Raw genomic sequence first — 71,970 nt, 5'->3', positions numbered from 1 at the left:
GAGGGAGGGAGGAAGGGAGGAAGGGAGGAAGGGAGGAAGGGAGGAAGGGAGGAAGGGAGGGACCAAGTTCTTCTTGGTAGTGATCAGTGATAGGACAAGAAGTAATGAGTACAAGTTGAAAAGAAAGAAATTCTGTCTTCATGTGAGGAAGAACTTCTTTCTTATGGGGGTGACAGAGCACTGAAACAGTCTGCCCAGACAGGTTGTGGAGTCCCCTTCTCTAGAGGGGACCAAACCTGACTGGATGCCACCCTGTGCCACATGCTCTAGATCTCCCTGCTTGAACAAAGTTTCTGGACTAGATCATCTCTAGAGGTCCCTTCCAACCTCAGTCATTCTTTGATTTTAAGACTCTGTAAGTAGTACTTTTTCAATGCTCAGTGAAGATAAAATAGTCAAATCTGAAAATCTTCAGCATGTAGTTCAGGCTTCACCAGCACATTGTTTTTTAATGACTTAGAATTCTGAGATGTCTTCTCTCATGGGAAAATGCACAAAATCTCCATTACATTTGTCATCAACACCTATACTGTCTTAAAAACTCTCAGACATTGTAGACACTCTAAGAAACAGTCTTCCATTAGCAAGTTAAAACAGAAAACAGCGGCAGTGACTTCAGATAAATAGGACCTTTTTTCTACCACTCTCAATTGCTCCAGTTCCCTGCCTGCCTTTATTTTTGTATGTACAGATTTTGTCTTTACCAAGTATGCTAATAATATTAATTACATATCAATATAAACTCTAATTAATTGTACTTTCTTTTGTGAGTGAGATCTAACATGAGATCTAAAATAAAGGAGTAAATGGATTCTTAAAACTGATAAAAATATACTGAAAATCTCTGCAAACCTACCCAGTTCCTTTCATACCAAAATGAAAATGGATCTATCTTTAAAAGGCATCACTGACAAATAAAATGATAATCTGAATTTTTGAAATCTGCCAAGGAAAGGTTATAGGACTGCTCTACAAAACTTACAGATCTATCACAAATCAAACTATATCCTAAATTACATTTTAGCTACAAGAAGGGTCTTTGCTAACCCTACCTTTGTGCTATCATGCTACAATTTCTGCAAGACTGTTCTCTCAGTTTTTGAGAGCTCATTTGGGCGAAGGAAAAGGGAGTCACTTTACAACCAAAAGTCTCAACTTTGCAGTGAAGCTAGAAAGTTTCAAAGATCTTATAGACACACAAAGTCACCAAAATTTAACAGAGGTATGAGATACACAGCAGAAACAAGAAAACAGAGGCTTTTCAATTGTAGAACAGTGGATCTGTAGGACAGTTTAATTAGAAAATCTGTCACAGTATAGTTCTGCAAGGAGTTACAGGAACTCAGAAACATCCTAAAGTTTGTGGTATATTTATATTTTATATATTAGAAGATAGATATTACTCTATGTGATTGATGAAGATAATATAGGGAAATGCACAAGGTAGAGGAAAAGTGAAATATTTACCTAATGGTTTGTCTGATGAGTTTCATGCAATGTTACCATAATACCATGAATTTGCACTTGTCATTTTATAAGGAAAATCTGGAGAAAAAGCCCTGCACATTCACCCATGTAATTCATTTGAGAATGTGTTTCACAGTGATGAATGCTTCATCTAGATATCTTAAATATTATTTATGCTGCCAAATAATGCCTTTCAATCAGTTTCATTGCTACAGTGTATTCACTGCTGTAGTCTTCTCCCTTCATGAGTAATACTACAAATATTTGATTAAAAAATGTGAATAAAAACTAATCTGGACGGACATTAAAATGCAGACTAGTATCTTGCCTAAGGCTTGCTAATGCAAAAGAAATTAATATATATGACTGTATGCAATTTTCTGACAATTTCTACTATAACTTGTAGATCTTGAGGACCTATCTCTGTTGGCAAAGTGCCACTAATTTCAAAAGCATGAATTACAAGGAATTGGAGTAATCACTGTGCTCCCTTCTATTAAAACTTTCCGCATTTAGAGTATGACATGGCCTTAAATTAAAATGTAATCTTCAGTAGCAGTAATACTGGATAGGAAAATATCTCCATTCTACAGTGTATTAAACCTTATAATTTGATCAAAGGCTCTAATAGTTGTGAAATAAGGAATAAAATACACAGCACATGTCTAGAACCTCTCACCTCTAATGTAAATTTCAAGGATAAGACAAGCTGTAGTACACATCATCCACAATGCACAAGCCACTTTTCAATGGGAGCTGAAGTTGCATATAGAGCTGGGATACACCTCTATTTTCCAGCCAGGCAACTAATGGTCATGGAATGCAAATGAACTGGTATGCCTGCAACTGTCCATCCCAGCCTGTGCTGTTCCTGTGAGTGGTGCAGGGCCCATAAAACCAGTACAAAGTGGAATTTAGGATTAATGGGAGGGTTCAAGTGCTGCTTTGTAAAGGTCAGGGGCGGTGGCTACAGATTTGAGAGTGATCTGTATCCAGCTGAGCTAGGAACACAGTTAGTGCTCCTCAGTCTGTCCACCTACTTTCAGCACAGCTATAGTAGTAAATGTGCTATTCATTTTCCAAGAGACAGCAGAGCTATACTGACCCATAGAACCTTCTGCTTACAGTACCAGTTCCCATACCGTTCACATACAAGTACATATGCTATGAGATTCAAATGATTTTTTTTTCCATAAAGATGGAACTTCTTTCAGGATGTATTTCACTTTCTACTAGCCAAATAGGACTATTATTTATTATTAAAAAATATTGAAAGATGATGAATTTCTGTTTTGGAGACATGAATGAAGAACAGGTAACAGCTGTCAGAGCTAAATAGCTGCTTAAAACTCAAGAAAAAAGAGAGCTCATACGCCTCTTAAGATATGTTTTTATTTGTAGAACATTAAGTAAGAAAGTTAATAAAAGTTTTTTGCATTGAACATGGAATTCAAGGTATCATCTCTAGAGCAGATGACAATTCTGTGAGAAAGTAAGAACCTATACAACTGCAAAAAAATGCATCCTCAAAACAGCACAGGTACTGCAGCTTCTACTGTCACCATTATAGTGCTTTTGCTAAATAATCATTGACTATTATTTGCCAAGAGGTGTTGAGATTCTACCCACAGAAATAGTGAGATAAAAATCAAATTCAAAATTGGCTGACCATATGTTACATTTCCCTGCAGTTGTTGCTTCATCTAGCACTTCCTGCATGCTCCTTTTGTCAGACTGAAACACACAAGAAACACCCTTGCCCAAGCAGATGTTAAAGCAGTACTTTTATTTTTATTTTGTTCTAGAAATTGAGCTGGTGTTACAGGTTAGAAATGAAAAAAAAAATTAAGAGTACTCAAAAGATTTTCTTTCTTAAATTCAAGGCTATATTACAGCTACACAATATACAAGAAATAGAATGGAAAGAATAAGGGAGAGAGGCATGCAGAGAAGGTTAAACTAAGAAAGGTTATCTGATAAAGCTGTTTGACAATTATTATCTTGACTGAAATAGTCACGAGAGCTTCAAAATAAACTAGCCCATTTAGTCTGCATTTTATAAAAACTGCTTTTGCTACTATGTTAAAAAAATAGAAATTGCACTCTCACTTTATAATGCTCTATGTCAGAAATTAAGATGGACAGCCAGAAAAATGTGTTTCTAAATAAATGTTGAACAACTGTTCCTGAATCACTAGAAGCAGAAAACAAGTGAGTAAGTCATTCTCAAATTCTAGTGCGCCTTCTAAATTAGAAAGCTTTTTGTGGTACTCCAGTATGGGTCACAAACCCCTTGGCCTCGAAGGAACAGAATTGTTTATGAATCAGGGTCTTTGCAATCTTAGTAGGAAAGAGAGGGCACAGATTCCTGAGCTTCTCAGCACTTTTCAGACAACAGATCTTAGTGCAATCTTCTGTTCTTGTAACAGAATGAGAAATGGCAAATTTTTCCCTCCTACCCAAGGAAGTTATATCGAAAAAGGAAATATGCCTCTGAACATGGGAGGGCATGATACATTTTGAACTGAAAGGAATTTCTGATACTTACTATTACTTCTTAAATATCTCACAGCAATTTCTGTACCATTACACTTTTGCCCACAAAACATAACCAAAACTTAGAACCATTATATCCATAGAATGCATCCTTATAAATTAAAACATTTCCATAATACAGAAGTGTACTTCCTGTTCATACCTTCCAAATAAGACAAAGCAATTTCTTTCATTTAAAAAGCCCTACTTTTCATACACCCTCAGATACCTTTTCTGAGAATCTTCCTTTCCCAAAACCTCAGGCATCTCCCTCCAGTCCCAACAAGTTTACTGTAAATACTTCATTATGTGTCTTAGAGATTTAGAAAATAAACCAGGAAAGAAATACTGTAAAATTGGAAGATCTTAAAAAACAGTAATAACCCTTTCACTTTAGATTGCAGAAACATACTGAAATGTGATTTGAAAGTGCATATCAGTGTTTCTTACCAATCAGTTGAACCTTGATTCTGTGCTCACAATTTAAGCCTTCAGCTCATCAGAAAAAAATGGCAAGGACGCAAAAGCGTTCACTCAGTTTCCCCCACATGTCATCTACAAAATCACTTTGATTAACCTGAAGTGTCTGTTGGAAAACTGATTCCAGAAATGAGTTCATCTTGCTCTTACGCAAGAATAAGGAGAGTTTTAGGCACTCTATTCAGAGCTATTATTGCTGAAACAGTGATTAGCCTGCCTCGGGGGGTTGGTTTTTGTTTTTTATTGATATTCTGTACATAGTTTTAAGTAGGTCAAAAGGAATTGACTGTGAACTTGTGAGGAAAAGAATAAAATCAATCAACCAGGTATGAATGTTCTGGACATTAGAAATTACACAGAGCAGGAGAGAGTGATTCTCAGAATGCATCACAGGACACAATTGCCACAGATGTGGCTGAAACTTTCTGGAGTTAATTTCTATTACCATATATGAAGGTGCCAATTACAGTTAATATTCTCATAGTTCACAGCATCCCTTGCTTATCTGCTGAATTGGTTTTAAATCTCACAACTTCAGGAGACAGGTCTAACTATATAACATGCAATACCTCAGCACCCTGGCTGATAATATGCCAAGGCTACATCTTGGCAAACATTTTTTTAGGGGTCATAGTGAGGTTTCTTTTCAGGGAAAATGCAATTCTCAGATCCCTTCTGGTCGCATATACCATGGAACAGAGAGAGAAACTGATCCAAATTAAAAATGAATCAGAAAAGTCCTTACCCCATATCCTGAGAGGATAGAAAGCAATATGAAGAGCTAATTATGCTGACATGGCCATGAAAAAATATGACTAACAAGCTATGACCAAGATAGCTTATTAATGCTTTCAGAAAATTCCCTCTGAAATTGTTCTTCTCTTCACTTAATCTTTTAAATTTAAAATGACTTTATTCACCTTCCTGAGTCTGTTAGTGCTTCTCATATTTTATAGTGGATTTTAATTATATCCAAAGGTTTTGTTTTTACCAAAAGCCACAAGCTCCTAATAAAAGCTATGGCCTTCAAGCACACAATCAAATGCCCATTTAGACATTCATTTGCTGACTTTATTGGAGAGGCTTGTAATAATAAATAACAAGGGGCAAGTAGTTAAATACAACAATTTGAACACTTAAGGCAGTCCTTCAATTTGTCTGGGCTGAAAGCAAATAAGATGTTTCATGCAACTCAGACATCACCCTTCAGCAGAAAACACATGGCTACCGGGGAAGAAATCAAAGACACATGGTGTTTATTGCCACGGCTATCACAAATGTACACCATCTTTTTCTACAGACAACACCATCGGGCACACAACTGACACATGAAATGTTCCCAAAAGGGCACATTAAAACAGCATTATTGCAAATTCCCTTTTTTCTACAAGTATTAATCTGAATATATGCCACACAGCCCAGTGATACTGATGTCTCAGGTATGGAGCACAAAGCAAATCACTCCATTTGTTGAAACAACTTGTGATATGCACAAATGATAGTGAATGACAGGTAGTGTTCTTTTATGACAAGATATTATTTCAATAATTATATTTTTTTCAGTTTATTTCACAATTCTTCTGAACTCATATCACATCGTAGAAATATTCAGTCGGTTCCTCTCAATTTACTCAGATGTGAGAGACAGGGAGCCAGAAATGGGCCTCAGTGATCATAGCTGAGAAGACAGGAGGCAATGCTCTCCAATTAAAAGGGCCCTGCTCGATCTGGACCCAGGCTGTACAAACAGCGGTGTTCAAACTTAACAGGTGGAATTGACTACATGAGGCAAACCAGCTCTCAGGACACTTCTCTATGATGATGAGCACTAACCACTGGGGCTCTTTAGAAAAATTAAGTAAGATCATGCTCCTTCCAGCAGTGCCCAGTTGTACAGTGGTGACATGGCAAACACTGCTAATTTCTATTCATCCCACTTTCTTTCCCTATTCAAGTCTAGCAATCTTCTGCTATATTTCAACTTATCAAGAGTCTGCCAACTTAAAAATATAAAATCTCTCTAGATCTTTCAGCTGCATCATTCTTTTCAGATTCATAACACACCAACACTGTAAGTTGAATATTTACTGCTACAGTTGGGATGAAATACAAAATTTCAGTGATTGATGAGGCAATCTAAGTACATAGTTTGCGAAATGCCTTGGGAGGAAACATAATATATGTACTTAAAAGATCCAAGCAATGGTTAAATAACAAATTTTGGAGTGTTAATTTAACATCATACCTAGAACATCAAGTGATAGACAGGCAGGAAAAAAAATGAACATAAATGATTTCCTTCAACCAGGATATAATATTTCTCTATGAAGTACTTTAGCTAGCACATCAACACATGTTAGGCACATAGCATGTGCCAATTCATAATTACTTCAATTGATTTGGGGACATTCCAGTCTGGCAGCTGATTTTCAGTACCAGTTAAGCAACAAACTCTTGCAAATTTAATGTCAAATATCTTTAAATTTTCAACTCTTAGATAAATAATAGACTGCAAATCAAAGAAAAAATAGGAAAGGAAAAGATAGGCCAAAGGGAATCTTGAAGTCTTTCCTTTTACTCTGAGAACTCCACTTATGTTAGCTCTATGCTATATAAGCTTACATTAGACTCAGAATTATATTCATGAGTAAAACTATATTGCTGAATTTAAGAGGAAGGAGTAGCTTATAGGGCAACACTACAGCAAAATCAAAGTATAAGAATAGAGAAATTACAAAACATCTGTCCAGAATCTTTCCTACAGAAAGATTTTCCAAAAAGTTCAAAGCCTACTTGTGACATAAAAGCAGGTCTATCCCCAGTCATTATCAACAATACAATGGTTTCACCAACAGTCATTTTATTGCAATTAAAATACTTGCATTCCTGAAATCATGCACTCCCTGAAACCACTAACCTTTTCTTAGGAAAACAGCTGCCACAGCTATACAGATATGAACCTCAGAAATATGAATCCTTGTAAAACGTAAAAACAAACATAAATAATCACAATGTCATTTTTTTCAGATATCTGAGGTCCTATCCATGATGCTTGCAATTGCCAGTATCTGCATACTGATTTCACCTTTAGTAAAAGCACTTAGAGCTTACTTAAAAGCACACTTGCACCCACCTCCCTGGGGCCAGTGTAGCAACACAAAGGAGTTAGAAGCAAATTATTTTCAAATATTTCTTTTAGCAGAAAGTTATACAGATACACCAGTTACATACCGTTACAAATTTTAAGCCATCAAACACAAAATAACAAGGAAATATTTAGCCACCTTTCATGCCATTCATAAACCTGTGGGAAGTCCAAAAGGAACCAGTTCTGGTGTTTCTTTGTGCAAAATACAATAAAAAGTGCACACATGACAGATCTGATCACACATCCCAGGCAGACTGTGGCTTTGATATCTCTAAGAGGCAGCACATGTATTTAGCAGATTAAGACCCTTCTGTGTAACACATTTTTTTCTGATGTTATTTTGTCCTTTTATGACAATACACAATATATGAAATGTTGAACTCAACTAATTTGGACAAATTAAAGCAATGTAATGTTGTAATGTTAGTCTAGATTGAAACACTGCTCTCACAAATGCCTAATACAAATACTGCTCTTGCAAATGCCTAAGACCGTATTTTTGTTCTCTAGACTGATAGTCTTCTTTACAGTTCTATCACCACAGTTTGACAGTTGATTTACTTTGTTGATTTTTAGAAAAAGGATGCAAGTATTAATGGGAAATAAAATACGTGAATATGTTTCAGATATAATTGCTTTTCAGATATAAAATGCATCTTAGAAGCAAATATTTTGCCAAAACTCATGCAATCATACTACAGTTGGCAGCATGAAAACAAAAAGTGCCAGAGAGAGAGGTAGTGTATTGTAATGTTCGTTTTACACTGACACCAATTTGCATAGGATGAAATTCCCATGGATATCCCCTATTTATCCTGAGCAACTCCCATACCTGTCAAGGAGTGAGAGAAAGAGAGAGCTGTGGGAATATAATACAGCTACAATCAGCCCAAGAAGATTCAGCTGATGAAGAAGCAGGGCAGACTCTTCATGAACTGCCCAACCCTCATCTATAGCAGCGTTATCTAAGAGCTACATAATCAGTTATGCTGAGTTACAGCTCTTCTTTTTATTGGTACTAGTTCAGTCAAGGCCTCAAAATCAGAAAAACTGCTTTTAAGACACCTTACATTCTCTGTGGAGACAGGCATAGTCTATATTGAAATGAAGTCATGTCATCCAGAGAATATTCCCTGTATATCATTCTGTTGGTTGTTTCCTTTACAGAAAATAAACTCACTAAAGCTATTTTGCAAGAGAAAATAAGAGATATGCTGACTTCTGTTCACTGATATTTCTAAAGGAATCTGATGCAAGGCTACATTATTGTTGGGTGCTAATTGATTAAATTTCACATTATTTGCTCTCATGATATCTTCCTTACTCAGCTCCACTTAAAAACAAGGCCAGAACAATACAGAACTAGGAAAAGCAACACCATAAAAATTAATTATCTGTTTTACTTATGAATATTGCAACCAGTGAGCATTCTATAATGTATATTACAAGCTTCTATACTTGCCATTTCTGGGTATTGGTTATTTGCCAAGCAGGAGAAAGATGCTAAATTTGGGGAAGTATAATACTTGGTGGCAGGTATACGGCCACAAGTATGCTAAAATTAGTGTTTCTAAGTTTCTGATTTATCTGACATTAGCCACCTACTTCTTAGGTAATGGACACAGTTGAATGTGAATGCCATCTTCTCCTTAGATGCAGCTACTTGACAAATTCTATGACAAAAAATAATCCCCTTTTCCTATAAATAAAAATATAGATAGGATATATGCTACAGAAGAAGAAAATAATTTTTGCAGAATCCCAAAGTCATTTTGCGGAATACTGGCCCAATCCCCTATATGTATTGAACTTAGAATTTCCATGACTTAATTTTTGTGAATTTTTTTTAAGGAAAACCTTAATTTGGACTTAAAAGATAACTAGTGTTAGAGAATCTATCATAAACATCACAGCCTTTGGTGAGTTGTCTCAATGATCACTATTACTGAGAAATACACATGCTGTTATTAATCTGAACTGTGTGAATATAAGTTTTGATCTTCTGCCCTACTGTGGTTTTCTGCTGCCATTTCAAAAAAAAAAAAAAAAAAAAGTTTATTTCATGGATGTGATTTTCCACTGAAAAGCAAAACAGTCTTCTTGCGTGGATGTTTTCTATTTGTTCCACTCTCTTGTTTTCCTGAATGATCTCCAATTTACCTACATCCTTCTTATCTGTGAATGGCAGAAGTGAGACTTCTTCCAAGTAAGATCTAGGGCAGTGCTAAAATGTGGCAGTACCACTTCTCTAATCATGTACTTCTGTCTACTCATTCAGTAATTTTGACTAGAATTTGTCCTGGAAACTCAAGTAGCTGATTGTTTCTTGAATTTCTCTGACTAGAGATCTCCATTCTGTAAACATTGCTGATACTGTCCATTCCCAAGATTTTCAGCAGATCTTATTAGAAAACATTAGAAGTCCAGAAATGGGCTTCTTAGTGGAGTCTACCACACTCCATTAAGATGTCTACATTTTTAAGCTTTGTAAGTCAAATTTAAACAGATACAAAATCAAATAAAGCATATATTACTTTCATTTTGTGATGAGAATATCGGGCAATGCCAAATCAGATGTCCTACAGAAGTTTATTGCATCAGTCTCAATAGCTAATAAAAAAAATATGATTTCTTTAAAAGAAAGATTGGTATTTCAGAAAATCCCTTTTTCTCTAAACCCACTTTGATCTCTTGTTTTCTTAAGCATACTGGGGTCTTTCCTTGTAAAAGCCCATTTAAGGCGCACCATTGTTGTATTTCAGAACAATGTCAATTTGACAGGTCTATAAATTACTTGAACCATCCCTATTCCTTCTCAAAAATGTGACATAGCATTAGTTTTCTTGCATTTTTTAGGAATTTCTCATTGCTGCAAGACTGACTGAGAATCAACATAAATGCCTAGAAATTAACTCCACATAGTTTAATTCTGCATAGCAACATTACTGCAGGAGCTTGAATAGAATAAAGAAATAGCATTTACATTATTTCTCTTCCTTCAAAAGAAATAATGTTAAAAAGTTAAAAAAGAAAGAAAATATCAAAAGCAGTACTTTTTATATGAAACGAAGGTTTAAAAGTCCTTTGTTTTGTTCTGTTATTTATTTATTATTAGGCCTTGCTTTTAAGTGGCATTCTACTTCACAAGTCCAGGTGTAAGTCACATTTATATCTTACCTATTTCATTACACATCATTTCCCTCACCTTTATTCCTTTAAGTTGATTTAAATTGACTGTCTAAATTCTCAAAATTTCAGGACCTTTTAGATTAAAAGGTATTTATTAAACAAAAATGTAAAATTAAATACCTGAAACCCTAAGGTATATTCACTTATATAACTATATATAAACACACTATTAAACAGGAAGCAAAATAACTTTACCAGCTAGCCAGCAAATTCATTCTTATGCAACTTGGGAATTCCCAATTACATGAATGTCCACAGAATCCCATCATTTGGGTCTATTAAAAGACCTCTTTCATCATATTCCAGATTTTACTTGTTCAGAGACATTTTTTCCTTAAACGCTTACAAAATTCAACACCATGTTATAAGCCTGATTAGCAAGGAAGTTTCAGCCACATTTTTACCTGATTTATGATCTCTTACATGTTTAGAATATGCTTAAATAAAAGAAGCTGCATAATTTCCACTGATTCTATACAGAAAGTTATTGAAAATCATCTAAACTGAAAATCCATACGAAGACAGCATGCTTGAAGAACAGAAAGTAAACACAAACTATATGCCTGTTTATCTTTTAAATATTGCAAATAACTCATAACTTGTTTGGTTTTAAGAACAGATAACATGCATTTTCAAAATTAATTATCCCCTTCTTTCAAGATCATATCTTTTGAAAATCATTATGTTCAACTGTTTCAACTATCACTATAGACTATATTACGTCTTGATTCTGCAAGCAACTTTGCACATGTATACTTTATGAGTATTTGCTTTTAACAGGACTATGTATAGCTCAGTGCCTGTTGTTATGGACTTGAAAAAAATATGCATCTTATGAAGGTTCTACTATTCTTTATCTTATCAGTAGTTACTGGGAGCAGTTAAAACAAAAAAATAAAATTTTCAATAATTATTTTGAAGTACTTCCATCAGTATATGACTTCAATGTTCTCCATCCTAGTAAATAAAAATAGAATTATGCTGATATCCGCTATTGATTTAGAGACTTTGGATCTTCAGAGTTGAAGACTGAATAAAACTTTCGTAGTATAAGAAGGAGCAGAATCTGAAAGAGAAAAAAATACAACTCAAATTTGAGCTATATAATCAGATACAAATAAATGGAGTCTTTGCCTAGAAGCAAGTTTCTCTGTTTTTTTTTTCAAGGGTACCATCCAAGAACTTTTGATTCTAGAAGACATTTCTGTGCTGTGTTTCAGATATTCTGTTGCTCTATATTATACAGCAGATATTTCCCTCTCGTCCTGGTTTTCAGGAGATACTATCAGTATAATCCATGTCACAAGAACTCAGAGGCAGGATATCTAAAAGGAATTCATGATCCAAATCGCCTCATAAAAAAGCACAGAGAAAATTTTTTTCTAGAAAGACAGGAAAATGCATCACATTCTCTGTATCGTTTTGCCCCAAAACGATATAAAGCTGTCATACACTTGACATTGCCAACTGGGGCTTTCTTGCAGTCTGGCAGCCATAAGCTGCTGCTCTACATTTTACAAGCACACAAATAACTCCACCACCTCACATTTCTGTAATGAGATGCATATCTCTAAAGCCAAATTATGATCTCAGATTTTCTCCATCCCTTTGCTTCCTCTTTTCACCACTGTTGTTACTGTTACCAGAATCTGGAACTTTTTGTTTTGCAGTAGATTTGACTTTAGATGCAGATGGCTTAAATAATCCAATGTTAAGCTAAGGAACCAAAATTTTCAGCCATGGAACAAATTCAGGAAACAGTTGGGACTCGAAGACACATCTGAGGATTGTCTAGTCCTAACATCCTGTTCAACCAGACTCATCTAGAGCAAGTCAACCATGACCAGGTCCAATCATTGGACTGGGATTTGAAGAACAGAGAATCCACATCCTCACTGAGCAAATTAGTCCAGTGCTAGCAAAACAAAACCACATCCTTCACTCTTTTTCATATTTCTCTGCTACAAAGCTGTAGCAGAAATATGCAAATACTACACAGGCCACTTACACATAATGAAAGGAATGAGAAACTTCTTAAATTCATGCCATAAAAAGACACTCTCAAAAGAGATTTAAATAGACCCTACATTTAAACAGATCCTACATGGATATTTTGCCTCACAGGGAATTTTTCCTTTATTTCCTAATATTTTTAATAAATAAGATTCAACATTTTGTCATATTTTGCTACATATTTAAGAATAAACAATCAATCATACTACATATAACATAGAACAATAACAGCAAGCAATGTATAAGCTTGCAGGTACTCTGTAATGAAGACAAAAGCAACAATTTTACTACATTAATTTTTCCATGGTTGAACAACTACTACATGGATACAGGTAATCAATTCAAGAGCTCTGTATCAAGGCAAAGGGCATTTTATATACACGCAAGTGCTCCTTCTTGAGGGAAAGAGTCTCTTCAGGAATTCAAAATCACTGAAGAGTAACTAATGCATACCCCAAGACAGGTAAGCAAGCCAGGAGAATATGATTAATCATTGTAATACATTATCACTGAATTAACATTAATGCATGTATAAGCACGCTATTAAGTCTGTAGAGGTTTGTTCAATTTCAAGTGTTGTAGTAACGGTCTAAACCTTTAACAAAACACATCTGAAATTTTCACTTTCAATTTTATTTAATATCATAAGAGATATTTCACTTAAGGGCCTATTGTTATACTCTTAAAAACAAACTCATCTAATGTATGTCCACGTTTTATATCCAAGATATTTTACTGGAAGTAAATTTACTGGGAGCTGACACATACCTCTCTCCTTCAGGTCTTCAATATAGGCTTTCATAAATTCTTTCTCAAATTGCTCCCGTTCACGTTCACTTTCTATAATTTCTTCAGTGTCTTCACAAACAATAGTTTCAACGGGGCTATCTTTGAGACTTACAAATCTGTAGAGAAAGAAAGATACAAAAACATGACTGGTCAATATGAATGTCACTTTTGAATTTGTTACAGAAACCAAATGTGAAATTCAAGGAATATGTGCCTAAGTTTTATATTACAGATTCCTTAGGAGCTATTATTAATTACAGAAATATTTCAGATAGTGCCTTCTCTGTATCCCAGTCCAGACAAAAATTATCAGATTCGTCTTTTTCTGTTAGTTTATGTACATTAATTATTCTTTGCAATAGTATGTGTATTTCTTCATTACGGACTTCTGACAAAACACTCTAATTCTACACTAGTTAATGGTTAGTATGAGCATAATTACAACAACAGTGCCTAGCAATAAGGAATTTTAACAGTATCACTTAGCTGATGATATATATTTATATCACTGTTTTTGTTATGTTATTTCTCTGTTACAAAGGATGTTTTGGTATGCATCAAGCCATTTCTGTAAATTGCCTAAAGCTACATCTTGTGGATAAAAAGCTAACAGCTATGCAAGCAAGTCATACAGTGTGTAAACCAAGTGTACAGAATTCTAAAAAATCTCTAATGGCATTATCACTCTAAAGAGAAAAAAAAATCAATAAAATGATTGTTACTTCTAAAAGGAAAATTGTTCCAATTAATCACTTCTGCTTAAAATCTTCTGAATTGCTGTCAGTTCCAAGTGGTTTCATACAAGACCTGAGTATCATCTGCAGAAGCACAGGACTGTTGTAATTGCAGACAAAAGGTCTTTCATTGTTCCCCTACAAGCAGCAAAACACCATTCCATAACAGAGAATACTTGAATCACTAAGCTTAAGAGATGCATATGTAAGATGAAGCAGCTTCTCTATTTCCTCTGTAGAGGCCCCTAGATACAGTAGAAAGATACGATGAAACTATTTCTCCTTCACATAGCTACCTCTTAAAATTAATTTCTCTCTCATTTTTACTTACTTTAAACCAGTGGTTGACTCACAGATGGCTGTGGGAATCTCAACCAAGTCATCACCACTGACAACTAACAAATTGAGTTTTGGCATATTGACCAGAGCTCGGGGAAGATAAGTCAACTTGTTTTTCTGAAGGAGAAGTGTCTCCAGTTGATCTAACCTGTAAAAGTATAAAAGATAAAGATAGCTTAAAGCGTTTATTTCATCAGGAGCATCCACCTGAAATAGCAAAGCACTTAATCTTGAAGAGAAAAACAGTAACCTGTCACATTCTCAGTTTCACCAATATTACTCATATAACCTCTCGCAAACATTTTCATCATCTTTAGTTGACATTTTCAGTCATGATTTGATTAATATCTATAAAGATAAGTGTTAATAGCCTAGTTATGAAAACTCAGAAGAACACCCAAGGCAAAAGATTAAAAAATAGTTGCATACTTCATATAGAAAGTGTTGACAAAGTATAATGTAAAGCCTCACCTTTGGTATGTCAGAAACTAATGAAAAACTTGGTCACAAGCTTATAATTTGGTCCAATGGCTGTTTTCTATGTATTAGATATGTCTCTACTGGGCAATATATTCCCATCTATTTTTTTTTTCACTAGTAATTAGCATAGCAAGAAGTACAAAATAATAAATCCTGCTCACATTTCTTTCACAAGTTGTCTCATAAAAAACAATTTAGTGATGAAGTTTTGTGGAGGAAAGTGTTGGGATGCTTTTGACTTTGTTTATCCAGAGTTCTTCTAATGAAATGGTAATTTGTACCTGAGCATTTATTCCTTGGCATGTATAACAGACAAAAGCATATCAAATTGAAGAAAAAAACTTGCTTGTTCAATCAGAGGGTGTATGCAGATTATTGCTTAGAAGACCCATATAATTACTTTGAATCCAGAAAGAGAAAATTAGTAAGTATTTTTTATTATTAATATTATCCCAGACTTCATAGTAATGATTGAAATTCTTCAATACCTCAGGCATCATGAGGCCAAATGCAAATCTCAATTTGGATAGCAGGGGAAAACTGTCATTTCCTAACAGGGAGAAACGTGACATTTCCTAGTCTTTAGAACACGCTTGAGTGCATAACTTTCAGAATTCAGGAACCATAAGATTAAAAAAAAAAAAAAAAAAAAAAGTATGTTGTGGGGTTTCACTACGATGTTTTAATATCAGGATTGATGTAGAAAATGAGTATATTATGCGATGAAGAAAATTAAAGAGGTTACAGATCATATGGGGAAAAATGCACTTAAATAGAATATGTAGTTTTTACAAAGCAAAAATATCCTCTTAAAGCTATTTTAAGTTAATTAAATCTTTATTCAAACAGTCTGGGAAAAAAAGTTGGCATCATGATTAGAACATCTGAATTACTAATACAAATTAAGAACAAATTAAGACTTCATTTCTGCAATCAGAGAAATCTGTAATTATAAAATGTCTTACAGAAGTCTCTGCACCTAGTCATAAAGGTCTTAGGAATTTGAAGGATGAGTGAAGTTCCTATGTAGTCTCTTTCACCTTGGGGATTTTCATTCACTGATCAATAGACAGTGAATTTGCTTGCTTTTATAAACACCAGTTAATACATGTTTTGACTTACTTGTAGCTAAAATCTAGTAAACCAACTTACAGGAGGAATTCAAAGAGAGTAAACAGTTCTAGCATAATAAAGATGCTTTCCAAGGCCAACAGTTCCCATTTAAAGGAGATGGACTATTTGAAACTAACCCTAGTGGATGTCTAAATAAAAAGTATATATGTGCATATATATTTCCCTGTGGGAGAGGAGGATTGTCAATATTTCTTTTAATCTTTTCGAAATTTTTAGGTTTCACTGCCAAAAATTACCAGGATTTTTCAGTAGCTTAAATGTGCTTTAGTCTACATTTCCCTCATCTCATCCACCCATCTAGGTCACTCCAGAGATGTGCTGCTGCCAATTAAGTATGGCAAGGCCTCTCTACTTAAGCTGGGGGACAAATTTGGCTCAGGTACTTCCTCAGGAGGACTATCTGGATACGAAGGCATATTACAACAAATGAACCAGAAAATGTAATTAGTTAACTGCACAGTTGAGGCACTGACTGGGCAATCCGTCAATGAAATGGAAAATGCAGGGTTTATTCTTCAACTTATTCCAGAAATAATAATGGTAGAGTTCATTTGCAAAATAAATAATCTAATGCATTTCTGGATTTTTTTTTTTACATGACTTCTCATTAACTGAATCGCTTCGAAGCTTGTCGTTTTTTGGGTTATCTTGCTAGTTCATGAGCATACACATGAATTAAAATGTAAACTACCTGTCTATGTCTTGTGGGAGATCTTTCAGGTTGTTGCTGCTCATATCCAACCACTGCAAATTAGACATCCGGAGTACACAAATCGGAATAGAAGGGAACTTGTTTGCTGACACATCCACAACTGTGACTTGTTTCAGGTTGCTTAACTAAAAAGACACAATGCTTATTTTAGTTACATTTTGCCAACACAAGAAAATGTTCCATTCTTCAAACATTATTCTTTCTCTCACACCACTTAAAACAAATAAGAAATGCATCCTTTTTTCGCTCCGCTTTTAGCTAGCCTTGTCTTAGTCACCATTTTACAGGGGAAAGATCTCAAAAATAACTACCCACGTGTTTTCTTTTTGCCTTTCTAACAACATCACAGAAATGTTGAAAAGTTGATATTGAACAGCATCCTCCTTCTCAGAAAACCTATAGTTTCAGAAGACATCAAGATTGGAATCACTCAAGGGCTATTTTATTCATAGATAACATTTGAACTAAGCCCCAAAGCGGCAAACCATAATTTCGATAATCAAGAGTCACCAAGTTACTATTCTCAAAAACTGTCATTTTGTAACTCCTATCAAAATACATATATTTCCTTTGCTATAACCTTGTGTTATGCACTGAGAACATATTGCTCAATGATCCTTACAAAATGAAACTGCCAAAGAAAGCTAACAGAAAATTTGGTTCAATATTTTTCAAAGAATTTTAAAAATACGTCTTCCATACACCACGTACATATGGAATATAACAGCTTTTTACTTGAGTACTTCTCAAAGGGAGTACATTTTTAAGCAATAAACCTTTAGTGCAATAAAGGTTAACTACAAATTTAAAATATATCTGTTAAAAAAATAATTGTGTTGCAGCTCTGTATACTGAATCAATTATTCACACTACCAGTGTTCATTAAACCGTGGAGCTAGCTAAAGTGACTGTCAAAGGAGCAGAAATGTTAATAAAAAAGTACTTTAGTATGAAAATGATGTCTTTGAGTCTCATGCTCTAATCACATGTCAGCATCAAAACCTATCCCTATGGCTCTTGATACTGAATACAAATTAGCAAAAAACTTGATTGGTCAATGACCTAGGGTTTTTTTAGAATGCAGAGAATAATTAGGAACAAAAACTCCAAAGCTAATATATTTTCAACTTCCCAAGTGAGCAAAATACAAGCAACGGTATAAATTCAAAAAAAAAAAAAAAAAGTTTAGAATGTTATAAAGTATGTTTTGAACCCTTGAGAGGATTTATTCTAGAATAAATTTCCCTTCTGTTATATTTTATGGCCCAACTTTAATTTACTGCAACGCTGACAGAATTTCATCTCGATATTTAATTTGACCCTTGTCTTTTAAAATGCACCAATTTGCAACTTAGTGGTGTGTCAGGGCCCTTTCTTCTTTTCAGATGTAACCTCATATTGCTGCCAGGTGTTAGAATTTGGGAAATGTGTTCAGAGGGATTTTCTGAAGCTATTGTACTACAAAAGACTTTGCAATTAAGTTTGCCTTTCAGAAATATAATAGAGGTAAGAGTCTTTCATGTAAAAGATATGTTGAAATCTGCTCATTGCTGAATAAAGCCTCTTTGGTGAGGCATGACTCATGCAGAAGTCTCTCACTCTTGATTTAGAATAGGCAAGCAAACATTTTATAGTGCCACTTCTCACTTCCAAACCATTTTATCATTTGAGGACTGCATTGTAGCAAAGAACAGTTACAATCCCACTTTGAAGATTTTCCAGATACTGAATCTTTCTCCAACAAAACAGAACCTCCCATGGCACATGGAAAACAGAAGGGCTACATTGGGTAAGTGCAACAAGAGTATGCAGAAAACACTTGACACTGTATTTACATAAAATAACTTATTTTCTCAAGTCCAAAATCCAAAGAAAATACCTCAAATTTCTATGCACTCAAGTAATTTGTTAAACTCCCAATGTATTTCTATCAGAGGAAGAACAAATATTGCCCCAAAAGGATTCAGAACAGAATTAAAACAATGGCCCTGGTGTTTAGTTGCTGCCAAAAAGATTCCCAAAGCATTCCCAAAGAAAAAACACAGTCTTTAATGACCAAGAGACCACATGGAATACTAAGATCACAGTTCACACACCTTTCTAAAATGCGTTTTCCCAGGCACTCACCTGTCACACTGGAACAACTATGCAACATTAACACTAAAGGGTAAAACAACATTTTTTCCAACAGCAGGAACTGATTTTGCATTTTTCTGAAAGCACTTTGCTATGTTAAATATTAAAGGAAGCATCAATATAGCAATTTTGTACGCCATTTTTCTGGTCTTGAAAAGAGATTGTTTTAATACTTGATTAGGTGAAAACCTACATTTTTCAGGAACTTCTACTCCTATGAAAATGTACCAACAAAACATAAGGCAACAGACTGCCTTGAAGCAAAATTTGCTTCTGTTTGCCACAGAATATATAGAACCATGATTGTACTGCAAGTCCTTATAGCTTGTTCTTTTAGAGTAATATTTAACAAAATCTGTCTATTTTCTGTACTACATTGCAATAAAGTGGAATTTGTATTTAATCTGGCTCTGAAATGTTACCAAAAATACACTGTGATATATGGCACATTGGAAATTATCGTATCTATATTTCCCAGAGAAAATCCGGTATATTTTACTTGCTTTTGAAGGGCTGAGGGATTTTTGTACCTCTTTTAACATTTCATTTTAAACAAGTATAACTCCCCTATCTTTTTCACCTAAGCATTTATTTTCACTTGATGTTGATTTTAGCTATTTTCCATATTATCTGACTTTGTATCCATCAGTACATAGACTTTATGCAAGTCTCACTGTAACAAATAGCTACACTTGATAGTCTAGCTACCTGGACCCACTTATTGTGGCCCTTACATTTAATCGCCACTGTCAACTTTATATGACAAACTACTCCCTTTTGCCTATCTTAATAATTTTAGTCATAGAAATAATCCAGATAACATCGTAGAACTCCACTGCTTCTCTTTTCCTCTTTTCCTCTGACAGTTAAAGTTTCATTTGAGAGAAAAGGACACCATGTCCTGGGCTGAATGAGTTACTTGATTAATGGGTGTGCTTTTATTTCTGCTTTTTTTTTTTCGCCATGAAAGGTACATACTGACAAGTTTGCATGCAAGTTTATCATGAGTTGCCTACTGCTTAGGATTAACAAATGAAAAGTTGTATAGTCATGTCCAAGCTTTTATATAAAATTTGCTATTTTAAATTACACGTTAAACATGCTGTGACAGAAATAGCAACTAATTGAAGTTGATACATGACAAGACATACAGAGGACTAACCTAGAAATGTCTATCAGTATGTTATAAGCCTTCTTTTGCCCAGAAATTTCAATCTAATTGAAATCAAGGGAAATCTGTACCACCTCAGTAGTTATGTAACACATTTTATCTCCCAAAATGTGAAGCTTGGCACTCAGGAGGTTGGTGAAATCATTATCGGATATTTGGCAGAAAAGGCAGACTATGAATGAACTTAACAGTTGTCTCCTTAGATTTTGAATGTTCTAACAAAATCTCTAGCTTTTCTTTCACAAAGCTGATCTTCTCTAATTTTATTAACATTCCATTAACATTAAAGGAAAGGTTACAAGGGAGCTTTTGGATGATCTTTCTTAGAACACAGGTGTATATTCAGAGTCCAATCCACTAACAGACTACTGAAATAGATTCCTAACCTTGAAAAGGTGAAGGCATTTCATCTACCTGCCTTCAATAACCAGATGCTATTTTATGTATTTGTGACATAAAACTTTTCAAGCATAAAACTGCAACTTTACACAGCACTTGCCTTAGCACAATACTCTATCTCCAAACAATATATGTGGAAGCACATATGTAAAATGACATTTGTAATGATCAGTCCACATTCACTGTTATTTTAATGCCAGACTCTTTACTTGCTAGCTTAACTTTATCCCCTTTTACCTCTGGAGCATTACCATTACTTAAACACCTAATATTTCAAATTATTTGAGTAATTACAGGTATGACAATCTCCATACTGGAAGTTCATAGAAAGTAAAAATGTTGTAATTCTCTCAAAACCTCTCATCAGGAATATCAAGAATGAGAAAGCTAGCTGCACACACAATATTCACACAGATATCAGGTATTGAACATTGATACATGACTGAAGAACCACATAGCAGTAAGAGTTGAAGACTACTCTTCATAGAGTTAAATTCCTTGAGAAACTGGATTGTGTGAATAGATTTAAGTATAGGAGTTCTCTCAAGCCAACACATGAGTCACGGGCATGAAATTAGGCAGCTGATTAATGATTTGCTGGGCTTGAGCCATAACAAGCCTGCTGTCTCAAAAAATAAATTTATGTTGATTAGACTTATATTAAATTTTCATAGTGCTACTACTGCAGCTATATGCAGTCTGCATACATTATCACTTTTTGCTGTCATAGAGCCATCTCTTTTCCAAATCTCCAAACCTTTAAAATTAAAAACACACCTTAAAAGAGAAAAGTAGGCTCTTCTTCCAAAGTCAATGACAGGAGTCTCATCCGCTGCAATGGAACCAGGAACTCACTTCTGGTGCACACTCTCCATATCTTTAAATAAAGCTATTATTTAAACGAAAAATAACAACAGTGCATAGACATGAAGTGATATCTGCACAATATTCTTGTAGAAAGTATTTTCTGGATATCAAAAGACTTCTGTTGTAATATATTCTGTTCCATTGTCAAGGGATAACAAAAACAGCTCACTCATACAAAAGAGCCTAAAAACAGCATTTTTTTTTCATTTCCCCTCCAAGCTGTAGCAGCAATCTGAGGAGAGATACTCTGCGAGTGGTGTAGACCCAATCACAGAAACACAGAATTCATAAGGTTGGCAGGGACCTCTAGAGATCATCTAGTCCAACACCCCTGCACACGCAGGGTCCCCTAGAACATGTGGCACAGGGCTGTGTCCAAGCAGGTTTGAAAGATCTCCAGAGAAGAAGACTCCACAACCTCCCTGGGCAGCCTATTCCAGGGCTCTGACACCCGCACTGTTAAAAATTTTTTCCTTAAGTTCCTGTGGAACTTTTGGTGCCTCAGCTTGTGGCTGTTTCCTCTAGTCCTATCGCTGGCCACCACAGAAAAGAGGCCACCCCCTCCTCCTCACTGCCTCCCTTGAGGTATTTATAGATCTGATTAGGTCCCCCCTCAGCCTTCCCTTCTCAGGCTGAACAGGCCCAGCTCTCTCGGCCTCATAGGGCAGATGTTCCAGGCCCTGACCATCCTCGTAGCCCAGAAATCATGATTTAAACATATCCTGTTTTGTCATTACAATACACTGCAGCCTATGAAGTTACTGTTCTAATCTTAAAAAAAATAATAATAACATGTTAGTTTGAGAAACTCAAAGTAAAACAGTATTTGCTGGAGGGGCAATATAGGAGAAGGGAAAAGAGGAAATCACCCAACAGAGATAAAAATTTTATTTTATATCTCTTCTAAATGGATATTATAAGCAAAGATGACAAGAAAATAAAGAATTATAAATCACATTTCTGTTGTACTTTGATAGAACGGGAGCCATTCGCTTTAAAGGGAAAGATAACAAGGGTATTTAAAGAGATTATATCAGTAGAAAAGAAACAGGTAATGGCACAGTATCGACAGAAGTAAAATAGATTTCACAAAAAAAAAAGATAAGAAACATTCAGGTGAACTGAGAAAGAGATCCTATGACTTCAACTTATTATAGCTGCAGCATTTTGATGATTGATGTTGATGAAATCATTTCACCTTATGTATACTTATGCAGGGAAATGACAATAGCTTTCTACATTAAACTGGACAAGCATAGCCTGACAAACTTTTAAAAACATGGTGTTTGTTGTGCCAGAAACCACCTTGTCTATAAAAGTAAATCTTATTGTAAAATAAAAATTTCAACCCATTATTTTTACCAATTCCAGTGAGGTATTTGTAGAGGTAAAATTCATACAGAAGGCAGAATACTAGTATTTGTGTCTTCAACAGCCAAGGCCAAAATATTTGAAGAGTGATTTGTGATGTTAGTTGTCTCATGTGATAGCAGAAATAAGACTGTCCATTTTTTTGCTTTACAAATGAAATGGAACATTTTGCCTTGCAACAGCTACTTCACTGCAAAGCATGTTTCTTGCCTGTTGTGGAGCTGAGTACCATTATTGGTTTGACAAATATCACCAGCTGATCATCAAGCAAAAGAACCCTGCAAATCAGAATTAGACTTACCTATTCCTGAAGTAGGGATTGCAATGCAAATTGTCAATCATAATGAAAATCCCCAAATTTGGGAAAGCTACAGGCTGTTCTGCATCCTTTGACATATCTGGTCTGGAAATAGACCTTAACTTCTTGAGCAAACTGTGGCAAAAAATCCTTTGCAAAATGAGGTTGGGGTGGGGTGAGGTTAATGACACAGACTGTATGTACCTGGTGGTACAAAAACCTACAAGTGATAACATTGCCAACAACTGGACATTACAATTAACAGCCCTCTGGCTTGCCAGGTTTACAATCAAATTTCTCTCCATCCACTTTTTCCTTTCTTACAGTGCTCCTAGGTAGACATTTATGTATATTTTTTTTTTTTCTGTGCAAACTTTTGACGTGATTGTCAACCTATCAGGAAAAGCTGGAGCTCATTCATTCAAACCCAAAAGATGCATTCCTGTCTACATTTTACCAGTATTTGTAGGGGGACTTACATTGTGTTCTGCTACTCAAAATGTAAATGTAAAAATTGGAATGCAGCTAGTATAGTTAGCAGAAAGAAGCTTTTTTCCTGACCTGGACACAAAAGTCAAGGAAGGAATGGCATGTATATTCCATGTGCAGTGGGGTGGGTTTGCCCTAATCACATGTGGCTGCTTTCCAGGGACATATGGTTGCATTAAAGAACTCTTTCTACAGTTTCTACTACTTTACTGCTACCCTGCAGGTTGCATCCAAGTAGCCCTCAGGAAAAGATTAAGTATTATTGTTATTAAACAGTTCTAATGATAATATGAGTGACTACTTATTCATACATTTACCTACAAAAACTTCTGATGATTGGCTTTCAAAGGAAGCTTCACCTATCCTGGAACTGGCCAAGACCTGTCGTAAACACTGGACAGTCTCCAGCCATTTGGCAGCATGACTTAGCAAATTACATTCCAGCACTGCCCCACAGCTGTGGGCATGGAAAGCCCTCCAGCTGCTAGGGAGACTTTTTACTGAAAATTCTTTAAAGATTCCCTTTAATTCTTTTTTTTTTTTAATATACACTAATGAAATACTTGCTGAAATTGGTATTTTCTAATAAAACTGTCTGAACAGAAAATATCTAGCTCAATCCCCAGTGCAATCAAGAAGATCCTGTAATTCTGGCAAGCTTCTAGATCTAAATTATGTCAGCAGAACTTCCATCAGCGCAGAGCATCTCGGGAAAGAGAGGCATTAACACTGAATTCTCAGCATATAATACTCCCCGGATTGCTGGCTTTTTTCTCTGTCATTTAAAAGCACAAGGAAACTTTGTCTAAGAAAGTCAATCATGTGGTCCAGTCCAGCACAGTTACTCAGAGGATAAATTGTGTATAATTAGGCCTCATGGTACTAAAACAATACAAATTCAGACATATATTGCATTTTTTCTTCTATGCCCTGCTATTAAAAGAAGCAGCTTCCAAACAAATAATTTTACTATCCAGTCCCTTTCATACCATATCCCAGGTCCTGTTATTTTATTTATTTAGCTCCACATTGTTGCTGGAGACATATTCCTATTACTTAATATTAAGTAAGAGAAAATATCTGCACATTTATCATATAGAAACATACATGTTTTACAGTGCCAGATAATATTTTCTATGAACATGACATTTTAGGAATATCAACATAGTTTGGCTTTAAACAAATAAACACAGATAGGAAACTGACTACTGAACATACACCAAGTTTGAGCAACATTTACTATTAACAGCCTATATCTAAAATGTCAAAATTTTCACAATTGTATATCAAATAAAATCTAATGTGGAAAAGTAAAAGCTAATAAAAAAAAAAGTGAACTATGCACATTCCTTAAATCACCTGGAAGCTGGGAAGAAACAGAAAGGTGAAAAAAGTAATTGTATTTATCTTTGTAAAAATCTTCTGCTCAATATATACTAGCAGCTTGGCAAGTAAGTAGCTGGACATATATGTAATATGATATACAATAATAACCCTGTGAATTACTTACCACTACATAACTCCACTGCCCACCTACATCCAGAACACCATATGCACTTTCAGTCAGTTTGTCTCAAGGAAAAATACAACCACATACAACCATAAGAGATAGCTGATTCTGCATCTCTGCTGATTCGGAGATCAGCAAAGACAGAATGAAAAGACTTGTATTTTTTTATCAATTCTTTTGTTCTGCAATAATTCTGAAATACCTGCAAAGATTAGTTTAGCCAGAAATGATAAATAAATGGTTCTCTTTACTTTTGTCATGCAAGAGTAAGCCATTCAAAAGCAATGCTCGTCTTCATAAGCAAATGATATCCTTCCTTTAAGTTAAGATATATAAATGTTGGAGTACTATGTACTACTTCCGTCATTACATCTATTCAGTGGTTATGTAAAATCTGCTTCATATTATCTGTGCTGGTGGAATTTTAAAAGGCTCTGTTGCTATTGAATTCAGGGAGATGTTGAACTGTTTTCTGATAAAGCAGAGCTGGAACAATGTTGGGTAGGTTTGCCTACTGCAAAATCTTTTTACAGTTAAATTCACCCTTTGGACAAGATAGTCACATTGCAGTGTTACTCACTTGTAAGTCTGTAAAAACACTTCTCTGTCATTCCTTGCTATATGAAATTTTAACGTGTGAGAGGCGGTATTGCTTTCATTGAACTCAAGTGAAAGGTAAAGATCTGTGGCACCAAGGTAGGCAGGTAAACAGGGCTTGCTTCCTTAATAAAGTGGTCACTTATTATTAGCTGCTGACTTGCTTCAACAGTGGGATGTTTTTGAAGTGCTGCTATATTAATTATGAGACTTTCGAGGCACAGTGTCAAGACAATATCAACTGACATGCTTTTCTATGTCTAACCACATAATCCTGTTTCCCAACATAGAACAGTGCCCTTCTTCACTCCCTTGTCTGTTAAAACATTTATAAGAGCTCCCACAGCACTAAGGCCTCCCTGAATCTCCTCTGACATCTGACACTTTTGCACCTGCTCTTATATTTTTCACACCCCTCCTGCTAATGTTTGATGTCACATTTTATACCATTTCCATAAAGCAGCTGTTCTTTAGAAGAGATTGACAGCACTTTGGCCAACTGTGACAGAAAGCAACATGTCTGGATCATTAAGCAAATCTGAAGAGAAAACAAGCACCGACCAAAGAAAAGCAAGATGAAATTCCCTCCAACAGAAATGCATCTGCATGAAGCAGCTGCAAAAAGTAGGACTTTTGCCAGCAATTTCAAAAGAATAATAATTTCACCAGGGGTTGGCTTGGTGATGCTGGCTTCATGGTAGCAAGTCAAGCTCTATTACACAGCTCTCAGCTTTATGATCCTGAATTTATTCAAAAACATCAAATTGCACAAGTAAAATTCAATTATAACATATCTAGCATATCATTCCTTTAAAAAATACTAAAGATGTTGCAAATGTAGGGACTTTACAGCTGCTATATAATCCCACAGAATAACAGAGAAACAATCTCTTCCCATGCCTGGCTGCATGGTCAAACTTCTGGAAAATTACTGTCCTTTTCTTCCAGTTGATTCAGATTTCAATTTTGCAGTTTTTACACACACAACAAAAATGGTAAAGGAAAAAAAATAAAGGCTTGAAGGTTGAGGACTTTGAAGAATTACATGCTAATGAGAAACCTTGTACCCACTCTTCCTGCTATTAAGCTTACATATCCCTTTGCAATAAAACTGGTCGCAACAAGAGAATCAAACCAAAGAAGACCCAAAATATCTGATTTAATTTTTTTTGAAATTGCACAAATAACCAAAACTCCTCGTTTACATTTTTGGATGCTGCTATGTCAGAAACCTTTAGAAGACTAACGTTAGTTCATGGTGAAGCACTCATCAAAACAATGTCTTTCAGGGTCAGATATACCAGCATTGTTGAAAGATGCAAAACAGAGCTAAATAATATTGTAGTGTTCAGGTAAAAGTAAACAAAACAGCAAAACTGCACTAGCAATATCTGAGGTTATTCTGTGCATGTTTTGAAAGCTCCCCAATTCTCTACTTCCTGATATCAAGACTTAGCTGAAGTCCTTCCTATTCATCAGAACTACAAAACAGGGTTTTATTTGATCTCTTGAAATGATGGTTTGCAAAACAGCCAGAAAGCATAACTTTGCCATTTTTCTGAACTTCACAGATCAGTTTACATATGAATGGCATGGAAACACAAGCATATATATACACATGCCCTTTCTTGGCAAAGTATTCATGTGCTACGGCAGTCTCTATCTCGTATCTTCACTTTGTGGCCTCACAAAGGAAAAGGAAAATACATACTGATATTTAAAATTGTTCAGCAGAAAATTATTTTGTATTATTCCCTTTTTAAATTTTGAACATCAGATCTTCTAACCTCAAGTATTTCTGGCTTGGTGCTGGTGGGTAAAGTGGCTTCTCAGCTCTGTCACTATGGGCATGTGGCACATCAGATCGAACAGATGGAGGAAATGAGAATTCCCTCATCTTCTCCGTTTTCTCATTAAGTGTCTTTCAGGTCACATCTATCAATACTCTTAATTGAAGTAGCATTACTAAGAGAAGTTTACAGTACGGAAAAAGAATGGCCTCTTCAGCACAGTAAAGTTGTCTCTTTGTAATATCAAACCAAAAGAAATATTCTGCCATGCACTGGAAACATTAATCAGATAATGCAGTAAGTAACTATAGAGTCCAATAAAGTCTTCATTAATCTCAGATTAATGTCAAAGCAGTGTTTCTACACACAGCTGAAGACATACCTGCTCTTTAATACCATCTTCATTCCTAAAAAAAGTAATTAATTGCATAACATGTATCAAATCAGCATCAGGAGCTACATAAAATAATAAAAACACCAGCCTCTTACCAATTCATAAAAAAAAAAAAAAAAAAAAGCAAATACAGCAAATACAGCAAATACAGTAAATGCATCCATGTCTCCCTTGTCTCTGTAGCCATAGAGCATTACAGTACATAGAGCATTCCAGAGCTGGAAAATACTTTTGTGCTAGGAGAGGGACTACATATCATATATAAATGATTTCTCTCTTAATCTGCTTAGCTAAAGGGGCAAATTCAGCTCTTCAGAGAAGCTTTATATATGTGATCTGAGGGGAGATGTGCCCTAAACCCCTCTGTGGCCAGCTGTGGTCCAGATGTGAGTGTCACAAACTAGCTGTATGAATGGAATACCAGCCAGGTTGTCTTACCTAACATTTACACTTGATTTCAATTCATGTTTTCCCTCATAGAGAGACACTTCTAACTTACAAATGTGGCCAAGACAGACTTGTATTCAACTGCAGATCTACAAACCTTTGCTGTTAGAAGACTTACTGTGCAAGTAATCTAACCTTAAAGATAAATGGAAATTTAAAATCTAAAAATGAAGGCAACTGCAATAACGGAAGAGAATTAAAAACAAACTGAAAAAGAGACATTGAACCAATCTGCTCTTCCTTGGGCATGGTATAGTATATTATGAAATCCTAAGCCTTGCAAAATGAAAATTTTGTAATAGAGTGTCAGATCACATCATGTAAGATTAAATGAGAAGAGGTACAGACTGAAGAGGTTGCCTTTGGACATAGGACAAGAGCATTTTGCAAGGAATGAAAAGGCAAATGATCAGTGCACTTGCCTCATGACACCACAGCACAAGACTCTACACTCAAGCAATGGCTACAGAGCAAAGCCATACAAAAATACCCACAAAAGTCCAGCTATTGCGTACACATATTCATCATAGTCTAGTTACGCACTCTGTGAAACAGGTAGGACTAGCCCAAGCGCACTGCCATGCCTGAAGCTTTGGTACACTCAGAAAAGGGGACATATGGCTACCCATTATTACACCTATTCATACAGAGTGAAGATACAGGGAAACCTCGTTGTGCTAGCACAGCTAGACCATAGCTAGATCTACACAGCTAGATCTACACTGAATAAAGCTGCTCCATGCTGAAAACTGAAATCAATAAATAGGCAAAAAATACAATCACTATATATTTAAGCTACCTGAAAAGAAAACAGATTCCATTTTTTAACTGCTCAAATTACAAAACATATTAACAAGTTAACAGACAGACTCACAGAACGGTTAAGATTGGAAGGGACCTCTAGAGATCATCTAGTCCAAACCCCCTGTTCCAGCTACAGCATATGGCACAAGGTGTCATCCAGGTGGGTTTTGAAGACCTCCAGAGAAGGAGACTCCACAACCTCTCTGGGCAGCCTGTTCCAGGGCTCTGGCACCCTCATAGTGAAGTTCTTCCTCATATAGAGATGGAACTTATTGTGTTTCAACTTACACCCATTTCTCCTTGTCCTGTCACTGGCCACCACTGAGAAGAGCTTGGCCCCATCCTACATCCCTACATTCCCCCTTCATATACTTAAATATATGAATCAGATCCCTTCTCAGTCCTTTCTTCTCCAGGCTAAACAGGCCCAACTCACTCCGTCTCTCCTTGTACAAGAGATGCTCTACTCCCTTAATGATCTTTCTTGCCCTCCGCTGGATCCTCTCTAGAAGCTGCATGTCCCTCTTGTCCTGGGGAGCCCAGAACTGCACACAGTATTCCAGGTGTGGCCTCCCCAGAGCTGAGCAGAGGGGCAGGATCCCCTCCCTGCCCCTGCTGGCAACATCCTCCTGATGCAGCCAGGAGCCCATTGGCCTTCTTGGCCATGAGGGCACTGCTGCCTCATGGGCAACTTGTTGACCAGCAGGACTCCCAGGTCCTTGTCTGTGGACCTGCTTTCCAGCAGGTCAGTCCCTAATCCACACTGGTACCTGGGGTTGTTCCTCCCCAGGGGCAGGACCCTGCACTTGTCATTGTTGAATCTCATCATGTTCCTCTCTGCCCACCTCTCCAGCCTGTCCAGGTCCCTCTGGATGGCAGCACAGCCCTCTGGAGTGTCGACCACTCCACCCAGCTTGGGATCATCTGCAAACTTGCTCAGGGTGCACTCCGTGCCCTCGTCCAGGTCATTGATGAACAGGTTGAATAGCACCAGGCCCAGTACTGACCCCTGGGTGACACCACAGGCCACAGGCCTCCAACTGGACTCAGCCCCATTTATAACCACCCTCTGACTATCAAGCCGGTTCTCAATCCACCTCACTGTGCACTCGTCCAGTCCACACTTCCGGAACTTTCCTGCGAGGATATTATGGGAGACACTGTTGAAAGTCTGGCTGAAGTCAAGGTGGACAACATCCATGGCTGTCCTCTCATCCAGACGGCCAGTCATCCCATCATAGTAAAGAGAATTTGTAACAATCTGAATTTCTTAGTTATCTGACTGGGAAATTCATAAGAAACAATGAATATGCCAGTAGAAATTTGTGTACATATATGACACAGCTGTAATTTCAAATCAGAAAATTTAATTCAATGGGTATTTGAGGTCACCATATGGTTTTGTGTAATACATCTAGTTGTGTCTGTCTTGGGTAGCAATTACACAAGTCATGCACGATGTGATCCCTTCTCCTGACATTTCAAATGTAAATTAAGTCATCATATTGATTTTCATATCTATTAAAATCCAGAATTCTTTCCCCAAGAAATCAAAAGCATAAGATTTTTTTAAAAAACTAAAAGCTTTCAGAGTTCTTTATTTTCTGCACCTTTCAACAAGGAAATAGAAATTGAGTAGGAAGACAGATTACTGGTGATGTAATTCAGGCTGTGCTCTGATCATCTCATAAACTTTTATGATGCTGTCAAAAACTCCTGACTGAATTATAGGCCTGTTATCAATCTCCGTGAATCCATTACTGTGTATGTTATCAGTGTTTCTGTAGCCATTATTCTATGTACAAAACCAAGGTAAAATTACACTTTGATCATTTCTGCTGTGTTGGAGTTGGCCTTTACCTCTTAAAAGTAAGTTTTACACAGGAGAATAGTATTGCTTCTCTCAAAAAAGTCTTAACCATCTCCTGAGGAATTTTTAATGATTTGAAAGTCAAATAAAAATAGAATCTTCTAAAAGATGATAAGAAGAAATAGTTTTAAAAGTTCTCCAATTTATTTCATGCATCAGTTACCACATTCTTTTTTCCTGGTATTATAAAGCATCCCATTCACCTACCAAAACAAAACTTCCACGTACTAGCACATTCACGCTCTTGCATTCCCAATACTCACACTGCAGGGGAGAATAACAAGCAATGAATATTTCACAGCATTAATAGATTTTAGGAATAAATGTATTAGATAATTGCATCTAATCTATCTAATGTGGAGTCACAAACAGTTCACAAAGTCTCTCCACTTTCCCTTTTTCATATCCTCAGACAATTTAGATTAATTCTATACTTTTTAATTCAGGAAGCAGTTACCCACCAGTGACTACCACCTTTTGCTCATCTGAGGATTGTACAACAGATACCTATTATATTAGCAAGGATACTGACGCAATTGCTCTGAATAACTTCAGCCATATTGACTACACTGAAGGCCAAATGCCCTGTAGCCTTTTAAATCATTTAACAAAAGATGTTTGCTTAACTGTATGTGCAGCTTCCAGAGCTGCCCTTGAAACATTGATTCCAGGAAACTAATTTTATAAACCAAATTAGAAGAGTTTCTGTAGACTGCCTTCTGGGTCACAGCAAATACAAATTAAGTGCTACCCTCCAGAGAAGCGAAGAAACACAATAGGCAATGCCAATATATGTCCTTTTGACTTTGTAGACCACTCTGACATGATGTTGCTCCCAGTTTTTCTACAGAATCCACAGCCATCTGCACAGTTCAAAGTTTTTCCAATAGTAGAAACATACAGTACGCCCAGTAGCCTACATATAGTTTTACTGTCTTTCAAGCCTATTTGAATATGAGACTACTAGAGGAGAAAAGATACTTTGAGCTTTCTAAGATTAATACTTTTGGGTTTCTGCCCTGTAAGGATTTAGATGTGCCATTAGCTTTATTTACTCTCAAAGGCTACCCACAACACACAGCAAAGCTTAAGCCTGTGCACTGTAAAATGTTCAGAAACCACTGGAAAACTCCCATCAATTTTAACAGAGCAGTGATAGGGACATAATACATTGATTTGGTCTCTGGGTTTGAATTCACTCGTCATGGCTCTTTAAATTTGACTCCTTTGCTTGTTCAGGATCTCTATTTTCCTGGTTCCATTTTGATTACTTTTTATCCTTTAAGCAAAATCTCTTCTTTTCAGATCCTACCTTTACTAATATGAAGGAGGAGGAGAGGAAAGGGTAGAATGCCCCTGCATCATTTCTACTACAGACAACATTTCTGTCCAGTGTCCACTCATAGGGTGAAGCTAATGTTCATCCTTGTTTTCGTTTCCTTCCCATCATTTCAGAATTGTTCTTCATCAAGTAAATTGCTTTACAGTGAAAAGCTAGAGGGTGATTTATTTACTGTTTCCATTTCTTCAGAGCCGAACATAAGTATGGCCAAAACAGAGCTCACACAACCATAACTCCTGCAGCATTGTCTGGATAGCAAAGATTGCCTGGACTAGTAACAGATGTTCAGAGGTTTAGTGGGAGAAAAAGCAGAAATCAGCCAAGACGAGCCTGACACTTCTTCCTGAATCTCTCCGCATTCATCCTACAGTAATCAGTGATTTAAGTACCTCGGAAATGCTGATTGAACCTGAGACTAGGTTTAGGTTCTTGCAAACTATTTTAATTTCTCTGGGAACAGCAAATCTTGAAACTGCTAGCTAAGTTAGAAGCCAGTAATGCATCCACCACAAGAAACGATGTCATATTGGGTACTCCTTTCATGGGTCTTTATGTTCATACCTTGCTTCACAGGTAATACAGACCTACAGTTATGTCAGCTACTCATGTCCACGTCAGTATGCAATGCTGTTCACAGACCTCCCTATATTCTTTAAAAAAAAAAAAAATGTCAACAATTTAAAGCTAGTATGGGTATTTGACTGTCAAGATACACTTTGCTTCCCCTGAACTCAGCTACTTGCTGCCTTCTCCTTATCATCACTGGGCAAATTCCCTTTTGGGATCGTGTACTCTTTCACCTACCAGAATAAATATCAGCAGAATTTAGTCATTTAAAAACTAAAAGATAGAACTTTGGTCCTGTTTAACTGTTGTTAAGGTATTTGCAGTGATAGTACTGCTGGAACATTATTGCTAAAAACTGCCAGGGTTGTGATTTAATCTGTTGTGAGAACATTTTAAACCCATGAAAAGATACCTTGTAATCTAAGTAAAAAAGGTACCAGAAAGAGTTATCTTACTTCAAATGGTAGCTCTGTTATTTCCAGATTTCCAGACAAATCCAGCTTTTCCAGATTCTCACAGTCACCCAGTTCCGGAGGGACTGATTTCAAATTATTAAAACTCACATTGAGTACTTTGAGGTTTTTTAAGCAGCCTGTTAGGGAAAGATAATTAAAATCAGTGCGACAAAACCACAGAGGGCTGAAGTGAAACAAAAAGTACACTCAGTTTAGCTACAAAAACAAAATCCTCAACAGAATGATGAATAAATCATGAATAAACACTTTCAGCAACAGGCACTCATTATTGGAAGCAAAACTGCTCTGCTGCGCTCTGCTTGCAGCCTTCCCTTATAATCAGCAATGGACTCAGAAAAGCTTCGCCAAGAGGCAGCAAAGACTTGCCGAGACCTTGATTTTACTCGTAATGAGGTCCCTATTTACCTTGGGAGAAATGTGAGAAGTTGGCTTTTAGCCCAGCCACTTAAAACTGATTTACTTGTTCTATGACTGAGGAGCATCTTAGGGATCGCTACAGAGCATGTACATAGCACACAATTACACCTACCAAACTTACTGATAGACATTAGGAACTGCATTTGCTGTATGCAGCATCTCATACATTTTTGACTTAAATAGCAGTGATTTTAATAGTCCTATCTGATTATAATAGATAATGGGACTCTGTGTTTGTTTCATTTTTTACTTTACTGCATAGATTCATTGTCAGCTTAATTTTAGGGCCCTACTGATATTTTAGGACATGTTTATTCACATTGTGCTTCCAGCTTCTTCTATTTATAGCAAAACATAATCTGCAGTAAAAGCAGGTCTAGCAACATCATTAAAATGCAAAATACATTATACCGCAAAAATACAAATTATACTGTGACATATTAAGAGAAGAAGAAAGTATGGCATTTAAATATATTGAATAGCTGAAATGTTAGCAAAGGAATCCTTAAACAGTTATAACAAAGACAAGAATTTTTTCTGTGGACAGCTGTCCTGCTGTGTTATATAGATCATCTTCCTCTCTTACCAGTGATCAAATAAAGCATCACAGGGGAAAGCAAGAAACTTAAATCCCATTCAGTAATTAGAATGAACAGCGGCTTGTGTCTAAATTATCAAAGCAGGCTACATATAGGCAAATTGAGTAAAGACATATAATAAGCTCTAATCTTTGTCTATAAAAGCATTCTATCATGCAAATCACCAGTTAGCTGATATTACAGATGCGTTAATTTCTATTATTTATATATCATTGTCTTCTGTTTATAATGCAATTTTAAGAGAAAAATATGTACTTTCATGGGATTTGAATAGCACTGGAAAGAATGTCTTTATAATACATAGCAAGTACTTAAAAATGTCATAACAGTAATCTTATCTGTAAGGAACTAATAGAAATTTAGTTAAACTCCTTCCAAAGTACTTGTTTTGGAGCTGCCCACCTTGTGCAACCTGTTGAAATCATTACAGAAGGCCAGAGAGTGCTTTCACAGGAAGGAGCAGAAATGTACGGAAATGAAAGCCTTGCAATTTTCCTCTAAGAAATTGCTTTGGCAGAGGCAATACATAATTTGATGGCCTATACTCACAGCCCAGCTTTTTGCACAGACTTCAGAGAGTCCATTGGACACAGCATTTCTTTGAACAGCAGCTGGAGCACCCAGATCTTTCTCCCAGGTGGCAGACAAGCGAAGTATGGGGAAATCTCTCCTGAGTTAATCTCTGCAGGTTGCAGCAAACAAAATATACAGACGCTTTCCCACAGCTAAGCAAGGCACTTTTTTTTCCTCATTTAGGCAGCTCTGTCTAGAAGTTCAAAATGAGATCGTATTTCAAAACTCAGCCTTGTCTTTTTAAGAAGCTGACCTTTTCTGTCCTCTTTGCTGTGAAGTGCAGTTTTAGTTAAACCAGCAAAAATAGAATTACCCTTAAGAATACAAAAGACATTTACTTTGGCAGTAGAGTACTATCCCACAAGGGTCATTTGAGCTGATGCAAGAGGGTAACAGAAGAAGCTTAAGGGTATAAATTTAAGAGCCTTCTTATTTCCAGGTTTTCAAGCACATAAAAATAATACAGTGTTAGCCTATCATGTGTGCTAAGATGTAGACAAATTAAGGTATTACACTACATACTAAATAGTATAAATAGCAGCTTGTAAATTCATCATAAAAACATCTCAAAGCTATATACTACCACTTCATTCCATTCATTAATTTGCCATCTTCCACCTTAAAAGTAGTTCGCTTTCTGACATGCACTGCTCTCATCGAAAAATATGTTGTCACATCCCTTCCATGATTCAAAATGATATTCCAATTGCCAGCTTAGGTATATTCACAGAAATTTTATAATCATTCATTCTTTTACCAGCTTTATCCTTAAATAGCACTTTCCTTTCCCTGGTGTTTACATCCCTCATGTTTTCATAGGCAGCAGTAGACACACTGACCTTTGCTTTACTAGCCTAAAAAATCTGAATTCTTCTAATTTCCTGTCATATTTCCTCAAATATTTCCTCATCTGAACTCTCCTAATAGACTTCTTTTGCATCTCTAAGTAAACCTTTCTTGAATCTGAATAACCACAACTACACACATTACTCCAGACATGTTCTTATTGCTGTTTGGAACAACAGAATTACAGAATCAAAGAATGGTTGAGGTTGGAAGGGACCTAGAGAAATCACCTAGTTCAACTCCTCTGCTCCAACAGGAATATCCAGAGCATATGGCACAGGGTCGTATGCAGGTGAGTTTTGAAGATCTCCAGAGAAGGAGACTCCACAACCTCCCTGGGCAGCCTGTTCCAGGGCTCTGGCACCCTCACAGGAAATAAGTTCTCCCTCACATGGAGATTCCTGTGTTTCAACTTGTACTCATTACTCCTTCTGTCACCGGCCACCATTGAGAAGAGCTTGGCCCCTTCCTCCCTTCATTCTCCCCTCAGGTATTTGTACATGTTGATCAGATCCCCTTCTCAGTCTTCTCTTCTGCAAGCTAAACAGGCCCAGCTCACTTAGTCTTTGCTCGTACAAGAGATGCTTCAGTCCCTTAATCTTTGTCACTCTACACTGGACCCTGTCTAGAAGCTCCACGTCCATCTTACACTGGGGAGTTCATAACTATACACAGTACTCCAGGTGTGACCTCTCTAGAGCTGAGGAGAGGGGCAGGATGACCTCCCTCCACCTGCTTTCCACATCCCATTGGCCTTCTTGGCCACAAGGACAAATTGCTGCCTCCTGGTTGTTAACACCAGGACTCCCAAATCTCTCTTCACAGAGCTGCTTACCTGCATTCAACCCCTAATCTGTAATAGTACCTGTGGTTATTCCTCTCCAGTGAAGGACCCTGCACATCTCCTTGTCGAATCTTATGAGATTCCTCTCTGGCCAACTCTCCAGCCTGTATATTCCTGGCTCCTCCTTCTCACCAGGTTTTATGAAGCCTGGAGTGACACTGGCTTTCTTCCAGTCCTCCAGCACCTCCCCTGCTCTCCAGGACCTCTCCAAGATGATGGAGAGCAGCTGAGCAATAACCTCTGCCAGTTCCCTCAGCACTCTTGGGCCCATCTCATCTGGGCCCATAGATATATGGGTGTCCAGTTGGCCTTAATGATCCCTAAATGATCCCAATCCTCTTCAACCAGCAACAAGTCTTCCTCTCTCTCAGTTATGTCTCTTGTCTCCAGGTTCTGTAGTTCTTGGGGACCAGCCTTAGCAGTAAAGATAGAAGCAAAGAAGGCATTTAGTAAATCTGCCCTATCTGCATCATCTATCACCAAGGCACGCTCTCCATTCAGCAGCAGCCTAACATTTTCCCTGGTGTTCCTCCTGCTGCTGATGCATTTGTCTCTTCCTGATGTCCCTCTTCCTGATGTCCCTGACATCTCTTGCTAACTCTAATTGCAAATGGACCTTGACCTTCCTCGTATCCCCACATTCTCTGACAATGTTCCTATATTCTTCCCATCTGGTCAGGCCCTTCTTCTACATTACACATGCTCTCTTTTTCTCATCACATTTTCCTAAGAGCTCCTTGCCCATCCACTCAGGTCTCCTGATCCCCTTGCTCAACATGTTTTCTGGTAGGAATGCATGAATTATGAACTTGAAGAAAGTGGTGTTCGAATATTAGCCAACTCTCCTGGATCTCCCTTCCTTCTAGGACCCTGATGCAGAGGATTGCTCCAAGGAGTTCCCTGAACAAGTCAACATTAGCTTTCTTAAAGCCCAGGACTGCAATCCTACTTCTCACCCAGCTTCTTCCATGCAAGATCATGAATTCTAACATCTCGTGGTCTCTGCAGCCAACACTGGCCTCAACCCTCACATTTCCCACTAGACCATCTCTGTTTGTATCAGGTCTAGCCGTGCCCCTCCCCATGTTGGCTCATCAACCCTCTGCATCAAGCAGTTGTTTGCAATGTTCTGCATGAACCTCCTGGACTGTCTGTTCCCAGCTGTGTGATTATCCCAGCAGATATCAGGGTAAAACCATCCACAGCCATGTTCCAGTCATGAGAGCTGTCCCACTATATCTCAGTAACTGCAACGAGATCATGGCCCTGCAATCGCACACACATCTCAAATTCCCCTTATTTATTACATATGCTGCATATGTTTACACAGAGTCATTTTGGCTGGGCTCTCAAAGTGCCTCTCATTCTAGCTGGGGCAGCTACAGCTTGGCTAAGTGGGACTTCAGTAGTTCTCTTATTTCGCCATTTTTCCTCTCCAGACTTTGGGCACCCTTCACAGGTTCTTAGCATCAGTACTTTTCTTCAGCAGAACATATCTTGCATTTAGATTACCTTACACTTGCCTTTTCTGTGTATATCACCATGGTGAGTCAGTTTGGCACTGAGAACTTAGAAATTTCCATTCTCTACTTGTTTATGTTTAGTGAACCTATAGCTCTGTACTCATGAATTTAGTAACCCCTACTTCTACTGCAGCCCTCATGCCTGTTTAGCTCTTCACATTTCAGCATGCTTACGCAGTGGCAGCAGCTCCAAAACTGTGTTAACAGAAAGTTTTATTAGCACAGCTCAAAAACTAGAAATAACATCCAAGACTGATCCCTGAGAAAACTATCCAACAGGAATGGCGGACCATACTTGTCATGTAAAGAGGACAAATGTAGGACAGAAAGGCAACATCTATGACAATTCTCAGTTTTGAGATGCTCAAATCCAGATAGCCTGGAGGAAAAGCATAGCAGCAAGTTCCTAAATAACCTCTAATCTTACCTCAGCATTATCAGCCATTCCACTACATTCAGAGCTTATCACAATAACAACTAAGGGAGGGGAAAAAAAGTATATTTGCCTGCATAATTTTCACATGCCCAAAATGGGGCAATGTAGGACTTGTTCATCCTTTCAAGGTGTAGGTGCTTTTGGGTGCCAGCTCAGGTGCCCAGCCACCCCAGGCCAGTTCTGCGTGACCACATGATGCACAGATGATCCACACGTGCCAGTGACACAGCCCCAGGTGGTGACCCCCACTTCACTGCCACTCTATCAGGGAGGGTTGGACATCCACACTTGCCAGCAACACACTCAAGTAATGTTGAAGTCCCACTGCAATGTGCAATTAAAAATAATAAAATTACGGCTGCTGCAATGCTGTGGTTAACTATGCCTTTATGATACTGAATTTTCACTTCTATAAAAAACGTAAATTAGGGAACTGAATAGCTAACATCTCCCTGTGTTTTCCAAGCAGAGGCAGTTAAAGTAGCAATGAAATCCATAGTTTCTCTGGCAGTTTCACATTTAAGAATATTTTATTTCTAAGTGGAAGCTGCAATGCCATAGTTGTTGCCTATGATACCACTTATGCACAGTTTGATCCTTTAATTCATTATTCAAAAAACAAGGTGGTAATTAAACTCTCTAACTGCTGATGGGCAATGCAACTTCCTCATTTAAATATGTCTGTATTAACACTCCCAATATGGCATCTGAGAAACAAAATATTGGTGAGGTTACAGGTAGCTTTTAGCAACCAAGTATTCAATACTAATATAGCTCCGTTTGTATGAATCGAACTAGAATGTAAAGCAAATTTTTGCATTGATCTCACCCAGTCATGCCAAATTAGCAAGCACAGCAGTTTCCTATGAGCCAAGACAAATAGCCTCTTTTTTCCAATCTTCTCTGCTATATCAGTGACACTGTCTTTGATTTATTTGAAGGGGCATATTGATGTTCAAGCTTACAGGTGACAAGCTGATGTTTAAACATCAGCTTTTTTTTTTTTTTTGCACTTCTGATCAAAACATTCAACAACAACAACAACAAAAATTTTGACTCCCTTTCATATTAAACTTTTTTTCATAACAAATATGCAAAATCTCTTTTTTGCCACTAGGACTTATAAAAATTGTAGTAGTGTAGCAGATTGACTCTGGGCTAGTAAAATTCATTCTTGAACCAACACTCATGTTCTCAATTAAAAAAAAATGTAAATCTGCTGATAGAAATTATGAGCTACTGTTACAAATAAAGAAAATTAAAATGGAAATAAAGCTTGGTAAAGCTTGGAAACTAGGCCTGTAATTAGAAAAGTCTTAATAGGATGTAAGAAAAAGAGAGTCTTTTCAGAGCAGAATGGGGGAGAAAAACATGAAAAAACTTGTGAAAGCAGAGAAAGATAATGCCAGGTTAAAAATGTAGGGCAAGGATCTAGTGAAAGTAGTGAACTGAAGATATTCTGGTAAATCAGAAATCCTATATGAAAGCATCTACATATGACTAGCTTTTTTTCATTTGAGCAGATAAGCTGGTACATGGACTCCACTCTTCTCAGGGAGGACCATATCAATCTCCCAAATAAACACTGTAACTCCCAAGAGGACCGTATCAATTTCCCAAAAAACCACTGCATCTCCCAAGACCAAGACCAAAGAGAATAAGTCCAGGGTAGATTTTATATATAATGTAGCTGCATAAAATTACATGACAAACTCAGTAGATAAGAATCTTTTGGCAAAAAATAGTTTGTATAATGAGTAGTTTCCATGGTAGAGTTCCAATGTGAGCTCCAATTTACCCCATGGCACTATGTGGCCTTTGCAAGATCCAATAGTGCTGAAATTTGTTAAGGCAGAATGTTTGTGCTACATTTTAGTACAGCATTCCTGACTTTGGGAGCTTAAGCAGAGGAACAAAAAGAGTTTATTTTCTGCTGATGTGACCAAATATAAAGTACACTTTAGTATTTTGTGGTATAGTAACCATAGGTTAAATTCTCATTATCTCACCAGCTGTTACACTATTAACAGGCCATCATTTGAGCAACCAGCTTAAAAGCAACTGGCACCCTTTTAAAAACTGTCAACAACTGTAGGAAAGGTGTTAATACTTTCCCTTCAAATGGAGAATTTAGAGAAAAAATCTCACTGTTATACAAGTCAGTTACTGGACAGATAATATTCATTACTTAGCAACTAGCAGGGGAACAACATGATGTCTTCTAATTACTCAAAACTGAACTGCATTTAAACTGAGAATCCTTTTTTTTTTCCCCTTGGAAATTCAAGTTTTGACACACTGGGTATTTTATTAGTAGAAAAAGCTAATTTAGATATCTAGAGATCATTTAAATTTCTAACACAAAATTTTTTCCATCTATTTTCTGAGCAATTGGAGTAATGCTATGCACAAGTGAAATTTCACAATGTAGGGTAGAGAGAAGAAAAAATCCCTATTTTTCTTTTAAAGACATCCTTGAGAAATACAGTTATTTTTTCTTCCTAAATACTTGGCACATCAGGAATGTGAAAGAATATAATGAGGCGCAAATATTTATTAATACCTCTTTGAGGTGATTTGGGAATAATGCGTGGGCAAAAAAGGAAATCCTCATACAATCTCACTATTCCATCTTTGGAAAAGCTGAGCAATCATACAAAGCCTTGGACTATTACGTCATATGAATTCAGGAGTATGTTCTTTCAGATATCTTTAATGATACCTGTTGCTTGTATAACCAACTCATAACCTGATGCCAAGGCACAGTGCTGCAGCCGTACCTTCACCATTGTATAAAATCCTGAAGTGCTGATCAAGAAAAAGCTGTTACTCAAGAAAACCCTCCAAATATACCATGTTTGTGATATTTTCTATTATTCCTGTGAAAAACATAATCAAGGACTCCTAGACAGACAACAGTTCCATTTTTCATTCTGTCAAGTTTTCAGTGTTTTTGTTTACTCATTTCCCTGAAAACATATGCTACTACACAAAAAGGATCAAGTCAAAAAATAATCTGAGCTGTTTTCTGATCCAAATATGATATTTTCAGTTGCAAGTGTGAAGATAGCCAAGAGTTTATTCTGAAATATCTGAGAACAAAGTTCAGGTCTTCCTTCTCTCTGATTCAGAGCAGAGTTTTTCTGTCCAGATCAGCTAAAGTAGCTCCAGTTCCAGAGCACTTCCTGGTACAGAGACATGCAACAATACTTTTTATCCACTGAAAATATTCTTATGATCTCCTCTCTTCCTACCAATCTTAAACTCATCACATTAAAATCAGAAGTAGCCTTAACAGGGCTCACGAGTTTAGTTTCTAAATTTGGTCTAAATTTGGCTTCATTTCTGTCTGAAGATTAAAGACTCCACAGCATGCATGTCACTGCCAACTCCAACCATCTGTCATTACTCTCAAGTACGTTTTAGCTGTGATATTTATCTACTCACCGCTGTTTTGCAAACAGAACACAAAATGATAAATACCTAAGCACTTAACCTTTCCAGAGACCTTACCTTCTGATTTAACAGCCAATCCTCACTCCTTGCATAGATAAAGCTCACAAACTGAACCCACACAGACTTTTTTTCTGTGATAATTTAGCAGTTAGATGACTGGAGTTTGGGACTTTTCATAACATGAAGCAGCAGCCAAAAAAAAAAAAAAAAAAGACGTTTTTCACAGTAAGATCTTATGAAGATAATGAACACTTCCAATACATGCCAATGCCTATGTGTGTGTGTGTGTGTGTGTGTGTGTGTGCATACATAGTACATGCAAATAAACCGCTGCTATTTGGATGTATACACCTTACCTAACAACTGAGAGGGTATTATTTGAGTTGTAGTCTCTGTACTCTCTCTGTAGTCTCTACCAGACCAAAGGCAGCTGCTTTTGCTGCTTTTTTAAGAGATTGTCCATCAACACGGGACATTTATTAAGGCTGAGAATGATTAGGTCATTTTAGGAGAAAAAAAAAAAGGCTGCATGTAGTTTGGCTTCAGTATTCAGCCCAGTAGTATCCTTTTCCCTAAGCTACTAGGATAAACTTGTCTGGATATACTGCTGAGATACAAAACTACTGTATAAATTTCCTCTACCATTTATCAAACATGTTTTATCCAGTGATAGGTTCATGTAAATTTATACAGCATCTCAAGAGGAAAGATTCATACCCAGGATTCTCCAGATGGGTGTTTAGTACAATCATGCACATCCTCATCTTACAAACCTTGAAACCTCTTTTTAGAACAACAGATCAGCTTTAAAAGGATAGTGGTGTGTGCTATAATACCAGATCTGGAGCTCTCTTACAGGAAACTGCTTTCTAATATTCACTGATACTTTCAGTCAAATATTTAAACAAAAAGGTAGCAACAAAAATATCAAAAGGAAAAGAGATCATACCCAACATGGTGGGTATGGCTAGAGTCATGACCACAGACTGTATGGAATATAGAGGAATGGGAGTAGCTGGAAAGCTCCCAAAGAACAGAATTCATGTCATTTAAAAGGCAGTTGAAAGAACAGTGCTTTCTACCAGGTGCATCTGAAACATTCTTCCTTATTTCTCCAAAATAAAAGGTCCAAAACAGCTTCTAAATTATCCTCTCTAGAGAGCAGGCTATGTCTCCCTTATCTGGCTTTTTGCCTTTATTCTGGAAACAAACAGTATTTTCTGAGTAAAATAAAATGTCAGTAAATAAATCACAAATTATTACTGTTAGTCTTATCAGTAGAAAAGGTTGGAGGTGAATTCTGTAGTTCAGGAGAGTCACTTCCTGTGTCTCTTAGTTAAAATTATGGTAATTTTGGAGATATTTTTAGTATTTATTCTTCACTTGAAAGATATTAACTCATTGGGTACATGAGGAAATTAAGACATAGAGCAAAATTAGGACTATTAGGACTATTAAAAGCCAAAGGCTGAGCTGTTAGGCGGCTTATATATTTCTGTGTAGGGACCTAAGTAGCAGGGGCCAATAACCTCTCGCAGAACACAATTTCTTCAGCTCACTGCTTGCAGAGACATCCCTCCCTTTAAGAGCAACTCCCTCTCAAACTACTAGTCTTTTAAAATGTCTTTCTTTTTTGTAAAATCAAAAAGCTTCAAAAAAGCCAAACACATGAAAATTACTATTACGTAGATAAAAGAGTTAAGGACAAAGAAAATAAGAGTTAAGAATTACATTGTTTCTCTAACAATCCCTGTGGTGTAATTGGAAATAGCATTTTACACAGTAATAACTATTGAACTTGTTATAAAATTGAAAAGTTTTTTTCCCCAAAAAAATATATACTTTGTGTACTCTCCTATTATTAGCATCTTTTGCTTCAGTCTATCCTGTCAGAACATATAGGAACATAAAACACCTCCCATTCTCAGGCCGAGTCCCCATGTGCTTGAATGTCAATAGTGATTGTCTGATATTATGTGAGTTTTCCCCCAATCTGTGCTCTACTTAACCCATGATATTGCAAGCAATTCAGCAAATATAATTACACAGCTGTAAAAACTGACGAAGTACTGGCTGGAAGCAACCAAGCTAATTATCAGGAAATGAATAAGAATAGCCAAGCACACTCACTGTCCTTCATTATAATGAAATAGTGAGAGTATAAATAGCTAAACAGTATGATCCAACATACCAATTTCCACAGGGAGATGGGTGATTTGATTTTTTGGCAGCTCCAGTATTCTCAGATCTTGAAACAAGGCAATGTAGGCTGGAATGGTTTGTATCAACGTGTTGCTCACATGCAATTCTTTCAGATAGGTCTGTTCTTTCAGTGAATCTGGGAATTCCTGCAAATTAAATGATATTTCATAAATATAAAGCATCAGGCTGGAACTGGGTTCTACCATATTTCTAAAAAGAATGGAGAAAATTCTATGGCCAAACTTCAACATTTTGCCTTAATTATCTTAATGTAGATAGTTTGTTCAGCAATTCTTGTAGGAGCTGTTCTCTGAAGATCACTGAAGTTGTCTGTTCCTATACAGACAGTTTTTAACTGCTCATGCAGACGCTTTGCTCTTAAACTGAAATCTATCAGTAGTGCTTAACCTGTTTGATGGCTCCTATTTCTTTTTTTCCTGTTTCTCTTTTCCAGCTTTAGGATTTAAAAAAAAAATAAAAAAAGGCACATTTCAGTTGTTTTAGTTCACACATCAAGATATGGTTAAAATGCAAGTGCATAAGCAATATCAAAATGAACTTTGCAACACACACAAAAATGTATAACTACATAAACTACTTAAAACCTGCTAATGTTCAGAAGTTTGTTTGCTAAGATGCAACACAGACTAAAAAACAGGAACATTTCAAATACTACTTGGAAAGTCTTGTTTTTTATAGAAGTGATTTAACTTCCTAAGCCATTCCAATATTTGAGAATTTTCTACCTTTTCTTTATAGAAAAATATACTGATTTTAGCTAGTCCAGAATTGAAAATAATTATCATTTAAGTCATTCAGAAGCTTTTTCTTTAGAATTTCTCTGTTCTAAATATGCAGTAAATAAGTTTGCCTGAGTAATCTTCACACACTCTTCTATTTGTTCAAAATTTTTCACATATAACATTTAGAGTGAAGGGTTTAGAGTCGTAATTCATACAATATCGTTGTATCTATTGATATTCAGCTCAGACTTGCTCATCTTTGTTTGAATCACGCAACCAAATTCCTTAAAGTTAAATAAGATAAAAATCACTTGATAAAGTAGAAGGTCATATCACTTAAACTCCACTTTTTAAAGCAGCACATAATTTACCTGTCTATTCTTGATTTTATAGCACTGTTCATTGGTAACATCTGGAATAAATAATCTGGATGACGTGCTATTACTACCTCTGCTCCATAAAAAGAAATGTAATAGTTTTAACATTTAATTCCTTTCTATTTTTTTTTCCCCCGTGCAAGTAGAATTGTTCACAGTAGAAATTACTGTTTTTATACAGAGGACACTTCCAGGTAATTTTCTTCCCTCTAGATTTCATGGATCTACAAGGACATTAAAAAGGGTGATGCATTTTAATTATCTTTTACTAAAACTTGGGAAATGTGCTACTTAACCTTTAGTTAAATTAAAATATCTAATTGCAATTAAAGATATATTGAACTGTTGATCATAAACAGTTTTTTGTTTGGTTATGCAGTCTCTAATTATGTTGCTTTTCAACTTATGCATGCAGACATTTAGCCTATAAAGGTTGTTCTGCCTTGCCACCTGCCTTTCCATGTTTGATATGGATCATTTCATTTCTTGCTTCATTTTCCCAGTAGCTGTATATTGCACTGTGATCCATCTTATATATTTGTCAGTTTATGACAGTTAAAAAATAAAATGCCTGAAATGCCTCAGGGGCAGTAATGTGAAATCTCTCTAACTTTCTGGAGTAGGTTTCTTCTACTCCTCCACTTTTGGTGGTGCATATTTTTCTGCAGCAAAATAAAAGGATAAACACTAACTGGGGATTCAATTAGTATTTTTTTCTCCACTGTTACAGAACTTAAGATGCAGCACATGGGGACAGCATTTAGCTGGATCTGCATAGATGATGCTCTAAGGAAGAACTGTGATTCACAGAGAAAGCAGATGTGTAACATAGTCATACCAGGGGAAAAATAGGTCTTGGTACCCGACAGCAGTCACCATTATTTCCTCCATAGTGCCACAATCCAAAAATTGTTCTATTGAACTCCTGTTTTGTTCACCTCAGTATCATACCTGACCACCTCTGACTCCTTGCTGGCTCAAGGGACATGGTGGGGAGCAGAGGCCTCCATAAAGCCAACATCAGGAAATCTCTCTACAATGTAAGCAGAATCCCACAAACTTCTCCTTGATACACAAAAAACCACAAAACACAAGCGCTCTCTCAGATAAAGATCAAACAGCTCAGCTACTTTTTAACTTCAGAAAAATGAGATGAAGTGATGCGTTTTTTTCACCATCTCTTAGGGTGAAGAGAAAAAATGGTTAAAAAAAAAACATTACTTGCCATCTTAAGGATTACATTATTAGTGTCAAGATATTCTAATGCAAGAACTCAAAAAAGATGGAAACTTCAAAGTAATGGAACCAGGTTAGAATGTGGTGTCTTCTGACAAATGCCTTGACTTATTTTTTGTTTTCCTTGAGATAGTTTCTTTGAGTCTTTTCATCACATTTACATTTTGCAAGGGTAATTGGCTGTGCTTAAGAGTCCTTATAAAAATTCTTTTAAAAAATTCTGATTTCTTGCCATATATTTCTGATGTTTCACCATGTATTTGTGTGAGCTGAAACATAAATTTATATGATATTTTATTTCAGTTACAAACTAGTTAGGGATGGAGACAGAAATTTGCACAAGCTTTATGTTTGCTTTACTCTGATTCCCTTGTGCTCTTTTGTAATCTTCTTCTGCCACACTAAAGCTGGCAGCCTGCTGATAAATTACTCCATGAAGACTGACACTTGGAGGATAGCCAGTCTTTTGTATGTTACTGAAAAACAATACCTCAAACTCCTTCGATTTTGGGGAAAAACAGGGGGAAAAAAGGAAAAAAAAGAAAAAATGCTATTAATAAATAGCAAAGCTACAACCATTGCTAATTTTTCTATTTCTAATGAGGAGAGAATTTACCTGCTAGGCATAAGCCCATGCTAAAACTGTAACCAAAGCATACAGCTCAGAAGTTTCAAATCTTTTTCTTAACACAGCTCTGTAATTTCATTTGTCATGGGCCAAAAAGAAACCTTGAATCCAAATCTCTCTCATCTTTGAGAAAGTTTTGCCCCATTTACAAAACTATTAATACTCCATGTCATCTGACCAGATCAAACATTTTACAAGTACTGGTGGAGAGAGGGACAATCTCTGGAAGTGAGTATTCATGTGACAGATTTTGTGTTCAATGCAGTGATTCTACTTGAGCTGTTGTGGCAAAGTGATACTTCACTGTTACTAACACTCACCAAAAAAAAAAAAAAAAAAAAGAGAGAATTTCTCCATTCTAAACAAAAAAAGAATTTATGTCCAACAGTGAAACTGAGGGAATTAATGATAATGAGTAATTTCATTAATTTGCTGCCTTTTTCTGTTCACAAACTATGTGCAGTAAGATAATGATTTCCTAGTATAAAAATTTGCAGGCTATCATCCATCAGTGTTGTGCACATGTGATTATTAAAGTTGTCTAAAATAGGCATGGATCCAGATTTTCTGCTGGAGCAAAGCAGCATAGCCCTGAACCAAATCCTGTTCTGTCTGAGTTAACATTATCACTTTTCATTTACCAATACTGACAGATTCAGAGGTCTACTTTTCTAGAATGTTTTCTCAAAATTATCTTAAATCTGTTGATCCAGTGGAGAATAAATATTCATTAGTTAGAAGCAGGAAGCAAACACACAGAGGGGAAAAAACAGAGTCAAAGTAAATTCATTTAAAAATTCAAATGAATATTCATGACATTATTTTGCTACAGTTTCCATTCAGCTCTAATAGCAGTCCTTTTTCTCTGAAGAACTAATTTAATTCAGTAGGTACATGTTTACATGTACAAAGGATCTCAGTTAAGAGTTTCATCAACTCTCCAGTATTCTCCTCTAGGCAGTGGATATTAAATGCACATTTCAAGAGACCAGAGATCTTCTATACCTCCTTTTTATGGTGGTTTTGCTTGGAACACCCTAAGAAGAAAGTTTTCTTGAACATACCTGAGAAACCTCAGTTTACTTGTGGCACAGTACATCTTTCTCCTCATGACAAGTCCCAAGACTTTTTAAACACATCAGGATTTACCAGAATTTATGCTGGGGGGAATACAGCTAGCTTCTGCCTTTATTATATAAAAGGAAAGGACAAGCATGACTTCTTTCACGTTAGGAGACTAGCCCATTTGTTGTCTTAAGACCTCTTTTTTCCTAATGTTTTATTTCAGCTGCTAAATATAAATACTTGGCTGACCAACAGCTTTCTTAATTCATTACTGTCCACATATTCCCAGCGGGCAGAGATGCAGATGCAGATGCTCAATTCATAAATATTTCATTGATATACAAAAGAGGTGTCAAGGACCATCAAACACTAAGAATGCCATCACACAATCTCTTCCAAGTGGATCTCTGACTGAAAAAGATAAAACCATCTCTTCACTGTGCAAAGACTTTTTCAGATTCAGAGGCTCACTGATCATAAGGTCTTTAAGTGTAAAGGCCTGATGCTGATCTTCCTTACAGCACCATAAGAAATCCCACTAAGTTAATGCAATTACACCGTTATAAAACCATTGATTTGAGAGGTGTAGCTCAAACTGCATGCCTCAAAAACTGGCCTACAAGTGAAGCATAGCTAGTAAGAATTAATGAGCTAAAAGGAATTATGGAATTACTCAGAATATACTTACTCAAAACTCAGATACTGTAAAACCAAGTCCTGCTTTCTTAAGTTAGTATTCTATGCCTATTAAACTTAATATTCATTACCTGATCCTCATCGACTCTAAGTTAGAGTTTTACAACAATTTTACAACTGAAAGGAACAGCAAGTGTCTATTTCATGAAAACATATCACCATTTCAGTAACATTTGAAGTGGAAGAAAAGTGACAAAGAGGTCCTAAAGAAAGCAATTGCTATTAGGAATTCAAAATGTGATCTGCTCTGATTTCTCTTGTTGCAAAAGGTTCTCTGAAAGCGATCCAAAAGTAATTTCCAAAAATGACTGTTCGACTGGTTATCAAAATAGTTGTGCAGGCTACCCTAGTACACAACAGAAGGTTTTATGAAGCCTGTTTTGAAACTTGCAAGGTGGAATCAGTGGGCCAGATTGACCGCTATGCCACGCAGGTGTGGCGTATGGGACATTAGGAAGCCTGTGGCACATCTACATTTTTACCACCAAAGCAACACTAGGACTGCTAGGCCTGATGGATCCCAAACATAACCCACTTTCCTCATTAACTATGAGTTCATAGACAAATCCATTAGGTAGCTTGTAGAGTCTGACCATTTGCTCCTGAAGAAACTTCCAAGAGAACTCCTACATAAAATCCTATGGCAAGCATGTTGCAAAGGCATTTATTCTGATCTTGCTAAGTCCCTAAACTGGGGATCACTCCTACATGAGACTTAATTTCACAATATGTAGGAGGAGAACTGGTAAAGGCCAGAAGCAGGCCCAGCATTCAAAATTAAATCTGTAAGTCATACCAGCAACTTACTTCAGATTTAGCGGTCGACTGTCAAGAGGATATGTTATGGCTTCATTGAGAGGAGAAAAAGAGAAACATAATAGAAATACTTATCAGCTAAAAGCAAGCTAGATGCAGGATTCAGCAGTAGCTCCCAAAAGGACGCTTCACATGGCTGTGCTGCTTGCTGCTGCCAAAAGTACTGGGCCAGTGAGTGGGAAATCAAAACGGTTACGTGCCTGTAAGACCACACAGCCAACCTTGGCTCTGAGATCTCCTAGCGTCCAAGTGCTCAATCATCCCCACTTTCCCTTCATATGTGTATTTCTCTGCAAATTTATTTGCAAAAACTAAAACACAGTTTTTTTCACGGATCCTGACTATAACGTGCAGGAATTTCTGATAAAATTCTCATGTCCCCAGTTTTTTTTTTTCACATGCCAAATGTCAGCCTATGCAGCTTTTAATCCATTTGGTTATGGTCTGCAAATACATTTTCCATAACACACTCTCTTGAGAGAGCGATGAGATGGAAAAGTGTCATGACTCATTGTGCCTTTGGTTTGGAAACATCAGATGAGATAAACTGCCAAAAAAAAGGAGATGGTATGATTTGCATAATCAATATTGAACTTCTGAAAAATGTCTAAAACTATGGAAAGGATACAGTCTGTAGAACTTCATTTAAAAAAAATGTGAAAAAACACTTGACAATTTTCAGCTGTTGGAGAACGCCAGAATTCTTTGACCTTGAAGAGGGATGGGTCCTCTTCAAATAAGGTATATGAATTATGTTTAGATTTGATCATAATCTACAGTCATCCACAAACTACATCACCATACTTCTTTGAAACAGGAAGTTCATTTTAACCAGGCTAGTTAAACAAAGTATGGAAGCTGAGATACCCCATGACATTGGGAGAGAAAAGTACTCAAAAGTATCTTGTAGTCAAAATGCATTTCAGTGGAAACTTTGAACAATCTAAAAGACTTCAGACCCATTCTAACCCACCTTTCAAATGAGTTCACTTCTAAACTAGTATTTCACACAAAATAGAACCAAGATTTTTTTTTTTTTTTTTTTCCAAGCAGTTCTGGATTGATGCAAATGTCACTTTTGGTTTGAACAAAGCTTGAAAAAAAAAGAGTTATCACATCATTAAAGCAAGAAGGCAGATCTCTGAGTAGCAGAAGACTTCAACAAGCCAACAAAACTGAATATTATTTTCATTGTTTTCCATTCAGGAGGGAATTTAAGAGAAAGACATCTTCTTGCAGCGTGATTGCTCACACTAATATTTTTTGCAAGGACTAAATTACATATATCAGGAGAGAATTTCAAATAGTTTATTTGAGAACTAAACTGTTAGTTCAGAGCAAGATGAAGAATGTTTCTGTCACTTCTAACACAATGAAAAGCTATCAGTTTTATATGCATTGTTCAAAAAAAAAAAAGTGGGATTAAAAGTTACAGTGCAAAGCCACTCAAATAAAAATGCATTTGCCATTATATTTACCGTCCACTGCTCTCCAGAAAGCTGAAAAACAAACTTGCTTCTTTCCCTCTCTATTTCAGCTGCCAAAGCACTCTTCTTATGGAGCTGAGGAGTCTTTCCATACTTATCCAAGATCTTCTCATCAGTATTTACAAAGCCATTTTTGAGGTATTTTGATTGTGGGATGCCCTTCTTCCGACACTCTAGTATGAAGTTCCATTCCTGCTTTATCCTGAAATGGGGCCAAAAAGGGTTTACATGAATCAACTGAAACAACACAGCACAGAAATCTTTGTGCTTGTTATTTGTTTTCAGATGATTAACAAAATAAGATCACTCACCTAATACATTGACCACTTAAAGAAATAAATGCATTCAAGCAGTCATGCTTAGATTCACTGGGCTGATATATAGATGTGAGCAGGATTTCATTTAGTAAGTGTAAAACAGTGACATCCAAGGGATAACAGAAAAGCGGTAATTGAGCCCACTGTCACAGAAAGCAGTATGAGTTATGCCATTGTTTTCAACAGGGTGGGAAACAGATTGACACTGAACAAGTAACAAATTATATGTATGAGTGAAAAAAGGACCTGGTGATATACGCAGGATTTTTCATCTGCAAAAGATATTTTAGCAACTAAGGTGTCAGAAAGCCTTTATTTTCTTTTCCTCTCTTATTCAAAGATAATGATTGACTTTCATTTTTAAAACATTATATTTTAACATTTTAGGAGGTAAAGGTCAAAGTTATCACATGCCAACTAATTTCTATTTCTATTCCAGTGTAACTTTAGGCTCACCTCCAGGATGAAGTTTCATCCATATAACGTCAGGCACAAATTTAATTTGACATAATTAAGCAGTGCTAACTGCACGTGCTTTAATTTGAGAGAGATTTATTTCAGCTTAGTCAATTAAGGAACAAGTTGATTAACTGAAGCAAAGCTTCCTTATACCAAAAATAAGACTCTGCAGAGGCCCTTGCCTCATAAATCTGATCTTACACTTTCAATGCTATGTTCTTGTTGTACATGAAATTCAATTATATGATCTCCACCCTCTGGCAGAAATTTTAAGCAAAAGACTTGAAGAAAACTGACAGATGCAGCAAGGCACAAAGTTCAGTATAATGTGCCCTGTAGGGAAAGTCATAAATGGTACGTCCTTGAAGAGGGAATGAAATGCCAGTTTGTAAGTTCTAGTAAGAAGTAATAAAATCAGTAAACATATTTTCAGCTAAGAACAAAAAGTTCTCTAAAATGCTAAACCATTAAAAAAAAAAAAAAAAAAAAAAAAAAAAAAAGTAAAAAAAAAAAAAAAAAAAAAAAAAAAAAAAAAAAAAAAAAAAAAAAACCAAGATATATGAAACAGTGCCTGCTTTTAAATCAGGTACAGGATATCAGTTGCAAACTTAGGTGCAGGAAACATCTTCACATTGCAGTGAAAACACAAGATAGAAGTAACAAGCTGAAGATCAGAGTGTATTGATGGGGAACGGACGGCGTGCATTAAGTCATATTTGACTCCATGTTATAAAAAAAAAAAAAAAAATGGACTTCTAAGGATGAAAGCACAATGCTTAAATAGTAAGAGTATGAGTATTACTGAGACAGCTGTAAACTGTCCAGCACAAAATGCGACAGTTACAGAAATTTTAGGGGAGATTAGAGAAACTCAAAAGCAGGGAGCACAGAAACTTCAGTTCAGCACAGGAGACTTCAGTTATCCACACACAAATCATTCACGAACATGATGCAGGCCTGACACTTTGGGGAGTCACCTACAGCTGTTCATCAGAGCTGCTACTCTGAGAATTGATTTAGTTTCTAGTAGCAAACCATACATGCCTCCTCACAGAAATAGTGAAGGTCCCTTCTGTAATAACAACACTGTACTCCCATGCAGCATCCCCACAAAGGAAAAAATAAAATAAAACAAGAAAAATGCAAAAAAAAAAAAAGTCTTCTAAAGTGCGCACAGTTTTGGAAAACACACTATATTTTTAAAAGTAGATAAAAGTTTTTCTTGCTGGGCAAAACACTGGCAGATGCATGAAAACATCACAGTCTCAGAGCAGATACATTCTCATAAAGTCACAAAAAGGATCTCTTTCTCTCATACCCTCAAAAATAGGTAAAGAAAAAACAGTAAGTGTTATTTATGTTCAAATAAAGAAATGGAAAGGCAGTGTATGCTCTGACAAATTAAATGTAAAACCACAAACAGCCAAGTGAAGAGAAGTCACTCTTTGCAGGTACACAAATGATTTGGGAAAAGATTTTCCAATGTATCAGAAGCAGGAAGCCTCTCAGATATGGTGGGAATGATAATTTATTAAAGTATAAAATGAACACAGTAAGGGAATAGTTAAAGATGTTAAGAAAGCTTCAGGAAAGTGAAATTTGTTCTTGATTTCAGTGTTCATTAGAGTGGACAGTCTGCTCTTTACTGGTAAGCAGCTGGAGGGCTTTCCAACACTTTGCATTTAGAGGGTCAATAGATGAAATTTGAGAATAAAGTTTTCAGAAGAGTGGCATATCTCCCAGTTCTTCCTGGTGCCTAACTGTAAGCACACTTATATCATAGGAGTCTGAAACATGAATTAATTGGACACACAGAAAATAGGTTCAGCAAATTTAGTTCGGGGAATCTCTAAAAGTGCAGCTTCAATAAGAATAAACCACCAAACTGTACAGCTAGAATATTTTTGTAAGCTATTTAATATAACAAAGACATGAAGAAAATGGGTAGATCAGAGAACTCTTTAGCCTGCTCTGTGATCTTTCAACATGCTACATCTGGTACTGAGAGACAGAGAGCAGAGCACCTGATTGCCCTTGACAGCTCAACCAAAGGGTCTCCCTACCAGCTGGAGCCTGGAAGTCTGCATTGGATAACAACTTTTTCCATATCAAGAGACATGAAAGTTCAAATACCTCTTTTAGCTGCCTCAATGCATGGGACACCTCCTTTTATAGTGTTGAAGTTACTTACTCAATCTGTCATCTGAACCCCAGAGATCACTAGCACAATAGAGAGCAGACAATGCCATAGCAAGAGGTCACTAGAAAAAGCTAGAACATAACACTTTGATACAGTATAAGAAAACTAAATAGTCTCACAACACCTACGTATTGTTTTCTTAAAAGTCCTCTACTGGGAAGCATAGCTAATTAGTTATAAAAGCTCTGTTACCATGAGAGGTAAGTGGGAAGTGAAGTAGGCAGAAAAAATGAATTAAAATCTTCAAGGAAGAGAGCAACAAAAGGATCTGAATCATTCAAAAGTATAAATTGAAAAGGACAAAAACTCTGTAGTTCCCTTTTCCAAAATCTTAGAAATAATGCTTTACATACTATTGCTGTAGTGCTATTTCTCACATCCTCCTCCAGCCCTTCACATATTGCCTCTCTGTCCCTCTGTGAAGCTAAACCCTGCAGAATCACCCTCTCATTTCTTGGAATTCCTTTATTCTCCAAAGAATTAAACATTTGATTTCAGTGCATAATGCAATGCACTGGAAAAACTTCACTCCTTGATGTTCCTCATATTCACAGTTCTTTCCTTGCCCAAAGAAATAAGTGAATCATTCCTTGCAGCCCCAAAGAAAAACAGTCAATAAAAATTAAATCTAGTGAAGAATCCAACATGAATAAGGATTCATACTGTGTCAGATTTCTTCTTTAATCAAACATCAAATTATAGCTGCACGCTTTTCTACGCTTTTCAAGAATACTCTCTTACAGTCACCAAATATTATGTACAAGTACATTTTGAATAGATAGAAAGTGAATTAATAATGCAGCAAACATGCCTAATTGTGTACAGTACATGTCAGAATGAAAACACGATACATCCCCAGGGCAGAGGGTCTAATCACTTGCAATACCGTGCACTGTACCATGGAGTACACATTAACCCAGTGAATCAGTATGAGTCTCCCCAGACTGGAAGCGTGATTTATAAACCAGTGACTGGCTGTATTATTAGTATGCTCTTCTAATCTCGTGCAAGTGCAGAAAAGCTGAGAGACTTGTGGTAAACACTGATACATATCTCTAAACAAAGATTGCAATGCAGTAGATTGCATACTACCGATGCATATCAGATTAAAGGAAGCTGTTCGGGTACATGTCTTGCTCAGCTCTGTCTACTCCTTGCCAGAGTTTAGAGCTAATATTGCTTCTGTAATGATCCTTACAAAAATTAAAGACCATTAAGTTTTCCCTTAGTTGCAATCCTTATATAGAATGGGATTACCACTAGGGTTTTTTTTAAGGTTGCTGCATAAATGTTCAGGAAAAGTAGAAAAGGCATCTAGAGCAGTGTGGCAAACTTAAAATATATATATATACACAAAAGCAGTCTTTAAATATGCTAATATTCTTGTTAAAAAAAAAGAAAAAAATCTGTTCTTGGCAATTTTAAAGGCTTCAAATAGTGCAGGAACACATTTTCACATAAGACAAATGAGTAGGTTGTGAAACCACAACCCTGCTAAGTTTGTCTTCTTATAAATGCTCAGCAGTAAAATAGTTTGATCTTCCTCCAGAGCTTGATTAAGCACATGCCAACTCATTAAAGAAAGAACTATCAGTTTCAATTTTCAAAAAATGAATTTTAATCCAGTTAAGCCTCATTTAGGTGAATGTATGAGTATGAAAAATATGTTTTCTGGACATAGCACCCAGATGAAATCTCATGTTCCAGCTCAGCTAGCTATCTCAAGTACTTCAACTTCAATCATGAAAATAGTTTCACTAATTTTAGTAAGGCAGAGTACATGTGCTTATGCAGATCCAGTGAGGTATTTGTATCAAACAAAGTACCATTGTATCTGTAAAAAATGCAAATTCAGCAAAACAAACTTTAAATGCTGTAGAGCAAACGTTATTTCTATCAAGCTAAAAAATATTTACTAGAGCTTAAAATGTTCTTGGTTTTCAGTAAGCTTGCAAGAAGACATACTGTAAATATAGATATAGAGGTAGGATGAGCAGAGAAATAATAGAGAAAAACAATTATTTCTGTTTGATTTCAAGTTTTATCTTCAAGTCTTCAAGCATTACATCACTGTTGGAACATATCTGCAACAAACAGTATAAAATTAAGATTTGTTGTAAATCAGTATTTCCTTATGGGGACATGGGAGCTCCTTGCTTGTCATTTTAGATTCTCCAACAATACCACAGATCTAATCAACCTGATGCAAATAATTACTGTTGGATAAATTCAGTGATTGTACCTTTCAAAGGAGTCACCAGCTTGGAAAACAAAGTTTATTAGTAAGGATCAAGTCATCCCAGAGGGAATATTTGTTTTTCTTTGAAAGTATAAGTAGTTCTTCCTTCCCTTTTGTGAAATGTCTGATTATGAGGTCTTCAGGAATAACCTAGGCAAGTTAAGTAAGGGAATTAAGTTTCATTAGAGGGCACTGTTTCCTCTAAATCAGGAGGGAAGAAATAAGCAGGACGTTACTTGATGACACCAGTTTAGTGCTCCTGAGTGACCTTTAAATCAGAATCAAGAGCCACACAGGATCATTCAATAATCCTACCAAATTTTCAGAAGAGCAGCACAGTTAAACTGGAGCACAGCCCAGACTAATGTTAATGACAGACTAATAACTTTTCACCCCAGTTTCAACACCATTGATTCAATCTCAGTCAATCTGCTGTGCTCTTCCATGGGATATAAAGGATTGTGGAGGAACAGCGGCTCTTCTATCTCAACACACATATATTCAGTATATCAGATTCAAGGTCTGCATGCACAAATGCATAAAAAGAAAAGACAAATAGCAAAAGTAGTTCCTAGTGCTGCAGAGCTGCTGCCAGATTATGTACTGACTTTGTTACCCATAATTTTTGTAATATTTTTGTTTGGGGCTAAGGACTACCAGCCTGAGATATAAGCTTGCTCAGAAAAAAAATCCAAATTTGGTTTTGATGAGGAGAATAAAGATAAACTTCACAAAGAAAATCTTAGTTCAGCTACAAATGCATTACGACAATAAAGTTTGACATAGAAATAGAGACAAACCTATTTTATTAAGAAAAAAATAAACTCGCAGAGAAATAAGTTACTTTCTGCCTATAAAATCAAACTTTTAGTACTTAGGAAGTACATATTTCAGAAAAGTCATATGCACACAAGTAGTTAGCCAGCCCTCCAAAGGAAAGTTTTGGAGAAGAGAAACATCAAGGTATGTGGCTCAACAGTTATTTTTCCTGTATGTTTGGCAGGTGGACAGGGAAGGCAGCGCCATTTCACAGCTCAGATTTAGACAGCTAATCTAGTAAAATAGTTTTGTCATTCCCTTACTTAATTGCTTAATTGCTGAGCCTTCAAATTTTACCTTACCTCCTTTTTAAATAATAAGTAAACACATTGCAATCCTTCCAAAAAATCATCAAAGCATCTAGCAAATTGTAAATTTTACCTTCTTATATTCCTCATCAAAAAAATAAATAAAGAGAAAGAAAAAAATGGAAAAAAAGAAAAAAACCCTTTTTTTCTATAATGAGAATTTTAATATACAGATAATTTTTTCCTTTTTTGGGATTAATTTTGGAGCAGTATGTTCATATCTGAGGAGCCAGCTATGAGCCCTTGCTGATATCACTTGTCTCAGTACAGTGTTCTTTAGAATCAAGTTTTACTGGCCAGCTGTTTAAACATCTGTTCCAGAAGTTGTAGATTTCCCAAATCTTCACAAAGTCTCACCATTAATACAAACAGTATCTGAGCTTTGCATTTATTTGTGAAGTTTCCCTGGTAGAAAATCTTCAGTTAAAACAAAACAAAACAAAACAAAACAAAACAAAACAAAACAAAACAAAACAAAGAAGAAACAAAAAAAAAAAAAGGAAAGTCTCAAATGTGACTGTTTACAGATCTCCACAAACTAAATTACCTTGCCTCAAGACAAGCAGAAGTCTCTGGAGGCTAACTGGAGTTTTTTTTTCTCAAATAACACTTACTGCCTTTCACCGCATATTACCAGGTCATTTTACATTGCAATGGTACTGATGAGGAACTGCATACAGCTCTCAAGAGCATTAGTGAATTAGAGCCTCTTTGAGGAAAGCAGGAAAGCAGCAGCCTCAGCCAGACAGTTTCAAATTCATCTGTTACACCAGTGTATTTGCAGAGAAACTATTATAATTTCAATCTTACTTGGGAATTCACTCCATCTGCTGGCAAAAGTAAATATCTAGAATCTTAAATGTTATAATGCAATCTTCAGTCTGGGAAGCTGCCTCTTTGAATGTCCTTTGAGGATTTTCATTTTGCATTAGAATCCTTTGCAAAATATTTATTTATTATTAATCGACAGTGAGTATAACAGTAATTTCAGTGGACCTGCTCAAGAGTAGTAAGATTTTAATCAGCGAATAGACCAGCATAATTTTCTCAAACATGCAACTCCCTGAAAATATGAAATATTCCATAGGGAGACATTGTTTCTATTATTAATTTGATAATAATTAGAAATTTCACTATTTTCTAAGTTAGCTAGAAGCAAAATCATGGCCTACCTTCAAAAGCACTGAAAAGCACCAACTTATCATCTGACCTTTAGAACATAAAGGCCAGTGATAGGTGCATATTTTAAAATAAAATCATTCTTCTTTAAACTGAATTTTGTCTTTTGTTACCAAGGTTTTTTTGATTATGACCTCTATTCTTCCAGTTTCATTCAGTATGAAGAGAAACAGTATTAACTGGAGAGGCATCTTATTGATGAGCATGAAGCAGATCAGTGGAATAGGTCCTGTCTGCATGTTGTAAGTTAAAGGAGGAAAACAAAATGCCTTTGTGAATGCTGAGAGCACACTTGCAACTTGATACTTCCCTGTGTCCTGATTTCATTAATAGAAAAGGCAGAACAGACCACAAACTTCATGCTTTTTACCCAAAGAGGTGTTTAAAGATGCCACAGAAACAACCACAGATGAAAGCGGAAGGTAGAGCATATTGCTTTTAAGGAAAACACAATTAATGAGATAGTTTGAGTCTTAACTAACATTACAGACAAAAGATATGTGAGCTAGAAATAGCTACCTCGTTGTATATGAGTCCATCTTCTTTTCACCCTTGCATATAGGAGTTCCCAATGTACAGTCTTTCTGTATTAGTCACACTAGAAGCAATCTCTGCTACCAGCAGACCAACAGAAAATGTTGTCACTCCGTTTACCTCTCTTAGACTGACTTTTCAGACATGCACGATTAGAAGCCATGCATCCCTCCTAAAAATCCTTTCAGAGAGGCACTTGCAACGGCACGGCGAGAGGCACTAACCTACATGTAGAAGTACTGCAAAGTCTTCCACTCTATCTGCCACAGAATTACACAAATCATAGTGCTGGTTTGGTTTTACCAGATCCCAAACCCTTTTGCTTCTTTTTCTTTCATAAAGGTAACACAACAAAGTTATCTATCCCTCCACCTTTGTCAAAGGAGAAGCTTACCCTCCAACAGCAAATGCAATCTGAAGGACGAGAACTTTTTTTTTTTTAGGATTCTTTTTATGAAGGTTTATATTAGGGAAAGAGGGGATCAAAAATATGACTTTGAGTGTTTTAAAGTGAAAAACAATGTGAAAAACATGGTCAGAGTTCATATTAACTCTGAACTCCCAAAGTCAGTGAACCCACAAATTGGACTCCCTTAGCAAGCCAAAGCATTGCCCCCAGACTCGCTGCTGCCTTCTGCCAGGGCACTGTTTATCCCTGGGCGCTTCAGTTTTAAAACACAAAGTATTTTTATGGCTTTATTCTGTTTTCACAAGGGAAACAATGGCAAGTCATGTCTCCAACAGTACCAGCAGAGCATAGTATTTCATTGTCTCTAATGGGGAAGAACATAAAGAAACCAAAATATTACTTAAACAAACCATAAATAAAATATAACAAAAACAATAATGTTGTTAGTAAGTCTAAGTATTATATTAAAGCTTCTCTAATATTTTGGACAGTAGAAAACTCGTCTGGTAGTTCTTTTGTCTAGACATCTCCTTCCAATGTAAGAACAATTGTATATTTCTATTTCATTCCTTTTTGTTTATCCTGTCAGCTCAACAAAGAGCTACAGTATTTCTTAATATAGAACTTTGTGCATATGTTTTCATTAATTCCATAACAAAAAACACTTCCATATTGCATATATGAACTATAAGAGTATGAAGTGCATTATTTTTCTCTTCAAGTTATATCGAGACAGTGGAACAGTGAAAAACACCATTAATCAATCACAATCTGCATAGGAAAGTGTATGGAATAATGAAATACAAGCACAGTTTGTGCATCATTTCTGTTACAATCATTTCAGCATAAGCCACAAAACTGAGAAACAAATCCAACAAGTTTGAATCAACTGACTATACACTGTGCTGGTAACAGATTTGCTAATAGATTCAGTTAAAAAGAACAAAAAAAGTTGGCTTACCGCTCCAATGAGCTCTTTTCTAATCTTTCTCTCTCCTTCCTTTGACGTTCTTTAAACTTCTTAACACGACCTTCCCACAGTCCTCTTATGAGAGAAAAGTCAAATATTATCACCTGATGTCCCATGCTGTCAACATTAAGTTTCTCCTGCAATAATAAGCCACCATGAGCATTTCAGAAAATAAGTAGTGAAAATGAATATACAGAGTGGAACACAACCACATTTCTTTAATCTTATCTGCAGAAAAAAAACATATAAGAAATAGTAACAAAATATAGTAACAAAATATACGCCTTCCATCTTTCCTGATTTTTCTAAGTTTTGTGCTTGCAGTAATCAGTGTTGCATACAATTCGCTTCTACATAAAATCAACGGCAATCCTTAAGTGTTGAATTTTACAGTTGTTCCATTTTTCCCTTTCCAAGGCAAAGGCGCAATCAACATGAAATATAACTTTGATAAAGCATTATTGAAAGAAATAGCTTTGAGGATTTTAGAGTTTTTTAACAACTTTAACAATTTACATAACAGTAGTAGTGAAACAGAGCTCAAAGTAATTTTTCTTCTTAAAGCAGCATAATCACTTAATCTCATACTGGTCTTTAGATATCCAAACAATCCTGTTTCAATGGAATTGTTTGCATAAATAAATGTTTATTTTTGAAAGAGGTTGAAAGACCAACCTTATAACATAAAATGCTACTTACCTATTGCAGAGATAAGGTGTGTGAAACATGGCCCCATTTATGTATATGAGCTGAAGGTCATAAGAAAAACCCAACAATTAAAAGCTCAGGGAAGCTCCAGATATTGGTCCAATCTTTAACATGCTGATACAAACTGAGCTGAACTGAAGCCTAAGTTACTAGAATTCCTTTATCTAGTTAAAACCACAGAGACAAAAACTTGCACATACTTTGATTCTCCTAAAGTCAGTGACAAAGTTCCCATACCCTTTAACAGTAAACTGTTAAGCTCAGGCTTAAGCAAGTATGAGCATTATCTTCGTATTCAAGGAAAAAAAAAATAGAAAAAAAAAATAGCACTGGTATCTTTAACTGCCACAAGAGGTGAAGACCTTGGATTTACACGTTGTTAGAAACATTATAATTGGCAGCAAAGTGTCCCTTAACAATCTGTGGCAATGGTTCAGTACAAACAATGGAAGAAAAACACTATATTACTTACACAAATGCAGATAGACATGCTCTCTTGGAGTCACTGGTGAAAATGTAATTAACCCAACCCAATTTTTATCAAGAAATGCACTTAGGTTATCTATATAGGACTTCTAGCATACTTACTCCTTAAAAAGGGTCACAGCACCACCATAAAGAAGTCTTATTAAAGAGATATTTAAGTCTTTTAAAAGTAATTGCTCCCACCAAGATAAAACCACAGAAAGAGAAAATCAGTTTAAGCTTATGCTTTAAGATTTCATTAGATGTCACTATACTATTAATTAGCTTAAAAATTAGAGAATGGAAAGAAGAAAACCCACTGGAACATCAAATGATTATTGAAAATGAAGTCTGCCTCTTCCTTTACAGGGTATTTTCAAGCTTTTAGCTATTTCTTTTCCCTCAGACCTTACTCTGATCATTTTTTGCAAGTTCTATGTCCTGCATAGGAGTCATTTATTATTATCTACTTGTCTGTCATAAGACTGAGGAGGAAGTTCTACACTTTTTCCTCTTTATACTTTTCATTACTGTTCTTTTTCGCTTAACATATAAATCTCCAAAGTACATAATACAAAGGACCAATCCTTTACAAGCCAGCAAAACACTCTCACCTTCATCACATGACAGGGAGAATTAAAAATAATTATGCAGAAATACAGCAAAAGAAAAAGTTCATGCTTGTTTTTCTTATTTGTCATCTATCTCAGAAATATCCTAAGCGCCTCTTAATACACAGGGACTGGCCTGGGAAGAGTATTTTTCTGTGATGAAAATCTTTCATAACCTACAGTCGTTATATAACTCCTATCTTTGCTGTTCGGAAAGCAGCTTCTGTTGCTTGTTTATCGTTACAAGCCTTAACAATAAGTCCACAAATAGTTCCCAGCATATCTCAAATTAGTGTCTGACAGCAGCAGAGTCAAAACCCCATTAATAGCAGTGTAAGGAGAACAGTGACCTTACTCATGGTGGAAGGTGTACTCATAATCACATGCACCATCCCAAAACTGAATTCCCTATTAACAGCAAACTCTTCAATACCTAAAATAAAACTCTCCCTTCCACTGCCCCAGTGAAGAAACTGTATCAAGGACTGACCCCTCACAGTGGCTGTAGACCAGCAGCCCTCCGCAGGACTTAATTCATTTTACTAGACCAAATCATAGCAACATTTTTTGGTAGAAGAGCTATAGTAGGAGCTGAATTGCTAAGAGACAGGGAAGTGGCAGCTGGACACTTGACCTCTATTGGAGCTTGATGGCCTTAATCAACACAAAGCCTGAACAAACTGTGAGAGTACTCCATTTCTTTGACTTGTTCCCCACCTTCCTGTCTCTCAGGTTAAATCATCTGTTTTTTATTGAGACACTGATTTATTAGACACTGAGAATGAAAAAAATTGTATGGCTTCTTTCCACACAGTGAATTAAATATTGATGCATCAGAGTTTCCTCTTCAAACGTAAAATTAGACCACAAGAGCAATGTGGATGGGAGGTGAGAGGAGCCCATCTTAACTTCTCAGGACTAATCTGTTCACAACAAACAAAATCCCAAATCCCCATCAGACCACATGGTGGAAAAAGCTTTAGCCTTCATCCAGCAAGAAAAAAAAATGTTTATTGTCATCTAGAGCTCCAGAAGGGCCACCCAGTAGACCTCCAGGGGTGCTACTTTCCCGTATTTGTTCTTAAAGAGTGACAGGAAGAATTAGGCATGATGACAGAACAATTTTCCCCAAAAAATCAGAAGCAAATATTTTCCTGACAATAAGATGTTGCTCTGGCAATCAGGCAGTGGCTGGAATAATGTGTAGCTCTTTAAAGGTGCTTACTCATGCACAGCGAGAATTAGAGACAGAGAAAGCAGTTACCAGCACTAATTCCAGCGTCTAGCAATACATGAGGCTGTACTTGAAGTTCACATGCAGCAATCCTTTCAATCATCAACTTAGGCCTGTGCAAGAAAACCCAAAACCGTGATCTATTAGTCATAGGCTGAAGTTACATGAGCACAGAAATGTCTCATTCTAGATTCCTTTCCAACTTGTTTCCTCCTACATTTTGACTGATAGTCCACAACAGACTTTTCTGCCACAGATGAGTTTCTCACAGGTTATCATCACTGCCAGCATTTTGCCCATTTTCATAAATCACAGACTAGTCATAAGGAACTTCTGGAAGTCACCTAATCCAGCCCACCTCCTCAAAGAAGATCCTTTGGTTGTGCAGCCAAAGCTCCACCTTCCTCAGCTGCCCTTCCTGCACCGACTTCCATATTTATCTATGCATGTGTTATTCAGCATTGCTTCTTTCACCCCACGTATTCACATCAGCCCATCAAAGACAAGTTTTGGTCATACTTGTGAGGATTGACTTGATCAACTGACACAGCAGCAGTTTAAGAAAAGACACACACACCTACACAGATTAATTTCTAATTCAAGAACAAGGTCACATTATTATTATTATTATTATTATTACTATTATTATTAAGTCCCGAAAACAGAAGCAAGCATCACCAGCATCAGCAAACCCTATTTCACAACTACGCTGAGTTTGCAGCTTAATACCATCTTCCTCGGGTGACATCTACATCTAAATTGCGCTGTAGATCATCAGCACACCTTTCTTAGATGATGCATTGTATAATGTTCATTCAGTCTTATGAGTTATTAGTGAGATCACAAGAGCTAGGCTCTTCAGTAATGCACAATAATGAAAGCATAGTGCTTTCCACAGAAAAAAAAAAAAAAGGATTCAGGAACATAAAGAGAAAGCACAGATGTCATTTACAAGAGAATTACTTGTGGAGAAAACATCTCTCTGTGTGCCTGTCTATGGGAGCAGATAATCTTATCCCTAGCCATTAACACTACCAGAGAAATAATCTACAAGACCTTAATCAATAGCTTTAAAAAGTAACATACTGGGAAGCCAGACTGATTTCTTATCTCTTTTGCAATAGTTAGCTCAGAAACAAAGCTGATTGTAAAAAGATCCTTAATAAAGTATTACAAGATTTTTTGTTCAGAGAAAGATATATGTTATATATGAGGCTATGTTTATAAGTAGTGAATATATTTAAGTAATTAGTTGTAAAAGAAAATAGACTTTTTCATAATAACAGCCAATAGAAATAAGTACCTGCAGTCTTCAACAAGGCATTATTAAAGCTTCTATCAGGCAATCTTGAACTAATCACAAAGAAATAGAATTCCTATTTCAATTCTTTCATTCCCACTCTACATATATTAGTGAAAACATATAACCAACCAAACAAAAACAAAAACCTTTCAGCCCTAAAGCCATTACAACACCTTCTCTTCCTGACTGACAGTCTAGTTTATCCACAGCCTTGCCCCAGTTTTCAGCAGTAAAATTTAATCATCCTTAACAGTTGCTTTTCTTTCACCTTAAAGCAAGCCATCAGGAGCTGATATTTCATTACTAGATATTACAACTTCTTCTCACATTCAGGCCAACTGGACTTGAGAAGTGCTTGCTCACAGAGTATGATTCTTCTCCTCTCAATGCCTAGGTTTAGCTCTCTGCTTTCCATATGCTATCTTTATATTTTTCGGAAAAGGGCAAAAGCTCCTACTCACTTTTTTTTTTCCCTGGTCTTAAAAAGAGCAGAGCAGAATTCCTTTACAGTCTTTCAAACTTTTTTAAGTGAGCAGATAAATAGACTTATTAGAATCAAACAGAGTTCTTATGTATGCAGAGGTACTTAAAGCATTCAGAGGATTTGGTGGCAAAAGAGAAAAAGTGGTGAAATGATGAACATTAATGCCAAATGTTATTTCTAGTAAAAGTATCTTATTAAGTATCTGCATTGATTATTTTTATCCCTTCATTTATTTTTTTCTACTGTGAAAGCTCACCTAAAGGTACCATGACATTTCTCTAGCACTTACCCCAGGCTTTCTTCTTCATGTATAAGGTACACCCATGAGCTCTCAAGATACACAGGAAAATGTTGAGCAGGGTGCTGAAAAACTTTGGAGTGAAAAAGAAGGCATCTACCCTATAATAAAAGAGATTATAATCTCTTATCTATTATAGGGTAGATGCCTTCTTTTTAAGAGAAGATTATAAGAGATTTTTATCTCTTTATAAGAGATTCTTATCTCTTTATAAGAGCTCTGTTTATAAGAGATTATAATCTCTTTTATTTATTGCTATTCATATTATTGCTGCAGGGATGCACTAGGACCATATCATCCCTACAATATGACAGGAGATAGTAGTTAATATGGTGCCTTCTAACCATACTAAGGTCGGAGGCCACCACCATCTCTGTCATTTGGTTGCAGCCCTGTCACAGCTCCTCCTTGCTTACCCACATTACCTCACCTTGCCCAGTGTGGGCTGAAGACAACATGCCACAAGCCAACATTGTATTGCCTATATTGCATTACATTAGACTACATCCTAGCTTCTTTCGAGCATAGCTCTCATCCGTGCCACTATTTTCCACTTTGGTTGTACACTATGCTTTCAGCAGAGCAAGAGTTGTGCCTCCTTTTGAGTCTGGAAACATCCAGGAGAGATCTGATACAACTAATACAGCCAATTTTACTTTGTTACAGCCCTCCAGAGTCTGGATGGAGCTTGGCTGCCCTCATTAACAGCACTCTGTATGGTTTCCTTTGCAGCTTTACATGAGTTACCAAAAATTAATGTTTTGGTTTCTTCAATTTGTTCTGCAGCCTTGATAACTTGAGTTTTTTCTTTTAGGTAGCTGCTCTGAGAGACCTGCTGTGCTCTTATGAATATTACTGGAAGTATTACATAGGGGAAAATATGGGTATGTTTCTTACCAATCCTGCAAATGACTCCTTAGCAAACAAGCTCTCTCATGCAGCGTGTGCTTTAGAATGATCGAGTCATTTATGACTTGCCCGTCCTTAGATAATTCAGAGGGAACCTGAATTGGATTAGAACTTTTGGATAAGAACAGAAGAACATAGAACTCTTTTTTTTTTTTTTTTTTTTTCCAATATCAAGGAAAGATTAAAGAAATACAATACGACTGGAAGAGCAACAAAAATGGTGACACCTTTTATTTGTACAACTCTACTGTGCTAACTACGCACAGCTTGTAAGTTGGGCAGTGCTTTCCAGTGCCACAGGGGGAGCAGAAGAGCACATGCAAAGCAGGGAGGCATGCTCCCTTGCCCACTTTGGCTCCCAAGAACAATTCTTTGCTGTTCTGAGCCAGCAGGAGTTTACCCTCCCCACTACTTTTGTGGTTAACCTGCAGCAAGGCTTGCTGGATGTACAGCATTGCAGGTCACAGATCCAAATCTAATGGTGATTTAGGTTATGTGTGCATGCAATCTAGGTCTAGGGCACACGTGGGTAGTAGCATAAGAGGTGCAACTGTAAAGGCCTCGGTCTGCAGAGACCAGCCAAAGCCACTCCTGCGCTGAGGAGTAAATAGCAGAGGAAAAGGAGAGGCAGCTGCAGGGCTGGGGAGAGTAGTGCTGACACCTGGACGCAAGCCCAGATGGTCTGGGAGTTTGAAATGTTCCCTATCGCTCTCTCAAGAGCACAATCTCAGTCAGCCTGCTCAGAGATAAACAAACACAGACAACGACATTTTCAAGGTATTAATTAGTCTAACTTTCACTGAAATTAATTTCAGAAATTAGTGCCTTTGCATAGCACAGAGTTTAACCCTAAATGCTCTGCTGAACCGGGTTTTGCTTGGATTTCCTACTCATATTATAAAAGGGACTTTTTAAGAACAAGAGCTGATATTGGCCTCTTTCACACTCAAATAATTTTGCCCTGTTTATATATCAAGATTGTAAAAATTTCTTACCTCCCTTAATCTACTCCTCATACTTCAGGTATGAATAATTACAAGTGTCAGAGATTTAAAAACATGTGTAAATGTAGACATACAAAGATAGATACAAAGATGTGGCTTGGCTCCCACATATTCTTATGTGTGTGTTTCTTTGTCCAGGGTTACAGCATCATGTCTTACTGACAGTTTTCATTAGTCAGTTTGTAATGGAGATGTAAATGAAATGGTCTCCCAAACAAGATTCCCTTTTATCACTATGGTGCTCACATCTTGATTTTTAGACAATTTTTCACAGGGTTATTCATTAATTAGGTCTTTAATTATGGATTAATTAGCAGCTGAATTACAATATTCCTTATACTTCCTCAACTCTTGTAACACTAATATGTTTGCCATCAAGCATGATAGATGCTACATATGCAAGGGGATTTATTACAGATGTATTCCCCTGGCCCTTCAGTGAGCTGAGTAATTATTCAAAGTGATTCTTCCTCTGACAATGTAGCTAATGAAACACCGGACTGATGCTTGTGACATAATCTCAGGCTCTTTTTCACTCAGCATTCCTGAAGAGAGCCCTAATTCTCACAAGACTGAGAGAAGCCTCAGCAGTAAAATGTATTTGAAACCACGACATTTTAAGGGCTGCTTCTTGCCATGAGGAAAACAGGCACCTTGAAAGTGCATTGTATGTTTTTAAAAATGGTTGAATATGAATGCAGCTATAGTCTGCATGCAAAAATTATTGTGATGGGTAGGAGGTGTGACTCGTGAAGTCTAAAACATGTATTTATGATTGATTAGAGAAACCTCATTTAATTACTTACGCAAAGACCTATGGCAAACAAAAATATAAAGCATCAGTGAGCAAAAAATTGGAGACTTTCAGTTAGAATTAGATAATTTTAATTAAGCAGAAAATTAAGGTCCCAGGTTTCTCCTTTTTCTATCTTTTTATGGCATCAGATGTTTTTAGCAGTATATTTAATTGGCTCATTCTTACTTATCTTAAGGACAGCAGATCTGGCCATCCCCAAGTACAGGAGCTACCACTTTACCTTTCTGCATGATATCCAGAGGAGTTATCTATATAAATGATCACATCCTAAAAACTTCTTTTGACTGCCTGTCCTACTGAGAATAGTACAGAGCCTCAAAATTGTAATCACATCCTCTCCTCTTGTGTGCATATTTATCACACAGTGATCTGAAAATAATCATCACCTGCATCTTCCTCTATCGCATAAGCAAAACAAAAACTGTAACAGCAAACCTCATCATAGACACTTCTGATCTCAGATTTATGATCATTATACTCCTATGGTGAGTAAAATACTCACCCAAGCAGAGAAGTTCTGTGGTTTAAGAACAGAGGGTGCACTGGTCAGACAAGCAAAGGAAGATGCTATTACCAACCATTTCACTTTAGCAGCTAATTTTTCTGAGTGAGCGTGGTCCAAAACTAACTGTACAACCATGAGGACGCAGATGTATTTCTCCAGCACTCCTCTAAGCCTCCCCTCAGCCTTTGCCTTCCCAAGGAGCAAGGCACAAGCATCATGGGGCAACATCTTCCAGCTAAAGACATTCCTTGGGATAGTTCTCCATCTCCACTTGGTGTCAGAGAGGACCCAAGTTGGGGAAACTTGCGGGTAAACTCCATCTCTTCAGGTAACTAGTGTCATCATCCATCAAAAGTTCTGAATGAATTACAACTGAGAGGAGCTGAGATTCCCATTAGCCTCTTACCCTACAGAAAGTAACAGGTATCTTCATAGCCCAGCACAAGACAGGCTATAAGGAACTGCAGTAGCGGTGACAACGACAATAATGACCATATTTGACTTTACATGGCAGGCTTTGTTCACAAAAGATTTAGCAGGTGAGATTTCCTATACCGTGTTAGCTTAGCTCTAAGTGGCCTTCAGAAGCTGAACTTCTCTAACTGTTCTTAAGTTCCACTTTAAATTTTGACAGACAAAAAAGATAAATGACTAGCCACTCCAAGCATTTTTTACTGAAAATCATTCTCGCACCAACACATGTCCTTGAGACAAAATACCAGCGGTTTATTATAACTGAGTCATGGAGTGAGCAAATAACTGGTGCCTTGAAAGCTTACCTATGTTATAAAGTTCAGACTTGTTACAGGTGTAAATGTACTTAAGTTAGGGGAATTACACATGGGATGAATCTGATTAATTGACTTTAAAAATAGCCAGGAAACATATCGCTTTGGATTAATGCTCTGTGTTTCAGATATTTCTCCTATATTAGTATTTAAACTTCCATATTCCAGCAGTGCCAGTGAATATCTGGTAACAACTGCTTACTTTCACTTTGACCCTCCCCCCCCATATCTGCAGAAATGCAATAATCATCAAAACTGTCACTTACTTACCACTAAAGCACAGAAGTGTCCAGAGCTCCCGGGTGTACTCTGTGATTATTTAATTTGGGACACGGAGGTTGTTTATAGCAGCAGCATAGCTTCTGATCAGTCAGACCTGTTTGGATCCCACAGCGTGACTAGCCTTCCAGATGTACTAATATGCTATATTTGTAAAGTGACAACATGATCTGTGGACTTACAGCCAAGACATGTGCAGGATGAAATATCTATGCATGACTCAATGCCGGACCCAAAACAGCAGTGCTGGGCGGACAGCATCCCACTTGCATTAAGGAAAAGGTGCAAAACTAGTGTTACACAGGCTTACAAGTTTTTCCCTGGGGCCTAGAGCAACGCCTAGCACGAAAGACTTAAATTTGAGGATCTTGCTTTTTAAGGATATATGCCTATTAATTATAACATCTAGCTTAGTCCCAAGAAATCTGATCTTTGCTTCACAGCGGAGAGAAAGAAGACATTTCTAGTAAAAGTTTAAAAAAAAAAAAGAAGTTTTGCCTGAGAAATATTTCTAAAAACTCCTTTAAATTTACTTCCCAATTCTGTTTTTCAATTAAAATCTTATTTAATTTTCTGACTAAAAAGAACTGGGATTTTTCAACCATCTCTGTTTATTACTGATCACTGCCAGTAAAAATAAGCATTAATTAGAGCAGCTGGGTTGTAATTGTTGGCTCTAACTTCGGATATTAGTTTTACATTGCTGTGTTTTCACTGTAAGCACATCACACTGGTACTCATGGAAGGGGAAAAATAGACAAAACCATAAAATATAGGTTTAAAAATTTCCTTTTGCCTTCAAGAGTGAAGGAAATAATATCAAGATTTGGCTGCATCTTTTTTAATAAAAAAAAAAAAAAAATGATGTGTCCGAGAAACCTGCTTCACAAGGGCTTGCAGTTTGGCCATCTTATTTTTCATGAACAGTGGTAAAAAAATACATTGATCACCACAACAACATTGGATTTGCCCAAAATACTTTTATCATCTGGTACATCTGCTCACCATAGTGCATATTTTTGCCAAATAGCTGTCTGAATTTCCTGTGGCAGAGATGCACATGCAAATTCAGCAACAAGAGCTAGGAGAAACAAGACACAGCCGTAACAAGGAGCAGAGGCAATATGTCCCCCTTCTGACCAAAAACACACTTCACATTTTTCTTTTTTCCTGCCATGTCTAGGAAAAAAATGCTCTTACGTATTTCTGGGTGACATGCAATAAAATTAAGTTATACTTAATATTATTATACTGAGAAAAAATAAGATCTCCAGCTTGTTTTAGCTGCTGTAGTTTGGTATTTTTTTCAGGTGCCCTTTTTGACTAAGTAAGGTGAGAGGTCCTGCATCTTTAGGGAAAATAATATCATGCAACAGGGTCATCCAGAGCACAGAGGACCTCAGCAAGGCCCCCATCCGTACCACCTGCCGTGGTGTTCCCAGAAAGTGTTCCTCAGAGAACTGACATTGGACACAGGGCCTAGGTCTGCAGGAGGTGCTCATGCACCTTCCTGGAGCAGGCACCAAGGCAGCTGTTTTCACAGAGAGGTAGGTCCGTTCTGGCTGCTGGAGCTGATCAGCCCCACTGGAATGGAGCAATCTCCAAATGGAGCTGGGGCCTGTGCCGAACTCCTTGGCAT

At 36.6% G+C, this 71,970-nt stretch overlaps 1 protein-coding gene across 1 annotated transcript; it reads right to left on the bottom strand.

Annotated features, from left to right (window-relative positions):
- Positions 1-11,835: 11,835 nt before the first annotated feature.
- Positions 11,836-61,042, bottom strand: LRRC2 (leucine rich repeat containing 2). Its single transcript, XM_026053392.1, has 8 exons — positions 60,918-61,042; positions 51,484-51,694; positions 44,434-44,590; positions 33,528-33,664; positions 17,000-17,145; positions 14,687-14,842; positions 13,601-13,737; positions 11,836-11,885 (listed from the first exon to the last, which is right to left on the bottom strand). The coding sequence occupies exons 1-8, from the start codon at positions 61,040-61,042 to the stop codon at positions 11,836-11,838; spliced, it is 1,119 nt and encodes a 372-aa protein (XP_025909177.1).
- Between the last annotated feature and the right edge of the window lie 10,928 nt (positions 61,043-71,970).

The sequence above is a fragment of the Nothoprocta perdicaria genome, unplaced genomic scaffold (genome assembly GCF_003342845.1).
Source record: "Nothoprocta perdicaria isolate Ctin4 unplaced genomic scaffold, notPer1 scaffold_114, whole genome shotgun sequence".
Classification (NCBI taxonomy): domain Eukaryota; kingdom Metazoa; phylum Chordata; class Aves; order Tinamiformes; family Tinamidae; genus Nothoprocta; species Nothoprocta perdicaria.
The sequence above is the reverse complement of the archived record's forward strand: the minus strand, read 5'-3'. Positions and strand labels throughout refer to the sequence as shown.

Bases quoted from the DNA above. Each gene is read 5' to 3' on its own strand.
- LRRC2 (XM_026053392.1), bottom strand. From the start codon at position 61,042: ATGGGACATCAGGTGATAATATTTGACTTTTCTCTCATAAGAGGACTG. The intron at 51,695-60,917 runs GTAAGCCAACTT...GCCCCATTTCAG, and splicing joins GAAAAGAGCTCATTGGAGCG to GATAAAGCAGGAATGGAACT. The intron at 13,738-14,686 runs GTAAGTAAAAAT...CTTTCTCTACAG, and splicing joins GAGTCAACCACTGGTTTAAA to ATTTGTAAGTCTCAAAGATA.